Source organism: Arvicanthis niloticus, chromosome 8 (genome assembly GCF_011762505.2).
Source record: "Arvicanthis niloticus isolate mArvNil1 chromosome 8, mArvNil1.pat.X, whole genome shotgun sequence".
Classification (NCBI taxonomy): domain Eukaryota; kingdom Metazoa; phylum Chordata; class Mammalia; order Rodentia; family Muridae; genus Arvicanthis; species Arvicanthis niloticus.
In genome coordinates this window covers 55746563-55818651 of record NC_047665.1, presented here as the reverse complement: position 1 = coordinate 55818651, position 72089 = coordinate 55746563, and the positions used below count along the sequence as shown (strand labels likewise).

Below are 72089 nucleotides of genomic sequence, written 5' to 3'. Positions count from 1 at the left end.
CTGGGTGAGAGTGGGCATTTCATAACCACAGTAAACTGTAATGTCTTTATCAGCAAATGGAAATCGTGACAATGTGTCAGCTAGACATGGTTGCTGTGTGAAATCAGTAAGGTAACACATTCAAAATGCATGGCACAGAGCCTGTCACGCAATAACAGTTTATTTAATGCCAGTAGTTATTTCAGAACTGGAGATATGCCAAGGCAACAGCTCAGAGGAGAGAATACCTATAGATAATGGGATCTGATGATATATATATATATATATATATATATATATATATATATATTCTAGTATATGGATTGGCCCTTAAAGAGTGGTAGGGGAGTTGGTTCTCATACACATAAAGACCCAACAAAGAAAGATAATTACAAACCAACTTCTCCTCTGAACATAAATGCAAAAATTCTCAGTAAAATACTTGCAAAAGTTTTTTTTGACAAAATCCAACACTCCTTCATAATAAAAGTCCTGGAGAGATTGGGAATACAAGGGAAATATCTCAACATAATAAAGGCAGTTTACAGCAAGCCCATAGCCAATGTCAACTATAATGAAAAGGAAATCAAAGCAATTCCATTAAAATCAGAAACAAGGAAGGCAACGTTCACGCTCTCCATTCCTATTCACTATAATACTTTAAGTCTTATCTAGAGCAGCAAGACAACACAAGGAGATCAAGAGGATCCAAATTGGAAGGGAAGAAGTCAAGACATCTTTATCTGTAGATGGTGTGACTCAAAAAAAATTCACTGGGAACTTCTATAACTGATAAACACTTTCAGCAAAAAAAGCTAGATACAAAATCATCTCACAAAATCAGCAGCTCCGCTATATACAAATGACAAGTGGACTGAGAAATAAGTCAGGAAAATGGTACCTTTCACAACAGCTTCAAAATAATATAGACTATCTTAGGGGTGCCTCTAGCCAAATAAGTGAAAGACTTACTTGTTTCATAATAAAACCTTTAAGATACTGAAGAAATTGAAGATATCAGAATATGGAAGGATCTCTGAAGGTCAGACCAGTAGGAATAATATAGTAAAAATATCCATTCTACCAAAAGTAATCTACAGATTCAATGCAATTCCCATCAAAATTCCAACACAATTATTCACAGATCTTAAAATGACAGTTTTCAGCTTTGTATGGAAATATACATACACCAAAAATACAAGGAAAACAGAATAGCAAAAAACCATCCTGAATAATAAAAGTACTGAGGTGTCTGTACTCCTGCAGAGCTATAGTCATAAAACACAACATGGTATTGGAACAAAAACAGACACACTGATCGATAAAAATTGAAGATCTGGACATAAATCTACATACCTATAGGCACCTGATTTTGTGATTTAAAAAAAAAAAACAAGAAAAACACACTGGAACAAAAAGATTTTCTTTAACAAATGGTGCTGGTCAAATTGGATATCTGGATATAGAATAATCCATATAGACCCATAGTTTTCTTTCTGTTTAATAGTCAAGTCCAAATGGATCAAAGACATTAAAATAAAACCAGATATACTGAACCTGATAGAAAAGAAAGTGGGATGTAGCTTCGAATGAATTGACACAGGATAAGACATTCTGAAGAGAACAAAGAGAGCAGACGCACTAAGATCAGATTAAGAATGGAACAGAATATTTTCCTTATTGATTTTCTTAATCCAATACTCATGGCATTATCATTAAAAAAATAATTGAGTAGAAATGGGGAGGGAATATACGTCTATTATATTTTTAATTTCTATGCATCAACTTTAAAGATAAAATGATTTTTGTGATTGTTTTCTGATAACATTGAAGTTAACCAATTTAATCTCTATAACTTCTATTTTCTGGGTCTTTTATTATCATTCAGTTTTGTATTGTCGGATAACTTCCTGTACTGCCTCTCAGGTAACCACTTAATATATTTTCATGTGTATATTGTAACATATTGTTTTCTTTTAAAGTGAAAATTAAATTTTGGCTTACATAAAAAAAAAAAAAAAAAGAATGGAACCTTGTGAAGGTTTGTATATGCTTAGCCCAGGGAGAGGCACTATTTGGAGGTATGGCCTTGTTGAAGTAGGTGTGTCACTGTAGGCATGGGCTTTAATACCCTTGTCCTAGCTGCCTGGAAGCCAGTTTTCTTCTAGCTGCCTTCAGATGAAGATGTAGAACTCTCAACTCCTCCTGCACCATGCCTGCCTGGATGCTGCCATGAGCCTACTTTGATGATAATGGACTGAACCTTTGAACCTGTAAGCCAGCCCCAATTAAATGTTAAGAGTTGCCTTGGTCATGGTGTCTGTTCACAGCATTAAAACCCTAACTAAGACACTACCAAAAGGTAAATACCAACTCAGCCACAAACCCTTGGATAGACAGTGCTGTCCTGCTTGCAAGACATGCTAGTGCAGTGGTGTCACTAAAGCTTGTGGGAGTAACAAGCCAATGTCTGCTTTGTCTCAATGCCCACTCCATGAGATGGAACCCATGTACAACACTGCTTGGATGACTGAGAGTCTAAAATGAGACTGCCCATGGTAAAAGCAAATACTACTGTTCTAAAACAAGACAAAACAAAAGAACAACCAAAGCAATGTAGCGATGAAACAACTCCTAATGTCATTCCTGCTATTCCCATAGATCAGTACCGTGCTCAGCCATCATCAGAGAAGCTTCCTCCTGCATCAGATGGGAACAAATACAGAGACCCACAGACAGACATTATGCAAAGAATGAGAGACCTCAGATCCCTAGGTGTGATCTCTGGGTGGCCTTCCCTTCAGCCTCTGTTCTATTTTTTTTTTTTTTTTTGTCTCTGTTCATCCCATCTGAAGACACCAAACCCCCACACTATTGCTGATGCCAAGAAGTGCTTGCTGACAGGAGTCTAGTATGGCTGTTCCCTGAAAGGTTCTAACAGCACCCGACTAATACAAATGCAGATACTCACAGCCAACCATTGAACTGAGCCTGAGGACCCCAATGGAAGAGATAGAGAAAGAATTGAAGGAGCTGAAGGGGATTGCAACCTCATTGGAAGAACATCAGAACTAACTGGACCACCCAGAGCTCCCAGGGACTAAACTACCAACCAAAGAGTATATATGGAGGGAGCCGGGACTCGAGATATGTATGTAGCAGAGGATGGCCTTATCTGACATAATGGGAAGGGATGGAGGCTTGATGCTCCATTATAGGGGGATGCTAGAGGGGTGAGGTGGGAATAGGTGAGTGGGTGGAGGAGCACCCTCATAGAGGCAAAGGGGATGCAGGAGAAGGAGAATGGGATGGGAAGGTTGGTGGAGGGGTAACCAGGAAGGGTGATATATCATTTGAAATGTAAATGAATATACTGATTAATTTAAAAAGAAGAATGAGAGACCTTGGAACACTTAGCCCTAAATAGGATATTCTTCATCAAGTCCGTTCCCTTGGGGCCCAGAGAACCCAGTAAAAGAGGTAGAAAGAATGTAAGAGCCAGAGGGGATGGAGAACACCAAGAAAACAAGATTCTCTAAGTCAACATGATCAAAGCACATGTGAAGAGTGAGGCAGCATGCACCTGGCCTGCATGGGTCTGCACCAGGTCCTTCGCATGTATATTATGGCTTTCAGTTTAGTGTTTTTATAGGATTCTAGAATGTGTGAATGAAGTGGACTCTGATTCTTTTCCCTTCTCTTGGGCTCTTTTCCTTTCATTTGTTTTGTCCAAATCCAATGTGCTAGTTTATAGTATAGTATAGTATAGTATAGTATAGTATAGTATAGTATATCATCCTTCAGAAGCCTATTTGTTTTCTAATGAAAGACAGAAAAGGAGCGGATCTGGAAAGGAAGGGATGGGAAGGGGAACTGGGAGGAGCAGAGGGAGGGAAACCATAATCAGGATGATGGAAAAAAATCTATTTTCAATAAAAGGAAAAATTTAAAGAAAAATAATTAAGAAGTAAAATATGATCAAGTGTATTACATGAATGTCTGAAAATGTCATAATGAAATACAGTTCTTTGTATCATTACTATACACTTAAAAAAAAAAAAGACAGCTTGGGATTACCGACTCTTCAAAGACAACCAAAAAAAGGAGGAAAGCATTGGGGGGAATAGTGATTGAACAGGAAGTGTAGAGGAAAAAGTGGGGAAGCCATGTTGAAGAGGGAGGTCTGAGGCAGAATATGGAAACTTGTAAATATCAGGCCAAAGAAGCTGGGATTAATTTTTGTTAGGAGCCGCGGTGAGCGCTGATAGTATTCGCCATTACAAGATGGCATGGGCATCCGGTGCTCCCACAAGTAAACAACTAAACTGCGCAAGCAGGTGCAAGAGGCGAAAGTGCGCCAAGCCACTGCCCATCCTGGGGCGTAATATGGGGTGATGAGTGAACAGCCAATCAGAAGTGAACACGCCATTCTAGGGTGCATATAAGCAGTGCCTTTTCCAGGCTTGGTGTCTTCCGCTTCAGCTGATACAAGAATAAAGCCTCGCTGTAGTAACTACCCGAACACTGCCTCCCGTGTCTCTCTTGCGGGCAAGGGGACTCGGAAGGGGCGCGGAACAAATTTTAACGTGATCAACTTGGAAAAAGAGGGAGAAATGTGTTCTTCTGGAAGACTTGCCTGGAAGTAATGGATGAGACTGAAGGAGGTGTTGAGCTAGCTCAGTGGCTAGGCACTTGCTTAGCATGTGCCCGGCCCTGCTTTTGTTTACCAGCACTGGAAACAAACCATAGTGAGTCAATGATGTCAGTTGGAAAGCTATAGTTACATAGATGTCTAGACAAAAGGTAACACAGACATGACTTCACCTTCCTCTCAAAACCCACAGACCAGTGCTGCAGAACCTCACAATCTTTGCCTTCAGAAGTCCCTAGAGTTCATCAGTTCTGGCTTGAGAGATTGAGCTATACTGTTGTCTACCCTTGAGCTAGAACCAGGTCAGAGGAGGTCAGGGAGCCTTTCCTGATACCTATGTAACAAAGACTCAATAGAAGGTAGGGTCATGGATTGGGAGGCCCATCAGCCAATGAAGTACTTGCAGCAAAACCACAAAGACCTAGGTTTGATGCCCAGCCCCAATGTCAGTGGTACCCTATTATCTTACTGCTAAGAAGACACACAGGACTTGACAGCCGAGTAGTTGAGGAAAACTTGGTTAAGTCCCAGGCTCAGTAAGAGACCATGTCTCAAACTCTGATGAAGCATGATTGAAGAAGAGACTCCAACAGCAACTTCCTCTGGTCCACAGACACCTGCACTCATGTGTGTGTGCATGCACGTGCACATACACACATGTGCACACACACACGTGGGTACATGCACACACAAACACACAGGCACATGCACATGCACCTGAACACACACACATACACACGTAGCCACACATACACACAAGCAGACACACACAAAAAACAGTCACACACACACATACACACATGCACATACACACATGCACAGGCCCACTTGAACACACACATGCATGCACATATACACACATATACATACATACACACACATAAACACATACATATATACATACACACATACACATGCACACACAGTCACAAACACATATACACATACACATGCACACACACACACATGCACATGCACACACACATACATACATGCACATGCACATACACAGTCACACACATATACACAGATACGCACACAGTCACACACACATACATACATGCACATGCACATACACAGTCACACACATATACACAGACACGCACACAGTCACACACACATACATACACTTACACAGTCACAGACACATACACACTCACTCATATACATACAGTCACACACACATACACAATAGGAATCTGTCTGCTACTTAGCATAAGCTGCAAATGATAGCAAAGTTGATATTTGGTTTTCAGCGTGGGGTCTGAGTTTGTGAGTCTCACAAGCTATTGGTCTCCCAGTCCTTTATTAGTGGAGTAACTCACCAGTCAGATAGCTCCTTCTGGAGCTCAGCATTTGCAGAGGACAGTTCCTTTGTGCATAGTGGATTCTGGTTTTCCACAGGACCCTGTCTAGTTAAACCTAGTGGAAATTACAAGTTGAGAAATTCAGCTCTGTGCCACAATAACAGGATGCACCTGTAGATTTCACAGAATTAGCTACCGTCTTCTCTTAACGCCAATTTGAGAGAAAGAAGCTTGTTTGTCTGCTGCCATGTAGGGCAGAATCTGAAGTGTTCCCATATGTCTGCGAATGATGGAAGTTATCAACCACAGTGACGCTGTCTTTCTAGCGGTCACATGACAAGACTTGCTTGCCTCCCTTCTCCACTGTGCTCCCCTTGTTGGTTCCTTTGGGACTTACCCTTTAAGAATGTGTTACAGTTACTAGGGACTTGTCTGGTCCTCCCTGTCTTCATGGTGAGATTGCCCCCTCTTTAAGAGCAGAAATCCTTTTCAATTCATCTTTGATTACACATTCTGGTAGAGGATCCACTTTCTAGAACCTTAACTAGTATTTATGGAATTGAATTCTAGAAAAGCACATGAACTGGGTAAAGGTGACATTGTGGGCACTTAAATAGACATCAAACCCGTGTCCACATACTAAAGACTCAGTGCCTCATAGGCTGAAAACCAGCTCTCTAACTCACCCAGAAATGCAATAAATATATGAAGTATGGGTTCTCCAAGCTATTAACCATTCTCCAAAATAAATGAAGGGCCTTTCCTCCTCAGCTCTCTCCTTATTCGACTTTCCCTTCTCCTCAACTTCATTTTCTTCTCCTCTCTTTGTACCTACCCTTTTCAGTCCTCTCTCCTACCCCTCCTCTCTCTATTCTTCCTTCCTTTCTCCTCTCCTTTCTCTCTCCTCTTCTTTCTTCTCCCCTCCTCTCCCCTTACCTCCTTTCCACTCTTCTGCCCTCTCCTCTCTGGTTTTCATTGCCTCCTCTCTGGTTTTCCTCTCTCCTCCTCCACACCATCCCCATTTCCCTCCTGTCTCCTCTCCTCTTCTAATTCTGAGACCACAAATGAGCACAAGGCTCTTCAGAGAGGGGAGTGAAACAGTGGAGTGAGGGAGCTTTCGTGTGGTGTTGCTCAGGTAGAACAGGCAAGTTCGATAGTGCCAATCAGTGAGCAACTGCTTCCCCTTTCAAGGGCTAGTTTCTTTTTCTCCTTGGGTAGGTTATGGGCAGTGATGAGGCCTTAACTTCTTCACCTCAGAGCCCAGTGTAAGAGCTTGTTTAATTACAGGTGCTCAGTCAACATGAGCTCATGCCCTGGTTGACAGAAATGAAGCGCTTTGACCTGAGTTTCAGTTCTTCCTTTCTGTAGACTTCCTCTAAAGACATCAATAGACAATCGATCCATTACTGCCAAATAATTTTTAGGATTATTTATTTATTTATTTATTTAATTGAGTCAGGGTTTCTCTGTGTAGCCTTGGCTGCCCTGGAACTCATTCTCTAGACCAGGCTAGCCTTGAACTCAGAGATCCACCTGCCTCTGCCCCTGGGATTAAAGACATGTGTCACCACCAACTTGGTTTTTTTTTGTTTTGTTTTGGTTTGGTTTGGTTTGGTTTGGTTTTAGTTTTGGGTTTTGTTTGTTTGTTTGTTTGTTTGTTTTCTTAGGATTTCTTTTACTCTTCTTGAGTGTGCTCCAAAATTGCCCTAGTCTGTCGATTCCATCCAGATACTATCTATCTATCAATCACATTTCTTTTTTGTTTTCTCTTATTAACTCACTTTCTATGCATATTTATGTATAGTGCACACATGTGTGCATGGTCACATATGTATGGGTATCTGAGTTCCTCAGTGTGTACATCCACATGCATGTTTGACATTGGTGTCTTCTTTGGTCACTTTCTACTTCATTTTCTGAGGCAAGTCTCTTGCTGAACCCAGAGTTCCCCTGATTTAGAGTCCAGCTAGCTCATTCTGGGGATCCCTTTCCCATCTACCAATTGTTGGAGTTATAAGCAGCCACTGTGCTGCCTTTTCCCTTAGGTTTTGGAGGTTTGCACTCCAGTCTTCACACCTGTGTGGCCAGTGCTTTATCCGCTGAGCCACCTCCCAGCCCTTCAGCATCTTTTCTATAGCAGAGATAGTCTCACTCTTTGCATCTCTAATTGGCGAAGCCTTGCCTACCAGGTTAGACATGTCAGAGAGGCAAAGACACAAAGATATGCTTGGGATCAGACCCTCATACATGCTAACCACGTACGCTGTTCCTCATACATGCTAACCATGTCAGCTGTTCCTGAACTATGCCCCATCCTGAACCATGTCTTAACAACTGAAAGTAATGATAAAATAATCCAACTGATACCTGTTTTTAAAAATAATTATCTATTTTTACTTACTTATGTTTATTTTATGATCATTGGTGTTTTGCCTGTATGTACATCTGTGTGAGTGTGCCAGAACCCCTGGAACTAAAATTACAGATATTTGTAAGCTGCCATGTAGGTGCTGGGGATTGAACCTTGGTCATTTGGAAGAGCAGCCAGTGCTTTTAACCACTGAGCCATCTCTCCAGCCCAATTATCTTTATTTTGTATTATGTATGAGTCCTTTGATATATATATATATGTATGTAGTGTGTGTGTGTGTGTGTGTGTGTGTGTGTGTGTGTGTGTGTGTGTGTGTGCAGTATTCTTTGTGGTAAGAGGAGAGAGTCAGACGCCCTAGAACTAGAGTTATGGTTGTAAGCTGCTACGTGGGTAGCAGAAACCGAACATAAGTCCTCAAGAAGAGCCAGTAGTGCTCTTAGCTCCTGAGCCATCCCTCCAGCCCCTTAGGAGATGCCTTTGAACGGTAAATAATGGTTACCAAAACACAGTTAGAGGGAAGAAAGTAGTTCTACCGTTCTGTGGCATGGTAGGATAACTGTAGTCTACAACAGCTTATGAAAAAAAGTTCTGAATGTTCCCAATAAACAGGAATGAAAAATTCAAGAAGATGAAAATGCTACTACCAGACTACATCATGACACACTGCATGTATGTACTGAAGTGTAATACTGCACCTCATAAGTGAGTACAAACATTACCTTTCAATTTTTTTTAAAAGAATGCTTTGTGTCAGGAGGTGGGCGACTCAGTGACAGAGCATGTCCCTAACATTGATGGAACATGTACCACTACATGTGAGGCCCTGGGTTCCATCCCCAGCCACAAACCAAACAACAGCAAAAAGCCCAACATTTTGAGAATGTTAAAGAAAAACATTAGAATAGTTTTTGTTTTTTTTAAATGAGACATTAGGCTTTCCAGAACCAGATGACGTAAGAGGAAAGTTAACCTGCCGAACAGAAGGTAAAACCACAGTAATAGGATTTAAAAACAGAGAGCAAGGATGACTAGTTTTACAAAATACCTGTGTCAAAATAGTTTATATGAATATTTTAAACTGACCCAACAAAAAAATAATGGAAATGTAATCTGGGCATAGCAGCATATGCTTTTAGTCCCAGCACTTGAGAGGCAGAGGCAGTCGATCTGTGTGTGTTCAAGCCTGGTTGGGCTACATTAGAAGTTCCAGGACTAAAAAGGCTTCATAGAGAGACCCTGACTCAAAAAAATATTAATTGAAACATAAAAAAGGTTCAAATGTGAAGGAAAAAGGAGTTCAATAGAGTTCTCATCTTGGTAACATTTTGTGTGAAGGATGAAACCATCTGCAATAGAAAAGAATGAATAAAAGGGAGTTTGGGGCTGGAGAGATGGCTCAGGGGTTAACAGCACTGACTGCCCTTCCAGAGGTCCTGAGTTCAATTCCCAGCAACCATAGAGTGGCTTACAACCATCTATAATGGGATTTGATGTCTTCTCCTCGTATGTCTGAAGAGAGCTACAGTGTACTCATATAAATAAATAAATAAATCTTAAGAAAGGTGGGGTGGTTTCACCAGCAAGGAGAATCTGCCACCCTCTGTGCTCTGCTTCCTTAGCCCCTGCACGCCTTCAGGCTTCCTTTGATCCTTCATACACATTCTGTTTCTTCCTTTCCTGGGCTCCTTTATGATCTCTGAGGCTCAAGGTGTTTCTGAAGTTACCTTGACAAAGCAGGAGGGCCAGGAAAAGGAAGTGAAAGGAGATCTGACTTCTCTCCTCACCTTTCTCCCTCAGTTCATGTCTGTCTTCCTCTCCAGTCTTGACTCTGATCCACAAAACCCCTATGTTAAAAGTTAGTGATGTGGGGATGGAGGGACTAGGAATCAAATGTTCAAAGACCATCCCATACTTCGAGGATGAGAAGACTGCCGACAGAGACCATTAACTCCTTACTGTAAGTGGAGTTGATCTACCTCTCTACCGTTTACTCAATAACCGTGTGGTTAACTCAAGCTAATGGATTTGACCTCTGCTAATTACAAGCTCAGTTCTCTACTCCCATATTCATTTTTCCCAGTGAAAACACTCTGTCAGCAGGCCTCCATGTTATTTGCATTCATAATGAATATGTTTAGGTGTTTATTATTTCATGCCTTGAGAAATATTTTTGCATCTCTCAGCCTTCATTTCTCTTGAGATTTTACTCTTCCCAGTATACCGTACTAGTTTGGGGCATTCCTGGGTATCTTACTTAGGATTATTATTGCTGTGATGAAACACCATAACCCAAAGCAACTTGGCGAGGAAAAGATTTATTTCACTCACAGTTCCATATAACAATTCATTTTCAAATGCAATGACGGCAAGAACTCAATCAGGGCAGGAATTTGGAGGCAGGAGATGACGTAGAGGCCATGAAGAAGTGATTCCTGGCTTGCTAATTATGGCCACCTCAGTCTGCTTTTTTCTTTATAGCACCCAGGACCACTAGCCCAAGGATGGCAACACCCGTAATAGGCTAGGCCCTCCCCCATCAATCACAAATTTAAAAAATGCCCTACAGCCAGATCTTATGGAGGCATTTTCTCAGTTGATGTCCCCCCCTCTTTCAGATAACTCTAGCTTGTGTCAAACTGACATAAAACCAGCCAGCACATTGTTCCACCCTGTTTGGACATGTCCTGTGGCTCAGATTCTATCCTTCAAAGCCCTCCTCACCATCAATCCAACTGACATTTCTACCCTCACATTCTTTTAGCCTCCCGCTCAACTGTACTTCTGGTTAGCTGCTGAGTACAACTTATACCTGCAGAACCTAAAAAGGCTACATTCACCCTTCAAGGACAGCACTTATGTCTCCCCCCCCCCCAACATAGTCATCCATTACATTCCCCTTGCTAAGTGTCTCCCGCTCTTCTTCATCGGATCACTGGGCAACTACCACCTTCTACTGTTAGAAAGAGCAGAGGCTCACCTCTCTAACCTAGGAGGAGGCAATCTGGGTCAGATAGTTGATGCCTGATATGACGTGCAGTTTCTTCTGAGAAGTACCAAACATTTCTGATAAGAGAGTTGAGCAACTTCCTGATATACCGAGACTCAGTCTTTATACAGTTGACCAACCAACCGCCTGTCCTGAAGGAACATCAGTGGCCCTTAGACAAATGTTTCTTAAATTAATCTATTGGGGTCATCTAGACTACCTTTTTGTTCTTAAAAGTCTTTGCCAGGGAAGAAGTATTTGACATGGACTTAGCGGAAACTACCTATTTCCAGCAGGTTTGAAACAAAACTTGGACTTGTGCTCATAAGCATTTGTCTGAAATGGCTTGAAGTGTATGCTTGTTATATATTCATGTTCACGTGTCTTAATGCATCGTGGTTGAATCGTATGTGTTATGAAATCAGTGATGATTTCAAAAATATATTAGAAGTAGCCTGTCTCCAGAGGCTACAGTGTGGTACCTTTATCCTAAGATCCTCAGACTCTTAAGAGTTCAAAGTGCCTGTGACACTCCTGTCAATGGTATAGATTTACTGATTATATGCTGGCATGCATTTTTCCCTCAGGGGAGGAAATTAAGATCTCACCAGACCTTATTTGCGAAACAAGGTGATCAGCAACTAGGCTAGAGGTAAAAAGTCATATTGATAGAGAACGACAAGACAGCTCGGTGACATTACCAGAGATTATAAAGGGTTCTGAAAGGCCTCGTGGGAGAAGTTATACTCAAAATCTTCCATTGCAACTGCAAACACATCTGGGCAACAGTTCGTCTTCTGCATTTCTGGATCCCACACACGATGAACCGTGCATCAGAATTATTCAAATCCACCTCACGTGGACGGAACCAATGCAGATGTGTTTCCTTATCGTCTTCCTCTAAGCATACGGCACAGCCTTGAGCCCAGTTACACTTCTAAGAGGGCTCTAGGGTCAGGCCAATTTAGATGAAATGCCTGTCTTTGGCTAATGCTGCCCTTCCACCCCCTTGCATGACCTGGCTTCTCAGTCTTTGTTGAGTCTTCTGGGGAAGACTCCCCCTAGAGGACTCAGTTTACAAAACCCTAAGTGAGACCACTGCCAAGAAGTGCTTGCTCACCCCTCCTGCCACGGCAGGGAATCCCCCTTTCCTTGTACAGGCAAAGCACACACACAAAAAAAGACTCATAAGTGAAGCCCGATCCTTCTCACCAAACACTGACTGCCCACACCTCCCAGTAATTGAACTTAAAAAAAAACCTGGTTTGAAAAATTACCACAAACTATATTGTCATCAAAAAACACTTCCTATATGAGATCACAGAACAGAGGCACGACTTCCTGCTGAGCAGATCAGCCTAATGCTTAAATAGAACAACTCCTGGCTGTCATTGACATTGTATAAAAGCCAAGATGACAGCCTGAGAGGACAGAGCTCTTGTTCAGGCATTTTCCCAGAAAGATGCAGAAAAGGGGCTGACCCAACATACTGCAGAGAATTCCATCCAGTTCCTTCCTCCATCCTGATTCCACGTGCCTCAAAGATGGAACCACGCTTGCTGATGTTGGGGCTTCTCTCATTCACCATAGTTCCCAGCTGTCGGGCAGGTAAGAGGCCAGGGTCTGTCCTGAGAATCTTGGGAAGACTAATGGAATCTTGGTAAGCCTACATCTCCTCACCTACACAACCAGAGGGAGCAATTAGGTGGAAAATTCTGAAGAGGGGGAGTTCTACCTCTTGTCTGTGGTCCAGTAGGACCTCTCTTATTGTGCCTCAGTGGTTCCTAATCTATCAACGTTTCTTAAATAGCAGGAAGGAATTTCTTATTCATAGTCCTTTTTAAGTTTCATCCCCACAGATGGTTTGGTTTTGCTGTCTTGGGAAGTTTCTTGTAAATGCCATTTTATGGCAATTTCAGAAAACATGAATATACTCATTTTCAGAGCATGACTTTCCTCTGTTCCTCTGGGTGTAGCTTCTGTGTGTGTACATTGTAGACATGTATGCAAACTGTGAATTTCATTATCATGGATTTTGTCAGGTATTCTTTAAAGAAATAAAACCCACCACCAACTTAGACATCAAACAACTCTTCTTAATTGAGGGTGGATTTTCTAATACTGTTTTTTTTTTCTTGTTAATATAGAAAGAGAAGTAAGGTGTGTGGAAATATATATATTTCAGGTCCATTAGATAGATGATAGGTAGATATATAATAGGTATAGAGATAGATGATAGGTAGATAGATATAATAGGTATATTAGATAAATGATAGATTAGATAAATGATAGTTGATAGATAGATAGATAAGTATGTAGACAGACAGATAGACAAGACAGACAGAGATAGAGAGATGGGAGTGTCTCTTTATGTAGTCTTGGGTTGCCTGGAATCTGCCATGTAAACTAGTTTGGCCTCAAACTCATAAAGATCCACCTGCTTCCATGCATACCACCACACTAGGCTAAAATATATATATATATATATATATATATATATATATATATATATATATATATATATATATATATATATTTAAAGCCTACAATTTCATATTCTTAATTTCTAGGAATTTATTTTTAAATGACCCCAGAAAAGTGTATTAAGAAGAGTAAAATTATGACCTATCCACAAAGCTTGGTTGCTGACTTGAGGGCAAGCAATGTGTTGGGCCTCTTAGGAGCATCTTGGCTTTGGAGTTAAGATGTTTACGATTTTAGGAGGCTTTTAATGTGATTTCTCCCTCAACATCATCTTTCCCTCAATGGTGTCTTGCCATTAGTTAGTTAGTTAATGGTTAGTTCAAGTCAGAACAACCAAGTCTTTATATTACACATATTCTGTCTCTGAGAAAAGCCTTTGAAGCAAACTTACGTTATGAGCTGTGGATGATTTATACAGGGCTCATTTACTTGGTTTTGCAAAACATCTGTCCACTATTTCTTATGCATATATATATGGAGAAATGACAATGATACAGGTTGGAGTGTGCTTACAGCTACAGGGCTGTGGGGCTGTCAGAGAAGGTTTTATAAAGATAGTGTGTCTATGGAGCCTTGGAGACTGGTAAATTTTAGATGAGCAAGCACATGGCTCAAGACATAGAAATGCCCGAGGAGTCAGTAAGTGTATTCTCTGAGTATGGGGTTATTGGATAAAGAACAGAAAGACGGGAATGGGGCCAAAGGCATTAAAGCTCTGGACAGGAAGCACAATCTTTTTCTTTTCCTGTGTTATTGGGAATAAAAATCCAAGGCCTTGAGCACACTAAGCAAGCACTCCAACCCTGGGTTGCATTCCTAGCCCACAACTTCAAATGCTTTATTTGCATTTGGTTGGTAGGCGACAGAAAACTACTTGAAAATGTCAGGGGATGCCATTAATAGAGTATGCTTGATGAACCAGATGTATACATTTTATTACAACTTCTAACCACTTTACAGTGCTGGTGTCATGAATCAGTAGCAGTAACCCCCAAATCAGAATATCAGTGTTGCAAGGCCCACATCCTATTTGTCTTTTCTATTGGAAACAAGGGCAGAGGTAACTCTGGCTGAGAATAGAAAGAGATCAGGTGCAAGGAGGTGTGTCAAGAGGCAACTTGGTTCTCAGTGGGAAAGAGAAAGAAAGAAAGAAGGCCGGGCTTGTTGAAGTCAGCAAGTAACCCAGAAACTACCCCAGGGCAAGAGATAATCTCATTTCAGCTTTCTTTATCCTCCAGGAAGAATCCAGTTTAAGCAATTAATGGGGCTGGAGAGATGGCTCATTTTGGTTTAGAGCACTCATTACTCTTGCAAGGAGCTGAGACCCCAGGACCCAAGATGGTGGCTCAGAACCATGTGTAACTCTAGTTCCAGGGATTCTGACAACCTCCTCTGGTCTCCATAGGCACCACACACATGACAAATAGACATATATGTGGGCTAAAGACCTATACATATAAAAATAAATAAATATTAAAATTTTTAAAAAGTCTAAAAGAATAAACAAGTCTTTCTGTTCCTTGGGGGCAAGAGGTCTTTAATGAAATAAGACAGACTGTCAACAGATAGAATTTCTAGCTGATTCATAAGGCAGATTTTCATTCTGAAAACTTCCAAAGCCACTATTTAAAGTTGTGATGTGGTACAAGGGATGTATTAGTCAACCTGGGTGTTTTTACTCTCTATATCACTTGGCCTTGGGATGTGGTTAAAAGAGAATTCTCCCTGATGTTGCCAACACAGCAGCAGCTAACTGAAGCCACCTTTCTTAGAACCGTGGAAAATTTTGAGCTGCCTCTTGATCATTTTTCATTCTAGGAATTCTGTAACCAAATCCTTATCCCTCTAGAGTCGAAAGACAGAAGGTGTGGAAACATATTAAGGTGATACGCTTGTCTAATTATCTTTTCTGGTAAAGGCTACTGCCCACACTAGAATTTCCCGTCTTCAGCTCTGTTATTAAAATGCACGCTTCACAGTGCTCCTTCAGTTTCTCCACAGTGTTATAGCTACTGTTGCGTTGGTCATCATCCAAAATAGACCTTGGAGACATGGGGCTTTGCTAAGCACTGGGAATACTTAATAAAGCAGTCATGACATTTGTTTCTAAGGGTTCTTAAGAGACAGCTTGATAGGTAACCCATGTCTCTGCTCCACGTAGCTTTGAACATTGAAAAAGCAATAATTTATTTTATCCACCTATGTGTCAACTGGCCATGCTCTGACAGAAGTTTCTTATGCTCAACACCTCCATCACTCAATCCCTCCCAAAGGCAAGGATTTTTGTGTTCATGTGCATATGTGTGTAGATGAATGTGTGTATGGAGACCAAAGGTCAACTTAAGTATTAATCCCCAGGTGCCATTCATATGAGTTCATTTTCTTATTGTTTGGGGTTTTTTATTGTTGTTGTCTAGAGATGGAGTTTCTTGCTGGTCTGGGACTACATGGTTAGGCTCAACTGATTGGTCAGAGAGTTTCAAGAATCTGCCTATTTCTGCTTTCCTAGGGCTGATACTGTGTGTGTGTGTGTGTGTGTGTGTGTGTGTGTGTGTGCGTCTCAACTCCCATGTGGGTGGTGGGAAGCAAACCTGGGTTCTCTGCCACAGTAACAAGTGCTCTTCACCTCTGAGCTATCTTTCCAGCTGCATACTGATTTATGTGAGTGCTATGGATCCTAACTGAGGTCCTCATACTTATGCAACAAGCACTTTACCTAAGGAGCCATCTCTCCAGCTCTGGACACACACACACACACACACACACACACACACACACAAAACTTTGAGAATTCTAGATACTTTTGAGTAATTTCTTGTGGACGCCATACCGGTGGTAGCAATGAACACCATGAGAATAGGCCGCACCCCAACACAGTGGCTGTTCATGTTAACTCTGTTTTCCTTACTGTCCAATGGTGGCCATGCATTTTACAGATAGAGATTGAATTCCCTTAAGAAATAGAGCATGCCATCAGTGGTCAGTGAGGAATAGAGTTAGGAGGCAAATGAACTTTTAAAGACATATAGTATGGAGCAAGATACCTAATGATGTTAGAAAAAAACAAAGGCAAGACCTAGCAAGTCGCAGCTCTCAGCAAATTTCTGTCTGTAACAGGAGAAGGTTGTTGCAGAGATCTTGAAATTCCCAATTCCCTTCCAATTTCATCATTATACATCAAGAATTCTGGGGGGGGGGGAAGACACACACACACACACACACACACACATCCTTTTTATTCTGGGGTACTTTTGGAAACAAGAAAAGTTCCCAACCAAAGACATGCCCAGTACCATATGGATTGAAAGGTCACCCAGTATCAGCAGACCAAAAACCGATAGCTGGGATCTAGGTTATTTCCCACTCTCAGGAGTGCAATGCTCTGTACTGCAGTATGAGTAGTGATTCTATTCGGCTTGAGTTGTGGGTGTAGGGTAAAAACACCACTGTGTTTTGGTGAAGTCTTCTCTTGTTTGTTTGCTTGCTACGGGCATTTCTCTCTTCAAACTATGTCTATGTTTTACAAAGGGCGTGGGAATCTATCTCTTTCTTCTTTTTATCTTGAGCCATTCCCTCTGAGGAAAAAAAATGGAGCCTTTATTCAGTGCATTACTTCAAAAAGTTAAAAACTCCAGACCCGAGACACCTCTGTGGTTAGAGTGTATACTATTGTTGTGGAGTTTGGTTCCTAGTACCCATGTTGGGAGTCTTATAAGTGCCTATTTGGATCTGGTGACCTCTTCTGGCCTGCATGTACATATAGACACATACATAAATGAAGATAATTCTTTTTTAAAAATATTATAAGCCTTTTATCTCTAAATGGGTTTCAAATAAGTGCTGGACTTGAACTCAGGCATCTCTTTTGTTGTTGTTGCTGTTTTTCCTTGATGTTCTGGAACTTACTCTGTAGACCAGGCTGTCCACCACCTCAGACTCAGGCTGTCTCTGTCTCCTGAGTGCTGGGATGAAAGGCATGCACCACTTCTGGCCAGTAAACCCAGGCCTCTTGATGACTTGATTACAATATCTCTTGTATGCCTTTATCCTGATTCTCAGAAGTGATATCTCTTTATCTATGCAGCCATCCATTCATGCATTAAAATAATGCATTATAGGGATAGAAAAAGGTACAGCTCTTGTTCTCCAACATGAAGACTAAACATCTGCTGAGTGATTCTGATCAGGAAGACTGCCAAGGGAAAACCGACATCTGCCAATGAGTCAACATTCCATTCCCTTTCCAACTCTCTGCCACATTTTCAAGGAAATCACCCATTTGCAGGGAAAACAACCATTAAGTGATCTTAAAAGCATTGGGTGTTTTCTACTTCAATGTTGCTCATATCATTTTTTGGCTACTTGTTTTATGGTCATTCTGGGCTTTGCCTTTATCAACAAGAAAACACAGTTCTCACTGGGACTCTCTGTGGAACCATGTTTCTCAACGCCAGCTACAATTACAACGTGCATCTGGAATGCTTGTTAAAGTGATGGCTGGGACTTCTTCAGACCAGTGAAGTTAGACTCTCAGGGGAGAAGAACCAGACGTACCAATGACATTATTTTTATGTCCCTCCAAACAATGAAGATGCAGTGAGGAGTGAAATCCATCTAATACTGTAGAGAAGTAAAATAACAGAATAATTCTGCAGCCAGGCACATTGTATATGCATAGCTGTGGCACTTGCACTTGAAAGACTGGTGCAGAAAGGTTGTAAGTTTGAGATCAGCACAGAGCTCCACAGTGAGACTATTTTTTAAAAGAACAAACAAGAAGAGAAGGAAAAGGGGAAGAGAGAAGGAGGGGGAGGAGGAAGAGGAAGAGAAATGCAAATAGTTCCCATGTTGGTCTAAGTCTGATGCTTCATTTTTGTTCTTTGAGAATAGAGGAGCATGTCTCAAACTTTATGAGACCCCTGGGGATTTTGTTATAAAGCATTCTGTTTGGAGAGGGATTTGGTAGCTTGAAATTCTAGTTCAAACATGCTCTAACATGAGATGTATGTTGTCAGTGCGTGGGTCCAGTTCTGAGCAACAGGTTATCATGTAACCAAAACAAACAAACAAACAAACAAACAAACAAAATGCACACTACCTATCCACACAGAGCTTGAGACTAAAATGGGAAACAACTCCAGAAAAGATCAAATATTGATCAAAGGTTGCACAGTCTAGATAACACAGCCTATGAATATTACAAGTGGTTAGAATACAGAGAACAGCCTACCGCCTGGGTAACTAAAGAAGATGCTCTGAGAAGGGCTTTCAGAGAACCTAGCTCTGAAGGGTGCTTAAGAATAACAGAGAATCTTAAAAAGATAGTATTATGTGATGATTCTACTGAAGCTGTACACATGGACTGTCATCCATTTGCGGTCAACTGAAGACTGAGGAGCTGAACAGAACCAAGTCGTTGAGTTATATGTGTATGTGTATGTGTATATATGCATAGAGATCTGTGCCTGAACAAAATGAGTTTCAAGTACATAGTGTTTCTCTGATAAAAAATTAATACTTTCCCCACATAAAAAAGCTGAACATGTTGGCACATGTTTGTAATCCCATTGCTGAGAAAGCAGAGATGGGCAGATTGCTGGAGCTTACTGGTCTACCAACCAAATCAGTGAGCTCTAAGCTGATGGGAAACCATATCTCAAGAGGAAAGATGGGATGGCACACAGACACACACATACACACACACACACACACACAGATGTACCCACATGGACATGTGCAATAATAATGGTAATAATAATAACAATGACAATAATAATTTTGCTCAGACAAGAGACTTTAGATGTTCCTCATCCCACTTAAATCCTCCAGTGCCCACAGGCATTAGTTGTCTCTAGATTTCTTTGACATGATGGGTTACTGAGTAGCCTTGCCAGTACCACATGACACCCTGGATATAGTCAAAGAATTTTTGAGTTTTCTTCTACCCCTACATCAGTGTTTTTTAACTCTAATGAGGCCCTCTCAACCTCATACCACAAGGCCAGAATCCCATAGCTTCTAACATGACAGCCTACTTCTACCCTGCCAGATCACTAGGCTTTGACCAGTAACTCTCAAGGTAGCACCAGGCATCCCACATGCAGGAGGCTTAGGCTCACATGACTGGACTACCCACAGTAAATGGTTTCACCCAATAAAAGCACTGGTATTTATTTATTTATTTATTTATTTATTTATTTATTTATTTATGTGTTTGGCCTGCATGTGTGTATGTGTACTCTGGGCATGCTTGATGTCCAAAGAGGCCAGAATAAGGCATTGGATCCCTTGAAACTGGAATTATGGGAGGTTGTGAGGCACTATGTGGGTGCTGGGACTCAAACTAGGGTCCTCTGCAAGAGCAACAAGTGCTTTTAACTGCTGAAGCCTCCCTCCAGTTCCAGAAGAAGCATTTTAAACAGTGATAATAAGAAGAAGAGCGTATGCTCACTGTCTATGTGCCATCTCTTAGTACTATGTTAAATCAGTATCTCTTGGTTCAATTTTCAAAATAAGGTAGTTGTGTTGGTTTATGCCTTTATGTTTAACACTTGGGAAACCAAAGCAGCTGTGGAGAGCCAACAGAAGGCATCTATCATCCTTGCAGCCATCTTGAGCCATATACCCTGACAAGAGACTTGATTACAATAGCCTACAACAGCTGAGCACACTCTGATAACATCTTGTTTTAGATAGCCAGGATTTTCCTTTGGGTGTGTAAGACTTAAAGGTGTGTGACTTAAGGGCATGACTTAGAGATCAGATTTAGAGACAAGACCTAAGGGCATGACTTAAAGGCATGTCTTAAAGGTGTGGCTTAGAAGTGAGACATATAAAAGTCGAGAGGCAGACAGAAGAAATTATTATTAAGTAGTAGGCACTTGAGACTCAAGACAGGCAACTAGGAATTAAACACTTGAGATTAGACACTTGTACTTGGATGAGACTAGAACTTGGAACTGGAAACTTGGAACTTGGAGGCACTAGGGACTAGGAATGAGGGACTTGGAGAGAAGAAGAGAGACTGAAGAATAAGTGGGATTGGATCACACTCTGTCTGGTCTCCATTCTTCAAGTCTGTCCTCACTCTCTTTCTTACTGAACCCCGACCCGCAGACTGGAGCAGTTCGGGGCAGTGCAGGCTCTAACAATTTTTCCCCAAGGCTTTTGGCAGTGCGGGTTCCAGCACTGATAGAGTGGTCCCCGACATTTTGGCCCCCAAGCGTGGGGTAGTGCAGTTCTCAACATTTTTGGTGCCCAACATGGGGCAGCAAGAACAAGAGACCCAGTGAGGGACGTTACTGGAAGAAGGATATGCTGAAAATTCAGAAGTGAAACGAAGGTGATCACCATGGGAATCTGCCACCTCAAGAAAGGTAAGTCATGTTATTGAAAATGAGGCAAGAAATAAGTCAGCCTGAACTCAACTCTCTGTTTTTATTTTGTTGTTTGCTGCTCACATGTGTTAATTGTCTGCTTTTGTTTCATTGTTTGAATGCTGTCTTTCATGTTCAAAATAAAAAGAAACGTATTTATCCAAAATTAGAATCTAAAATACAACCAAAGGTTGATGATGATTTGTCAGAGCCAGACTGTGCTGACCTAGAGGAAAAGGAAGCCAAACATTATGACCCTGAATGGCCCTCTTCCTGAAGACCCCCTCCCTACGTGCTTCCGCCTCCAAGTGCTCCCGAAATGGAGATGGTGGTTATAGATCCCATAAGGGAGTTACAGGAAAAAAAAATCTCTGTTCTTAAACAACAAATAGAGTTAGAAAAAGAGTATCAGGACTTAATTAATCAGCTACAAAAATTAAAGACAGGGAAGATATCTCAAGAGGTAAACTGCGAAAATCCCCCCAGCTCCTTGTGCTCCTCTACTAGGAGTCCAAAGGGGCAGTCCCTGTCCCCTAACTTAAGATTAGCCACAGATCATCCAGAGAAGGGAGATGCTGAGGCTTTCCCTGTATCAGACACCAGAGACAATCAACGGGTTGCTTGGAAACATCACTCAGGGTTTGATTTTCAAATTATTAAGGAATTTAAAAATGCAGTATCACAATACAGTGCCACTGCTCCCTTTACTCTTGCAATTTTAGAGTCTGCTGCAGAGGAGTGGCTGACTCCTGGCAACTGGAATACTTTAGTGAGAGCAATTCTTAGCGGTGGTGACTATCTTATTTGGAAATCAGAGTATCATGAGAACTGTAAAGAAACAGCTAGGAGAAACATTCAGGCAGGCAATGGTTGGTCCTTTGATGCCTTAGTAGGAGAAGAGCAATTTGCTTCTAGTGATAACCAGATGCAATATGACCCAGGCTTATTCGCTCAAATTCAAAATGCAGCAATGAAGGCTTGGCGTAAACTCCCAGCAAAAGACCCTAGTGTGTCCTTAACAGCAGTCAGACAAGGACCTGATGAACGATTTTCTGATTTTGTTCATTGATTAATGACAACAGCAGGGAGGATTTTTGGTAATGCAGAGGCAGGAGTAGATTATGTGAAACAACTTGCATATGAAAATGCCAATCCTGCCTGCCAAGCGGCCATTAGACCCTACAGGAAAAAGACAGACCTTACAGGGTATATCATACTCTGTTCTAATATAGGTCCCTCCTACCAACAGGGCTTAGCTATGGCTGCTGCCATGCAAGGACAATCAGTAAGAGACTTTTTGGCAAGTAGAAACAAAAAGGCCTGTTTTAAATGTAGCAAGCCTAGACACTTTTCAAGAGATTGCAAGGCAGAAAATGAGTAAACCAGAAACAGCCCAGAAAACAGCCTGGGCTCTGCCCACTTTGCAAACGTGGAAGGCATTGGGCTAGTGAATGTAGGTCCAAAAGAGATGCTCAAGGAAACACTTTTTCCCATAATCTGGAAAAAAGGGAACAGGGGCCAGCTCAAGGCCCCGAACCAACACAAGCCAAAACAGGCTTATGGAGCAGTCAGTGTCCTACCAGCAAACACCAATCCCTTTCTAAACTCAGTCGAGCAACACCAGGAAGCGCAGGACTAGACCTCAGTTCTGCCACCCACACAGTATTAACCGCAGAAATGGGACCTCAGGCATTACCCACTGGAGTGTTTGGACCACTGTATCCAAATGTGTTTGGCCTGATAGTGGGAAGAAGCAGTACTACTATGCAGGGACTACAAATTTTTCCTGGAGTAATAAATAATGATTATCAAGGTGAGATTAAGGTAATGGCTCAGGCAATTCAGAATATAGTCACCATTCCTACAGGAAGGAGGATAGCTCAACTATTGTTACTTCCATTGTTTCCTACTGATCACAAATATAAGAATTCTAAAAGAGGGGATCAAGGCTTTGGTTCCTCTGATGCATACTGGGTACAGCCTATAGTTAAACAAAAACCTATGATGACACTATGGCTGGATGGAAAGGCATTCCAAGGCTTGGTTGACACAGGAGCTGATGTGACCATCCTAAAACAAAGCGATTGGCCTGCCACCTGGCCCCTGACCCCAACCTTAACCAATCTAAGGGGTATTGGCCAAAGTCAATTTCATATGCAAGTTGTTTCACATAATCTACTCCTTCCTCTGCATTACCAAAATTGGCCACTCTCGCCTCCTCTACACAAAGCAGTGTTCTCAGCCCTCCTAATGCTATGGCTCTCTAACACAGTTCCTCACACTGTGGTGACCCCCAAACATAAAATTATTTTCATTGCTACCTCATAATTGCAATTTAGTTACTCTTATGAATTGTAATGTAAATATCTGCATTTCCAGATAGTCTTATGTAACGCACAGGTTGAGAACCGCTGACACAGAGAGTTCTAAGTCAGTCAGGGCTACACAGTGAGTCCCGGAAATAAAACAAAGTAAAAAGCAGTTCTTGTTATCTTCACTTTATAGTTGACCAACAGAGTCTTTGGTCAGTTAAATCAGCAGCTGGTGTAACAGAACTAGGAAGTCTCTAGAATCTGAGCTTAGAGTATCTCTACCCAACATCCTGAGCCATGGCCATCTTACACAGACAGCAGCTCCAGTCTACCCAAATGGCCCACCTGTTGAATCTCTTGTCTTATTTGTGTGTGTGTGTGTGTGTGTGTGTGTGTGTGTGTGTGTACATGCATGCATATAAACATGTGTGTGGAGGTCAGAGGTTCACATTCCATTTTCTTTTGTCTCTTTACCTTATCTTTTTTGGGACAGAGTCTCTCACTAAACCTGGAGCTCACAGAGTCAGCTAGACTACCTGCTTAGAGAGCTGCAGGGTCCTTTTCTTCCCCAGCCCTGGCTGCTAGGGCTACAAGAATACAATCATCGTGCTGGGACTTTTACCTGGAGGGTAGGATCCAAACCTGCTCTCACTGGAAGTTACATCCCAGCATAGCCTCAGCCTCTTTTTATTTTCTTTCTGAAACACAATCTTATGTAGCCCAGATGGCTTAGAAATTCATGATGTGATTAAGGCCAGCCTCAAAGTCCAGATCCCTCCAGCCTTGCTGGAGTTCAAGTGCGTGTGTGTCTCTCTCTCAGTCTGGTAGGAGCTCCTCAGGACCCTGCTAGTCTTAGATCCTGTATTCTCTGAATCTTTCTGTTACCTGGGGTGTTTTCCTTGCATCTGATAGCGTTTCAAAGAAGGCAAGGCAGCCAGCAGGCAGGCAACTCTGCTGGCAGCCAGCAAAGCAAAGGAAATTCTGAGCACCTTTGGCCGTGAGTCACCATACCTTGTTCAGGAATTGCCATCTTCTGCCTACAGAGTCACCCACTGTTTTCTGTGTGGGACCAAAATAGATACCTCCTTCAGATTTTTTTTGTGTGTGTGTGCTCTCAGTAATAAAAAACAAAAGACAAAGATGGGTATATGCTTCCAAGGGCAGACTAAGAAGCTGCTTACAGGTAAATGTGACACATGGCAAGGAAAATCCTACACTTGTGACCAGACTTCTCATTATTCTATGTCTGTTGCTCTGTTCACTCCTCGTCTCATTAATTCTCTCACGATCTATTGAGCAACTTCTCACAAGGTTAGGGAGGTGGAGATGAACAAGACCCAACTCTTGGCCCCGTGAGCTTATCATCTATGAGGAAAGAAACACTGCCAGGACTCTTGCCACCCAAGCCAAGGGCTGAGATTCAAGTAAGAGTACAGAGCTAATGGCCACTACTCCTGCAAGACCGACACCGTAGGCTAGGAACCGCCTCCCAGTACGCATACACTTAGAAGAGAGAGAAGGGCTCAGAGCATTGTTTTGTCTGTGTGAATCCAACACTTCCCAGTTTGAAGTTATATTTATAGTTATATTTGCACAGAGGCTATGTGCTTTGCAGTACCTTGCAGGGACATTTCAGGTAGGAGACATTTGGAGTCCTTCAGTAACAGACTGTTTCCCGCAGCCTTGGGAGTCTTAGAGGCATGATCTATAGGCCAACTACCACATGTCTGAGTACACGTAAAGATTTCTCAGGTCCTCAACATCTATGACCTCTTCAAGGAAGAAAGAAAAAAGGGGAAGGAGGGAGGGCAGGAGGGAAGGAACCTCATTAATCCAATTCACACCATTAGTAGGTTTCCTTCTCTTCCCCTCCCTTCCCCTCCCCTCCCTTCCCCTTCCCTCCCTTTCCCTCCTCTACCCTGCCCTGTCCTCTCTTCCCCTCCTCTCCCCTCCCCTGCCCTGCCCTGTCCTCTCTTCCCCTCTTCTCCCCTCCCTTTGCCTCACCTTCCCCTCCCCTCCTCTCTCTTCTCCTCCCTTCTTCTGCTCTCCCCACCCTTTCCTTTCCTTGCTCTGCCCACTCTTTTCTTCCTCTCCCTTCCCCTCCCCTTCCTTCCTCTCTCACTGCCTGTCTTCCCCTCCACTTTCATCCCCTCCACTTCCCTCTCCTCCCCTTCCCTGCCCTCCCCTGTCCTCCTTTCCCCTCCTCTCTCCTCTCTTTCCCTCCCTGCCCTCCTGTTGCCTTATCTCTATCTCTATCTCTATCTCTATCTCTATCTCTACCTCTTTCTCTGCCTCTGTCTCTGTCTCTGTCTCTGTCTCTGTCTCTATCTCTACCTCTATCTCTATCTCCTGTGGTTCTAAGGATCTAACCCAGGATCTTACCATGCTAAACTAGGTAAGCATTCTACCACTGACTCTTGTTTTGTAAGACAAGGACTCTAACTCAGGCTGACCTTGAACTTCCCAGCAGTCCAGGATGGCCTTAAACTCATTGTCTTCCTTCCTCAGCATCCCCCAAGTGCTGGGATAGTATCTAGCAGATTATCACACTAGACTGGTTTTTCTTTTCTGTGATGCTGAGGATTGAGCCCAGGGTTCAATTCATACTAGACAAACACTTTACCTCTGAGCTGGGTTCCCAGTTCTTACTATACTGTATAAAGAAAAAAAAAAGCAGTGCTTTAAAGATGTATTAATAAACTATAAGAATAGTACATAATAAAGTGATATATTAAAAAACCACGATGTACAGATGTAAATGAAAGCAGCCCTAAAATCAAACAGGCCCATGTCCCCAGGCAAAAGGTCAGTTTATTGTGTTGCAGGTAATGGCAAAAGAAATGTTTCTAAAAGTTTCTTTTGAAGTCCCCGACATCTATGCTGACGTCAACCTCTTCCTGCCCAGCACCCTGAGAGTTTCCAGGGAGTTTTGGGGCCAGTGACTTGACACCGGGTTGTCTGTTGACACTTGCTGACTGTGGGCAGCTTGCGGTGGCTTTCCCTGCCAAGCCTGTCACTCAGCTGAGTATCAGCGTGGTATGTGCTTCCTGTCCTTGTGGTAGTGACACCTCTGCTCAGAGCTTGATTTAGAACAACAACAAAAAAAGAACCTTTGTAAAGAGAAAACTCCTTACTTAAAGGAAAGTAAACGGATCTTTTAAAGAGTCTTTTTAGAATAAAAGGCCACTGTGTCCTCAGATGTCCCGCTGGTACTCCCTAAGGGGAGGTGCGCCCTGAGGGCTCACTTCTAGGTTTCCCTGTCTGGTCCCAGGCATCACTTTCCCTTTCTCACCATCTCTTCAGAGGCTGCTTCTCTGAGGTAATTTTTAGCTGCTGGTGCTGAGGAAATGAGGAACTATTGGCCAGAGCATGCCATCCTGCTCTTTAGAGAATACAATTGCCACCATTGATAACCTTAGGCTGTCTAGACAGCGAGCTGGGGGTGGGGAGGGGCGCCTGTCTCTGCCTCCTGGATCCTCCCGTGTCCGGGTTTGAATGTGCAGAGCCATACAGAGTTTATTGAGTGCCAAGGAAATGAATGAACTCAGGTTTTCATGCTTGCGTGGCAAACTCAGGAAACCATCTCTCAGCCTTGGTTTCATATATTTCAGTACACATTCATATTATAATATACAGTATAAGTGCTTATACCAGGCAGTGCTCAGCCTAGTTGCTCCTAGGTGCCTCAGGTTTTCGTGACTATTTTTTGTTTTCTGTTTCTCTTCTAATCTTTTTTTTTTTTTTTTTTTTTGGTTATTTTATTTACATTTCAAATGTTATCCTCCTTTCTGGCTTCCCCTTTGCAATCCCCGATCCCATCCCACTCCCCCTGCTTCTATGAGGATGTTTATCCACCCACCCCAGCCTCACTGCCCTGGCATTCCCCTACACTGGGGCATCAAACCATCACATGACCAAGGGCCTCCCTTCCCATTGATGCCAGATAAGGCCATCCTCTGCTACATATGCAGATGGGGCCATGGGTCCCTCCATGTGTACTCTTTTGTTGGTGGTTTAGTCCCTGGGAGCTCTGGGGAGTCTGGTTGGTTGATATTGTTGTTCTTCCTATGGGGTTGCAAACCCCATCAGCTCCTTCAGTCCTTGCCCTAACTCCTCCGTCGGGGTCCCCGTGCTCAGTCCGATCGTTGGCTGCAACTTAAATGGCTGTCCCACATCGTGGTTACTTCTCCGATCTCTAATTGTGTTTTGTTTGTTTATTTTAACAATTTATTTATTTATGTAGTGTGTGTGTGTGTGTGTGTGTGTGTGTGCTCTATGTGTGGGTATGCATATATGAGAGAAGAGGGCATCAGACAACAGAGGGCATTGGATCCCATTACAGATGGTTGGGAGCCACCGTGTGGTTGCTGGGAATTGACCTCAGAGCCTCTCTGGAAGAGCAGCCAGGGCTCTTAACAGTTGGGCCTTCTCTCTAGCCGTATTTGTTTGTTTGTTTGTTTGCTTGCTTGTTTGCTTGCTTATTTATTTATTTATAGACAGGGTCCAGCTATGTATCCTGAACTGACTCACTATATATATAGATAGGCTGGCCTCGAATTCATGACAATCACACCCCTCAGCCTGCTGAGTTCTGGGACTACAAATGCAGGGGAAATCCCACAGATATCCATTTGAAACTAGCCCTCATGATTACAACTTACTTCTCGGAAGGCTCTGTCTGTTTTTCAGAAGATTGTGGGTGGAATTTACCAATTTAGCAGAGCGCCGCTAAAAATATGGCTCCTTCCCAAGAAATCAGTGTCTAAGATTTGAGGGGAAAACTGTCTTTAGTTTTCAGAGAAAGAACAGGAATATTTCTTCCCCCCCCCCCCCGTTTTTTTTTCCCCTCTCTCTCTCTCTCCCTTTCTTTTTTAATCTGATAACACTTTAATTTAAATCAAGTTGACATTCTGTGGTAAGTTTGTGGTTAACTCTTTCAAGTGCTGAAGCTTGTTTTCACTGAGGGACTGGAGAGCTAGAAAAAGACAGGCCCAACCACTACACAACTGATGTGACAATGTAGAGACAGCTCTGTGAGATAGAGGGCAGTTCTCAGCTCATTGTTTCTTGTTCTCTTTCTAAGAGCAAATTCCTAGTTCTTGTAGACCTACCGTTTGTTGTTTCTGTAATTACCACCACGAAGGCACAGGGTTTTCTCCAAAACGGTCTTACTGGTGAGTCACACACTCCTGCCTTATGGAAACTGACACTTTGATACAGCCTGAGAGAGCTGGGCCTCCAAAACAATGGGTCAAATAACATCAGGACTCACAACCACAGGCTAACCACCATTCTGCATATATGGTTATTTCAGTATTTTCCTTTTAATTTTAAGAAACTTTTCTTTAATAATGACCACCATGAAAGATTTTTTTAATACACACAGAGAGAGAGAGAGAGAGAGAGAGAGAGAGAGAGTTTTTGACAGGGTCTCACTGTATAGGCCTGGCAGTTCTGGAACGACTATCCTGGAACTCACTATGGAGATCAGGCTGATCTAGAAGTCAGAGACCCACCTGTCCTTTAAGGAATCTGCCACTGTGTCTGGCTTTAAAGCCTATTCTCTTACTCATCTTTGAATTTGCTTTCTGCTATTGGCATGACCATGTAATTTTCCACCTTTAAACAGAGTCATATCAAGAGATTCTTCACTAATGCACCATCCATCACTGCTGAGATAAACTCTACTTGACAAGAATATTAGTTTTTATCACACCTGCCTAAAACCGAGTACACATTGTGTAATCGATATTCTGCCATCTGTTTTTGTGAGCTAGTCCTATGACCATTTTCTCGGCAGTCCATTCCAAGTTTAATAGGAAGACTAAAATGACTCTGTAAAAGGACTGAGAAAGAACCCTTTAAGCTTCTGTGGTGGTTTGAATGAGAATAGCTCCTATAGGCTCATATATTTGAATACTTAGTTCCCAGGGGGGTGGAATTTCCAGTTTGGGAAGGATTAGGAGAGGTGATCTTTGAGGAGAGACTCATGTGATACCCCAGGGCTCTCTCTCTGCCTCATGGCTATGGACAAAGATCTGAGCTATCAGCTACTCCTTTACTCTGCCCTCATGGATTCAAACTCCCTGAAACCATAAGCCAAATTAAGTGTTTTCTTTGTAAGTCATGGTGTCCTAGCACAGCAATAGAAAAGTAACTAAGACACCCTCTGAAATAGTTTGCATTAAGCACCTGCTACCTAGTTCATATATTTGTTCACAAGTTGACTTTTTCAAATGATTGGTTTACTATATATAGTTCTATTCTTTCTTCAATTGCGTTCTCCCTTTCTAAGACAAGGCATCACCATGTACCTCAGGCTGGGCTTGAACTTGAAATCTCACTCATTTTTGAGTTTCTGGTAGATCAAATTTACATCTCTCTTTTCTTCATACTGTTGCTCTGTTCTTGCTTCTTTTAGTCCTGGCTATTTTCAGAATCTACTTAAATGAATAGCTTTTCATTTGACTGACATTCCCTGCTGGGTTTTTTTTTTTTTTTCCTTGATCAATTCTTCCTTTACAGTTTTTGAAAGAAACTTTTGAAATAGGCCCAAACTAATAAAAATAACAGGGCCCTGTGATTCCATTCCTTTTCCCTAACCTAAATAGTTAAAAGTGCCTGCCAGCAGGTTTGGACCCAGTTAATTAGATATAGAGGAGGTGGAGTTACAAGACAAAGGTCTGTTAAAACATCCTAGAAACTGACTGGCCAAAAGAAGAACTACACCCTGCTCCATAGACCAGTATAACCTGCTGAGGTTCAAAAAAGTAAAACAACTAATCGTGTGCACCCGTGCGAAAGTTCCCCCTTTTCCCCACCCGCCCATATATAAACCCTAGACCCCTGAGCCAAGGGGTCAGTCCCTCTATCCCCTATGTGAGATATGGAGATATGGACTGTCCCAGAGCTCTGATTAAACTGCCTCATGTACTTGCATCAAGTCGGTCTCTCGTGTGTTTTGGGTGCGTGCTATCCTGAGACTCGAGTGGGGTCCCCTTCTGGGGAGTCTTAGACCTTTCATTTTGATCTCTTTCCTTTAACATTATCCCACTGTTTTTAATTTCCTTCAGTAAATATTAACCAGGACAATGTCTTTCTTTATACATGTATTTTCCTTTGGGGCTGTAGACATCTCTGGAGATACTGTGTTGGCTCAGCACTGCAAGGGTTTGTGATTATCATCTTCATTGCCATTCAGTGTAGAGTATTTTACAGAATGAGTTCTCAGTTCCCCTTTGATCCACAGATTTGTTTGGAAGTTTGAGCTTTCTTTTTGAAAAAAACGATGTGTGAAATTTTATTGTTGTTTGTGGTTTTGCTTTCTGTTCTTAACTTCTAATTTCATTGCACAGTGGTTAGAAAATGAATCTGTGTAATGCTCACTCTTTGATACTCATAGAAACCACCTCTGGTGCCTAGTAGGAGTTCAGTTTTTGTAACAGTTCCATGTATGGTAAAGAGAATGTACATTTCCTATGTATTGAGCACACAGCAATGTAAATATGCATGAATCAAGCTGACAACTAACAGACCTTCTTATAGAATAACCTTTTCTTATTAGTGGTCCTTGGAACATCAGTTTGTTTTGTAGTGAGTGTTGGGCTTAATTCTAGTTGGGTTATTTCTTGTGGTTTCCCTTGGCTTCCTGGGCTGTATTTGGTAGCATCTGATTGGTTGGCCTGCTTTTACGCTAGAGTTCCCATGAGTGTGGTCTCTTTGATAGTTCAGGAGTTGTGTTATAGACGCTGCAGCATGTTAGCTGCATTATCTCTGGCTATTGATGTAGACTCAGAGTTATGTAACTTGGAAGAGTGTAGAGGTGATTTATAGCAGTGCCTCTCTTGTGTGGAGAGAGCCCAATGTGTTACTTCTCTTTGTTGTTACATCCAGTGTTGAGTCTTCAACCCTGATCCTAACCCCACTCCTCTGCATCTTGGGTCTTTTGTTGCCTTCATTATTGCTATTGAGATGTTGCCTAAGTTTAAGCAGGAATAAGTAATGAATGGAGTATGGTGTAAGTTCTCTCATCTGGGATGGAAGTATATCTCACCTCCTACCTTGTATGTTCACAGTGCTCCGCTTGATCTCCAGCACTAACAGCAACGTCAATGGCTCAGAAGCAAATACATTCTACAATGTTTATATATTTATACAATAAAATCCTATTGAGATAATGTCAACAACATCAATGATCATAAGAGCTGATATCAAATGCACAGAAAAGATATATAATAATGAAAGTAGAATTAATATAAGAATATATATACATATATATGGAATATATAATAAAGGTGAGAAATAGATGGGAAAGGTCTGAGTTAGATAATTAAAACATTCAACTAGATAAAGGAATGAGAAAAGACTAGTGAGGGCAAACAAGGCAAACCTAACAGGAAAATTAAGCAAGTTGAAGCTTCTCTCTTGCCTAGGTAATAGAAATGCTTCTTTTCCCAGCTTAAAGAATTCACTCTGTGTGTGTGTGTGTGTGTGTGTGTGTGTGTGTGTGTGTGTGTGTGTTGTGCATGTGGTGTATGTAGTATATTTGGTGTGTGTGTCTTTTGGGGGTGGATCTTGTCTTCTAGTCAAACAGGTCAAACCAGACAGGACAGCACAGATACTGAGTTCCAGCTGCCTTGACAATGACATTGCAAGACTATATTCACACCCCTGCACTACCTTAGCAAACCCCAGTACTCTGTGAGGTAGGATCCACGTGGATGCTATTCTTGGTATATTTTGCAGGAGGTATTTTAGCAGGTTCATGCTGAGACATCCACCAACCCCCCCCCCCCGCCCCAAGTTTACGACAGGTCTAGTATAAAATGAGGTTTATTTGGGATATGGGAAGGAGGTCTGGGGAAGGGAGTAGATGCAGAGGAAGAAAGGGGACCGGGCGGGGGGGGGGGGTGGACAGGAAAATCCAGAGAACAGGGAGACACAGGAGAAAGGGAGGGGGAGGGAGGAGGGAGAGGAAGGAGGAGGGGAAAAGAGAGGGAAAGGGAGAGAGAGGCCAAACAATGCTTTTATAGCAAGCCAGACTAGTACCTGGCTGTTGCTAGGTAACTGTTGGGCAGAGCCTAGAGGAAGGGCTAACAATTCTCACTGGCCAGTCTTGTCCTTGTGCCTGCAGGAGTGGAAAATGCCCAAGTTGTTGGCTAATCCTCTGTCTCAGAACCTCAGAGCAGGAGACCATGACCAAGCCAAAGCAATTTGTGCTGAAGTGAGGCACTGACTGACTCACTGCCTCCTCCAAATCCCCTCCCCTGCTTATTAACAAAGTGCCTTCAACTTTCCTTTGACTGTGATATGGACACACTTTACAGATGGGTGTCTGTACGGTAGAAAGCATAGTCCACATTGCAGCTTCCTAGGTCTACACTGAATCTTTGGGTGGCCACACACTGAGTCAACCAAGAGGGGAGATACTTGACACAGAGCCTGATGACCTGAGTTCAGTCTTGAAACCCACATAGGACAAAGAGAGAAATGATGCCTGAGTGTTTTTCTCTGACCTGCACACACAGACTGTGGCATATATGAGCATTTGTGTATAGACACACACACCATAAGTAAATAGGTAAACATACAAACAAATGTATCAACAATAAAAATAAAAACAAAACACATGGCCAGGCATAGTGGTACATGCCTTTAATCCCAGTACTTAGAAGACAGAGGGAGGTGACTTTCTGAGTTTGAGGCCAGTGAGAGTTCTAGGACAGTCAGGGATACATAGAGAGACCATTTCTCAACGCGCACGCGCACACACACACACACACACACACACACACACACGCACGCATACAAACAAACAAACCCAAACCACATACCAGACATGCAATGGACCATATTTTTAAAAAGAAAAACAAACATAGTGGCTTATGATCTCTCAGAAGGTAAGATCACATTACAACCAGTCAGAAAAGAGAACACTTGAATGTATGCGTGTTAGTGTTCAGCTTGCTCTCCCTGTTTTGTGCAGCCAAGGACCCCCTGGCCATGAAGCAATCAGCCCACAATTAAGATGAGTGTTCTGACATCAATAAAGCACTCACTGATGTTCTCACAGGCTACTGTCTTAGCTAGAGTTTCATTCCTGTGTAGAGACATCATCATGACCATGACAACTCTTGCATTTAATTAGGACTGGCTTACAATTTCAGAGGTTTAGTCCAATATCATCATGTTGGGAAACATGGCAGCATGTAGCTAGGCATGATACTGGAGAAGAAACTGAGAGTTTGACATCTTGATCTGCAGGCAGCAGAAAGGAATGTGTGTCACACCAGTCATAGCTTGGGCATATGTGACCTCAGAGCCCACCTCCACAGTGACACACTTCCTCCAGCAAGGCCACACCTCCTAATAGTGCCACTCTCTATGGGCTTTTGGGGGACAATTACATTCAAATTACCACAGTGTCTCACTCAGGGTTTGTATTCCTGCACAAAACATCATGACCAAGAAGCAAGTTGGGGAGGAAAAGGTTTATCCAACTTATACTTCCACATTGCTGTTCATCACCAAAGGAAGTCAGGACTGGAACTCACACAGGGCAGAAACTTAGAGGCAGGACCTGATGCAGAAGCCATGGACGGGTGGTGCTTACTGGCTTGCTTCCCCTGGCTTGCTCAACTTGCTTTCTTATAGAAGCCAGGACTACCACCCCCAGGAATAGTACCAGCCACAATGGGCTCTCCCCCCAACCGCCTTGATCACTAATTGAGAAAATTCCTTAGAGCTGGATTTCATGGAGGCATTTCCTCAAGGGAGGCTCCTTTCTCTGTGATAACTCCAGCTTGTGTCAAGTTGACACACAAAACCAGCTAGTACACACAGCTACCCTTAATATCCAGACAATTTCTCACTGGTGTGCCTCCTGTGTGACAATAAGAACCATCATGCTAACCTACTGGTTACTTCCCACCTCAATGGTTTTGTTCCCAAACAAAATACATACATACAGTCTTTATATTTTAATGTGCCTTTAACAGCACAATAACTGAGCCACTGCCAAACCTCCAAGTGGTTAATCCCAAGGTATTACTTACTAATTCTATGTTCTGTCTTGGCTGCTCTAGACCTAGTTGGGCAACATGCTAGCCCATACTCTCCCAGCTCCTTCACAGGGTGGCTATGCATCTCTGTCCTTCATTCTTCTCAGACATGGCATCTCTCCATTCCTTGACACTCTCCCTACATGGTAGATCTCCTCTTTCTCCCTCCTACTGGTCCCAAGGCCTGGAATCCCAAAATCCCACCTCTGTCTGTTTTTCCCAGCTATTGGCTGTTGGCATCTTTATTTACCAATCAGAACCAGGGACAGCGTCCCAGAAGCTAGTGCAGACCCTCTCAGTAAGCAGGGTTTGGGGGGAACATAATTAGCATTGGCCACTGAAGAAGCAGCTACTACAGGTGTTCAAGATACTGAAGTTGCCTGAAGGCCAGCATGGGCTTTGATATGTTGATAGGCACCACAGGTAGCCATGTGTCCCTTAGGTCAGAAGTCAAGGCTGTGAACTGGTTTCAGCAGTCCCTGAAGAATGCTGGCTTTTATCTAACTGCCATGGAGACGACCTACCTTCTCTCTGCTGATGGTGTTTGGAAGTAAGGCCTTTGGGAGGTGATAAGCATGTTGGAGGTCACCAGAGTAGGACCCTATTGGTGGCATTAGTGGCTTGCAAGAAGAGAAGACAGTCAAGCTCCATCTCCTCATGTAATACTCTCCGCCTTGTTATGACATAACAGTAACAAAAAATGTTCACCAGATGCCTAGCAGGTGCCCATGCTATCTCTTAGGATCTAAGACTTAGACTGTCCAGTCTCTAGGACTCTAGGCCAAATAAACTTTTGTTCTTCATAAATTTGCCCAGTCTGGGGTATTTTATTAAAGCAATTTAAAAAAAGGTTAACATAAACAGGTTCAAAACTATGATATCTTATTAATTAAAAAAAATAATCTCTGCAGATGCCATAATGTGACTAGCTGGTTCAAGCACCCAAATTATGGACTGTAACCAGGAATTTTGAACTAAAATAAACCCTTTCTCTTGTAGCCACCTTCAGCCACAGATAACTGGGCTTACCTGAAAGAGGGACTGGTAATGAAAGGGGGACGGAAGGCGAGAAGAGATGAAGCCAAGACAAAGTTCTCTGATCAAGGCTCAAAGCTTTAATGTTCAGCTCTCAATTTAAAGGGAAAGGCCCAACCCAAACCCTTTCTGATTTAAGCCAGAGATGGGTGGGATAATCCTATATGATAATCCGTTCTTGGTCACAGCTGGAGATATCTCAAGGCAAGTCCAGGGGCAGCTCTTCTTCTAAGTTTCATGCAGCCAAGGTGGGTAACTCTACCTGGATCCTATCACTTGGTCTGTAGTGGTAAACAAGGTCTCTCAGGCCTGCTCAAGGCTGGAGGAAGGGCACAATTCCCCACTTTTTTAGTTCATAAAGATGAACAGTGCCAGTAGCTGGATGGGGTACACAATTTCATCCCATCTGGGGTAGAGAGTGGCCGGTGACTGTGCTTGGCTTAGGTTGGCATCTATATTGTTCCTACATTGCCCATCCTCGAGGAAAACATACATAGCATATTGATGTATGCCTCTGCCTTAGGTCTATAGGAGCTCAAGAACACTCTTACCCATCTTTGACTAACTGGCCATCATTGGCACACTCTTTTTCAAATAGACCAAAGCCACATTCAGACCAAAGACCTGTGAGCATGTACTCGATGCAATTTTTTTATAGTGATGGATAACTGCCATGATGAATGGCTGGGCTTGCTGAGAGTGCTCCAGTGTGAAGGCAACCTATCTGTTTGAGACACAAGGTTCAAAGGTTAACAGCAACATGACTATCTAAGCAATGTAAAAAATAAGGTTAAAAGCGGAAATGTTCTGGTATCTAATCTAAATGTCCCATTAGTTTTATAAATTTTAAGTTTGAATTTTGTTTTGGATTAATTGAATAGCCAATTTTTTTTTAGCTGAGTGAGAGTATCAGATAAAGGCCAAGCTGAAGGCAATCTTGTCCTCTAATAATTGTTACATCAGTCTCAGTATCTATTAATTTTTCAAAACTTTTTCTTTTAATTATTAGCTTAAGATTAGGTCTTTTGTTAGTAATAGATTGAACCCAATACACATTAGAGGAACCAAAGCCATCTTGTCCTCTCTCATTTTTAACAAATTTACAAGAAAGCAGATGTAAAGGAACTAAAACAAGTTGAGCGATATTTTTGTCAGCAAAAAAATTTTTTGACAAAATTTTTTGTCAGCAGGTACAGTTATAATATCATGGAGGGAAACATCTATAATTTTAATTTCTCTAGCATAATCATTATCTATAACTTCAGGCCAATAAATTGTTTGTTGTGAATGTCTTTGGGTTTGAGATTGTCCCCCTCCCCCGCAAGGAACAAGCAAGGCAATAAACAAATTTTGGAAAACAGCTTTCTAGGAGCTAGTCATGAAGACCAAGACAAAAGGAATGTCTGTCACACAAGCTTCTGTCTGAGCCCAATGTGCATTGTCTTAATTCAAATGTAAATGTTTTAAATCTCCGCCTGTTTTCTGAGGCCTGGCCCAAAGATTCTTTTTTGTAGGCCTATACTGTGTCACAGTTGTTTTTAAAACTTTAATTTAACTCTACCTGTTGTATCTTTTTCTCTATAAACATGGGTGAGTCACAAAATCTCAAGCTCATGATTGAACTGCCAACTGTAGCCAATGAAAAAGTGGCAGTTTAACTATATTTTTAAGTTTCTTTTGCAACTTTAGAGTATAACCATAATTTTGAGAAACAAAACCAATTTTTAACAATGTAAACAATCTATTTTCTCTAAAATCAACACCAAGTAGATTACCTTTATGTTACAAAGTTTGCTGCCAGTTCTTATATATGAATGTACAATAGCACAACTTTTAATATCTCACTAAAGAGACATTGTTTTTACATCTTATCTTTATACATCTGGTTTCTGAATGACTCTAACCCTGAGTTACCAGTTTTAAACCAACTTTCTGTTACCAAGGTTGTAAATTTTTAATCATACCCAATAACTTATAGGCCAATAATCTATAACCAAGACATGTAGAACATATTTATACCTTTAAAACCAATTAGCAAAAAGAACCTTTATTCTTTGTGTAGCCTCATGTTTAAACAAAAATGAAGTGGCTATACGTCTTATATATTTAGACCAAACACATTTTTCTTGTTTTTTTTTTTTTTTTTTTTTTTTTTTAGTTGTAATTTCAAGAGAAAAACACCTTGTCACAGAGATTTTTCTGGGACAAACAACTCTCAGCTTTCTTATAGAATCTAAAAAGCTGTTGGTCCCTTTAAAAGCAGCTTATGTCGAAAATCAACTTCTAAAAAGGCTTTTCTAGCTCAGCTCAACTCTTTGCTACAGGTGCAGGATAACTTAGCAGCCTCTGCTATGCATATTAACACTGCCTTTAAAACAAAGTTAAACTAGATCAAGGGTTGGATCAAGCAGTTTTAACGATCTTTTCTTTTGAACATGAAACATAGAACACCAATCATTTAGACAACAAAAGTTAAACAGATAATTGACACACGTAGACATTGGCACGCCAAGGACAGACAATGAACAAGGAAAGGAGAACTAAGGATTTCTCCTGTGGAAGCCAGATAGAAACTCAGGACATTTCTTGAATTTTCTCCTGCTCCTAGGAAAGCTCTGCAATAGCCTTTTCATTCTTTTTTGTTGACACAGCCCAGAGAGAGGACAACGGCTTTTCTGAAATCTTTTCTCTCTCTCTCTCATATTCAAGATCTAACTCTTCAGCTCTTTCTTTAAGAGGTGTAGTGGTGGCTATTGATATTTACTCCTCAGTGCCCTGCTTTCTTAGTTTTCCAATTTCTTCTAACTCTGCTCCTCTCGACTGGGGCAGCTCTTGCAGGCTGTGGGAAAAATGCCTGTTTAGAATTCTCCTGACCCATAATTCACTGTCACCTCCTAGGTGAAATAGGTGTTGGGTCAACACCTATTCAACCTAGACTGTATCCCCTAAAACACACTTCCTGCAAACCCAGCCTCCAAAATAACTAGAGCTAGTATCAATGCTGTTTGCTGTTTACCAAGTGCATGGGATACTCTCCTTCTTGTTCCATTTTCCATGGAGCTCCACCTAAGACAGTATTCCTCAGCTGGTCCCCCAATTTCAGGTCCCTCATTAAGGATGCCAATCTGTAGCCACCTGTGGCCACAGATAACTGGGTTCACCTGAAAGGGGGGCTGGAAATGAAAGGGGGACAGAGGGCGAGAAGAGATGAAGCCAAGACAAAGTTCTCTGATCAAGGCTCAAAGCTTTAATATTCAGCTCTCAATTTAAAGGGAACCAACACAAACCTTTCTGGTTTAAGCCAGAGATGGGTGGGATAATCCGATATGATAATCCGTTCTTGGTCGTGGCCAGAGATATCTCAAGGCAAGCCCAGGGGCAGCTCTTCTTCTAAGTTTCATGCAGCCAAGGTGGGTAACTCCACCTAGATCCTATCACTTGGTCTGTGGTGGTAAACAAGGTCTCTTAGGCCTGCTCAAGGCTGGGGGAAGGGCACATTCTCCCATGAGATGTCTTTGTCAACGTCTTAGTTTTCTATAGCAGTGCTAAAGACTATGACCAAAAACAAGTTGGGGAGGAACAGGTTTATTTTGTCTTATTCTTCCAAGTCATCATTGAGAGAAGTTAAGGCAGGAACTCAAGAAAGAGACTTTTAGGTAAAATTAAGGCAGAAGCCATGGAAGACCAGTGCTTGCTCTATGAAGGACCAGTGATTCCTGGTTCATTCTCTGAGGCTTGCTCAGTTTGCTTTATTATATCCCCCAAGGTCACCTGCCCAGAGATGGCACCACTACAGTGGCCTGGGCCCTTCTCCATCAATCACAAAACTGCCTATAGATTATTCGGATGGAGATGTTTTCACAATTGAGGTTCTTCTCAAATAACTCTAGTTTCTGTCAAGTTGGTAAAAACAAAACAAATAAAAACAACACCCCCCCCCACACACACAAAAAAACCAAAACCAACCACCAAATGAACAAACAAAAACCCACAACCAGGACAGTTGGGACATTTCATCACAGCAACAGGAAACACAAATAAGAAATTTACCATGTTTTAAGAGATTCAAAAACTGTTATATACTTGGGTAAATGTACATTAAAGGGAGAAAACTAGTTCAGAGTTCTCTTATTGTTCTTTAAAAAATCAATTCAAAAGAAACCCTGTTTTCTGGTCCTGTAACTTTACATATCAGTAAACACAAAAACAAAGCAAAGCAAGATTGGGAAGTGATCTAAGCAGCCATTAAGACTTGTGGAGAATTTTGCAGATAATATAAAGCAATGAGAGATTATTTCAAGGGACACTCATCTTCCTGTCTTTCCCAGCAATGCATTTGTGATGATTAATCTCCTTTTCAACTTGAGGGGATTTAGAATCACCATGAAAGCAAATCTCAGGCACATCTGTGAGGTAGTTTCCAGATTAAGTTAATAAGTATGAAGGCCAACCCTGAAGTGTGCGGTGTCATTTCCAGTGGCTGTAGTCCTGGTCTGCTCTAAAAGGAGAAAGCTAGCTGATCACTAGCATCCATCATTCCCTGCTTCCTGATTATGGATACACCATGGTCAGTGCCTTCAACCTCCTGCTGTTGGGACTTCCCACCACGATAGGCTTGCACTTGAGCCAAGATATATCCCTCCTTTCTTCCATTGCTTTTGTTAGGTATTCTGTTACAGCAAAGAAGAAGATGGTACACTGTTTCACAATGCCTCTGCTAGGATGACTTGTTTTGTTTGATCTGAACTCCAGTCAAGGTTAACCTCAAACCTGGCTTTAAGGCAGGGCCAGGATTCTCCCCAATGGGCACCAATGTCCAAAGCCCAGAAGGACAAATCCTTGTGGCAAAAGACAATGTCTTAGGGTGTTTGAGATGCTGTTTTTGTCATATTGCTGATTGACAGTTCAAGGATGCTGCCACTTGCTGTTTGATTGGCACTTGGATGCTTAAAGTAAGGCAAGAATGAAGTTAACCTATTGTAGTAATTATTTACAATAGCTGCTGGTCAAGCCGACTATCTAAACTGCGGCAGCTTTGCCTAGCTCAGCAGAGGCCACGAGTGCGCCGCAGCTAGAAATGGCCAGCCAGAAACACCACCAGCCCTGCCACTCATGAGACGTCAGTGTGGGAGATGGCTCTGCTAATCTTCCACGCTGTCTCCGCAAGGCTGGGTATCGCCCAGACCATCCTGCCAACCACGTGAGCTCAGTACAAATGAGACTCTAATGCTTAGATTATCCAAAGGCTTTATATATTTGGTAATGATCAATAACAAGATGCCCATACAATCAGAGGTGTAATCCAATACCCAACCTGGATATACCAACTACCTTTGACTGCTAGAGACACTCGAACATCAGCCTCCATGTTCCATTCTCTCTCTCTCTCTCTCTCTCTCTCTCTCTCTCTCTCTCTCTCTCTCTTTCCCCCCTAACTCCTCTTCTTTCTTCTTTCTTCCTCTTCTTACTCCTCCTCTTCCTCTCCTTACTCCTCCCACCTTAGCCCCTCTTTCATCAACCTTCTTTGCCAAGAACTTAGAGGATGTTAGATAAAAAAGAGCAAAGAGAGGGGTCGTATCTGGCAGTAAATCACAACGCAGAAGGGCGTGTTGGGCTTCACTTCTGGTTAGTTCTTTGTTTCGATGATATTATGGGGGCAGTTGGAAGGGTAGAGAGAAGCGGCGCAGAAGTAAATGGTAGGGATACTGTTCCCCCAGAGGTGGGCAGTTGCTGGGTTGTATGGGAGTCTTGAAAATCAGTGGAAGGGGATATGAATGCCAGAGTGTTGTGGCTCTTGGGAGCTGAGTGGATGTGAAGATCAGGAACATGTGGAATTGGCTCAGATGGTAATAGTCACTCAGAGAAGGAGGTCAGAATGGGAACAGGGTGGTTTGTGTGTTTATTTCTAACTTTTTGTTTCAAGACCATTGGAGATTCAAACTCTGTCCTAACCCTCTTTGTTCTGTCTTAACACACATGAGTTTTCTATTTGAAACAATTTCATAAAGGTAGAAGGGAGATTTGGAGGTATTTTGAAGGATAAACATAAAGGCAGCCATTAGACTCCTGGCTTTCAGTTCCCACCACTATGAGAATGTGCTTTGGGTAGCCTGACCTCTTAGGATCTCAGTCTCCAGTTGTGTGAAGCTGGGTGAGAATATCCTCCTTTTGTGGCTGCACAGAACATTGGTGGTACTATACACAAAGCAGAGCTCAGAAATTAGATCTGTTATTACATAAAAAAAAAAAAAAGTAGAGGGGCCTGGGTGCTCTGACTTCATAGATAATGATCTGAACTGAACCACAACATCAATAAGCACCGTCTGGTAGCCAGAGACTTAGACAGATGAGACATCTCCCTGCAAGTGACAGCTGTCAGATGGGGAGGGGGGCATCCTGTCCCCTAGAGGTTACATCTCTCTGACATGGAAGGAAGGTCTCTAAAGTTGGAGAACTCAGATCTTCCCTCAGGGTTCCCACAACTCACAGAAAGGGCACAGAAAGGACAGTTTCTTCTTTATGAGTCTGCCACTCTCAGAACATTCGATCGTGTTAAATGATATTCATCGTGTTCTATTGAAATGTCTTACACACACACACACACACACACACACACACACACACACACACACACTTTCTGTAAGGCCCAACCATTGATTTGGGCTGGAGACAACCCTCACATTATCCTTGGCTTTCTTATCGGATCTGATGCAGAAGAGGATGACTTTCAGGCAAAAGCCAGACTATTCATCAGGTGACTCACACTCTCGATACACTCGTGAGTTTCTTATTAAAGCTCAGTCAATGCCCGTCCAGCAGATACCATGCTTGGTGAGTGATTTCTAACCTCTCTCCTCACTCCCCATAGATGGAAAAGAGAGAGGCACCAGGGAGAAGAGGCTTTTTCAGTGCTGGCTGCATTCCAGACAAAACAACATTTCTTTGAATCTCCCATGCAGCCACGACTCCCATCTCAAACTCCGTCCACTTTCTTTGGGAGCCCTTCCACTTTTCTGTACCTTTCACGTCACTTACCTAGGGCACAGGGGTCCGTTAAGTTCTTATCTTAAACATCATAGGTAAAACAAAGCTACTGTCTCCCAGCCCACAGAGATCCTAATTTGCCCACCTTTCTTTCCTCTGGCCACCAACTAGATCCCGAGTCAAAATACAAACCACTCTGAAGATTCCAAAGCACCAAGGCTCTGCTCAATGTGCACTGGAAGGCAAGAGTCGTCGGGCAGGGTGTACAGACAGAAAGTAGGATGCAGCAGCCAAAAGTTCTCCCTAAACCTTAGCTACCCGCTGTGTGGTTGTAGACAGAAAGCATCAGCACCGCTAGAGAGGGCTCCTTAGAAACAGCCCAGTCTGGTATCTTCAGGTAGTTTGCATGCTTGCCACTGTGAGCTCTCTTGTCCGCCAGTAGGGGCGCTGTCTTATTGATAAAAGGACCACTTGTCTCCTGAGTACGCTTCAACGGTCAATACTGCCATTAATTCAAGGGGCACAGAAGTATGTCAAGGTACAATTAATTCTAGTTTCGTTCTCTTTCTAAAAATAAAGCTGTTTAAAAAAAATAAAGGGGAAGCTGTTCTAGCTGAAGAGTAGAGGCGAAGCCATAAAACCACGTAAAGAGGATCGCAGTTAGAGTAAGATAGTACCGAGCCAAGTCTGTGCTCCTTGATCTCCTTACTATATGAAGAGGTCTCTTCCCGGGAGCAGAAGGGGTTGGTGAGAAAAACACAAATGACCTCATTTCACAGCAAGACTCTACCCTTACAGGTTCCGCAATCGTCCTAAACAGTGCCACCTGCTGGGGACCAACAGTGTTGAACCTAAGGGTTGACATCCACATTCAAACCACAAGCAGGGTTCTCTCTCCACCTGCCCTGTGCTGCTGCCCACAGGGAGGAGGCTTTGTGACTGCCACGAGTACTTTCCAGAATATTAGCTGAAGGAGTCAAAAGTTCCCAGAACGCCTTGTATTCCATTTGTCCAGGAAATTCCTAGAGACACTAGCTCTGCAGATAATCACTGCGTTATGGTCTTACTTCAGGGAGAGTGACTAGGGAGAGATTTGGCAACAATGGGACTACCCCTCACGGTGAATCTGACATAATATGGGCAACCTGCTCAACCCTGGAGTAATGTGGCGTAATTTTTACCAGTGTAGGTCTCTGATCCAAACCCTTGTAATGGGTTGATTAACAACTGCTGGTTACTTCTTTGGCTCTGTGCCAAGTGAAAGGCAAAATCATATTCATGTTCCTCAGAGTCTGAGATAGGAGTCTCCTGGGAGCCCCATATCCCAAGAATTGAAGTAGAAAAAGCCTGGGAGATGTATTTGGAAGAAGTAGTTTTGGGGTGTTCGGGAGGAAAAGTAGAGTGAAAACACGCGACACCTGATGTTATTTTAGATAAGTTAGGATTCCTTTTCTGAGTTGTATACATGGAATTCTCTTTCATGACCTCTGTGAGAACCTTCTAGACAAGTTATTTTTTTTATTCATTTTTGGCTGTTGTGTTGATGTTTCTTTTATGACACCAGAGCGAGAAGAGCTTAGAATGGCCTAGATTTACTCTTAGGGGATTGAAAAGAAAAAGTCTTTAGGACTGCCTTTCCTATGGGTTTTTCTGCCTCCGAGTCTTTGAATAATTTTTGGAACACATTTGGCAAGGCCTTTCAGGAGGAGAGAATTATAAGCAATTCCGAGAAAGGTTCTTTTAAAAATGGAAAATCTGTGAGAGTACAAAGTTCTACAACTGTCTCCATGACCCCACATGACCTCCTTGGACACTGGAACTAGTCCCTGATGATTGTGGAAATTTCCATGGCATAGCCTTGTCTAGAAAAACACCACTGTACTCTGAGGAATGCCTAGGGGTGCAAAGTTATCCCAAAGAAACTTTATCTGACCCTTTTCAAAGTTATGCATGTGAAAGGTTTCTTGACTTGTGGTTTGGTACCAGATTCCAAATATGATTAAGACAAATCCTTGACTATTTGCACTGATAAGTAGTTACTCAAGAACTGCTAAGTTAATTGATTTTTGTCGCAGTGAAATTAGTAATAGAGAAATTATTTTTAAAGGATTTTATTTACTATTTTAAATTAATTTAATGTGTATATCTGTGTCTGTGTGAGTGTATGCACACTTGTGTGTATAGGAGCATATGCCTGAGTGTTATTAAAGTCCATAAGATATTTAGGTGCTCCCCTTTGTCACTCTCTGCCTATTCCTTTGAGGCAGAGTCTCTCCTTGAACCTGAGACTCATACTTTCTCAGCTAGTCTGGAAGCTAGTATATCCAAGCCGTCCTCCTGTCTGTACTACCCCTCAGGGTTAGTGTTACAGGCATTTGCAGGATCGAATCCTTGCTGCATGGACACTGGGATCCAAAAATTGGTCCTCATGATTGTGGAGAACGATCAAGAGCAGCAGCTGATCCATCTCTCCAGACCCAAAATATGCAGGTTTTATTTTTACTAATTATTATTGTGGTAGTGGTGGTCGGTGGTGTGTGTGTGTGTGTGTGTGTGTGTGTGTGTGTGTGTGATATGTAAGAAAGACTGTTTATAGAGGATTTGTATGAATAGGCCTGAAGCAACTCAATGAGTCTGACAACTGTGCACATGCATTTAAACAACACTGAGCTCCTTTTGCTGTCTCCTTTGCGTTGACGCTGCCCACCACAAGAAACCACTGGCCTAGTTTCTCTATGTTAAAGCTCTCTCGTTCTCTTTCTCTTTGAATTTCATGTAAGTGGATCATACAGTATGACTAGCTTCTTTAGTTCTTTTTTTTTTTTTTTTTTTTTTTGAGATTTCTCTATGTTGTGTGTGCCAGGAATTAATTGATTCAAACACTTGCGTGTTTTTGAATTTAATACTCTATCCTCACAATGATAGGCACATACATTATTGGGTTGGTTTTGTTGTTTTAGAGATAAGGTCTGGAGTAGCCCAGGCTGGCATTGAACTCATAATTCTCCTGTGTTAGCTTCCCAAGATCTGGGATTACAAGTATTTCCCACCATGCCCCAACTTGGGTTGGTTATTAATTAGGCTGCTAGAAGTCTGTGTCAAATTCTCTCTGTGTGCACATTGTTTCACACTCTAAGACAAATACTCAGGGTGAAATCGCTATACACATAGGTGTATATTTAACAATATTTGAAATATATTCTTTAAATATTTTTAAATTTATATTTTGCTTATGAGTGTTTTGCCCACACGAATATATACACACCATACTCATGCTTGGTATTTAAAGAGGACAGAAGACAGCATCGGGTCCCCCTGGAAATGGGGTTACAGAGTTTCAAACCACAATGTGTGTTCTAGAAACCAAATCTTCATCCTCTGCAAGAATACCAGCTCTTAATTCCTGAGCCATCTCTCCAGCTCCCATTTTAATTACCTTAAACCAGTGGTTCTAAACCTTCCTAATGCTTCAACCCTTTAAAACAGTTCCTCACATTGTGGTGACACCCACCCATAAAATTTTTTCGTTGCTACTTCATAACTGTAATTTTGCTACTGTTATGAATTGTCATATACATATTTTTAGAGCTAGAGTTTTGCCAAGTGGATTACAACCCACAGGTTGAGAACAGCTTCCTTAAACAGTTTGCCCGTCATTTTATCTTGTGCTCTCAATACTATATAAGAGAATACCAACAACTCTGGTTCCCCTCACATGTAGTGGGGTTTTCTGTCTTTTTTTTCCCCATTTCACTCATTCTACTGGGAAAATTTATGGTGGTTTTCAATTTGTGTTTTATTTTTATCTTAAAAGAAGTTATTTATGATTTGTGTGAAGTGCATAAGCACACACGTGTGAGGGTCAGGGAACGACTTCAGGAGTGAGCTTTCTCCTTTCTCCATGGGTTCTGTTGTCAGGGAGTGGCTTCAGGAGTGGGCTTTCTCCTTTCTCCATGGATTCTGTTGTCAGGGAGTGGCTTCAGGAGTGGGCTTTCTCCTTTCTCCATGGGTTCTGTTGTCAGGGAGTGGCTTCAGGAGTGGGCTTTCTCCTCCATGGGTTCTGTTGTCAGGGAGTGGCTTCAGGAGTGGGCTTTCTCCTTTCTCCATGGTTCTGTTGTCAGGGAGTGGCTTCAGGAGTGGGCTTTCTCCTTTCTCCATGGGTTCTGTTGTCAGGGAGTGGCTTCAGGAGTGGGCTTTCTCCTTTCTCCATGGGTTCTGTTGTCAGGGAGTGGCTTCAGGAGTGGGCTTTCTCCTTTCTCCATGGGTTCTGTTGTCAGGGAGTGGCTTCAGGAGTGGGCTTTCTCCTTCCTCCATGGGTTCTGTTGTCAGGGAGTGGCTTCAGGAGTGGGCTTTCTCCTTCCTCCATGATCCTGTTGTCAGGGAGTGACTTCAGGAGTGGGCTTTCTCCTTCCTCCTTGGGTCCTGTTGGTTGAACTCAGACTGTTGGGGGTTGAGTACACTTAACCTGCTGAACTCTCTCTCCAGCCCCTGTATTTTCTTAGCAGCTTGGTGTGTGCTACTTCAGTTTGTGTGTCTTTGGTAATCACATAGTTTATTTAGAAAGGTGACTATTCAAGTGTTTGTTCACCTATCGAGTCATTTGCCCTTTAATGTTACTGTGTAGGTCTTTATGTATTCTGGGAAGAAATATTGTCATATATACATTATGTATGGTTTTCTTACAGTTTGCTGTATCTTCTCCATTTTCTCGTGGTCTTTAGATTAACCGATGCTTTTGTAATTTTTTTCCTTTATAAAAATTTCAATCTGGATGAGGGGGTAGAAGGGTGGACTCAGACCCTCAGAAGCTGGGGTTACAGGCACTTGTGATATGCTTGGTTCAAGGTGGCTGGGAACAGAACACAGGTCCTCTGCAAAAGCAGCAAGCATTCTCAGCCACTGAGTCAAATCTCCAGCCCTATTTTTCTTTTATATTCAGTGTATGTTGTGTCCTAAGAAATCTTCACCTATCCACAACTTCTAAAGCTGTTTACCTTTATTTCCTTTTAGAAGCTTTATAGTTTTAATCCTATGGTTGCATGCAATACACACACACACACACACACCACACATGTACATTCTTAATATGGAAGATAAATCCATTTTATTTACAAAAAAAAAAAAAAAAAAAAGCTCTTTTCCCTTTACACACTTATCCACATGACTCATGAGTATTTGTTGAGAATGTTTTCCTCTTTTCATGGAATTGCTTTGGCAAACGGTGGGGGCAGTAATTAAATGTCCATGTGTTTCTAGAGCTTATGTTCTGTGGCTGTACTTGTTCATATCCCAGTTGCTGGCTGTTTCAATGACTAGCCTTGGTAACAGACGTTATGAGTCTTGGTAACAGACATTGTGAGTCTCCAAGCAAACACTTTATTTTACAATTGTCTTAGACACTTCCAAGGAAGTTTAAAAACAACTTTCCAATTTTACTAAAATGTACATCGAATCAATGAATTGAAGGTAAGCTGACGTGTCTTTTTAAAAAAAAAATCAGTCCTCCAATGTCTAAACATTGTACGTTTCCTTGTTTACTTCCCTTAAAATGTTTTCTCAGCAGAAATTCTTTTGCCATTTTCAAGTCTTGTCTTCTTGTAGGTTTGGGTGAATTTATTATTGAGCATTTTATGGTTCTGTTATGTAAATGCAATTAACTTTAGGTCTTGTTTAATTAACTCAGTATAAACATATGGCCAGTGATTTGAGATGGCCACACCAACTTACGCTATTATTAGAATTCGCAGTACTTTCATGGAAAGAGGCATTTCAGCTATGTAAAATCCCTCTTTCCAGGAAACTACTTTCTGGTAGTCACATAGCCCATATCAGCTTTCCTATGCTTATCTCTGCATATCTTTTTCTGTTCTTTCACTCAATTTATTTTGGTTTTTATACTTTGTTAGACAGCATGCAGTTGAACTGTGCTTTTTTTTGTAGTCTGAAAGCTTCTATTTTAGAAAAAAATTGCTTGTTTATATTTAATGTAATCACTGGTAATGGTTTGACCCCGACATTCTTGCTCTTTCCTAGCTGCTCCATTTGTATTCTTATTTCTTTATGCTTCTTCATTTTGGCTAAACAGATATATATTTAATACATATCGGAATGTTCTATTTATTCTGTTACCTTTTTATGTGTGTTCCCAGTAGTATTTCATTACTGGATGCCTTCTCTGGAATATTTACTATGCAGTCTTAATTTTCTATGTTCTATTTAGTTAGCGTTGCACCATTTCAGACATGCTAGAAAAATTTAAAAAGCTAAAGGCCCATCGACTTCAACTTTCTTGCCAAAGTTGTCACATGTTTTATATTAACATAGGTGCTAACATCTATCCTGTAGGGACTAACAAGGTGGCTCAGTGGTGAAGAAGGCACACTGCTCTTCCAGAAGATCTGAGTTTAGTTCCAGGCACCCACATTGTGCAGCTCACAATCACCTCTGTCTCTGGAGATCTGGCCCCCTCTTCTGGTTTCTAGGAGAACTGCACCTATGGGCTCACCCCTCCCCCAACACATAAATTAAATTAAATGCCTTCCATACAGTGTTATTGTTTTATTTTAAACAATTCTTTCAAGAAAAAAATGGAACTTTCTCATGAATATATACTTGTTCATATCCTTTGTTGTCCCCAGTACATTTCTATTTCTGACTAATATAATTTCCCTGAGCCTTGACATTTTGTTCTTAGCTTTCTTCTCACTTTTAATATGCAATACAAGTGTGCTAGTGGAGTTTTGTAAACTGTCTTTTACTTGAAAATGTGCTAACCCCATCCTCATTTTTGAAGGGTGTCATGTCTAATCAGGACTGAGCTGAAAGCCTGTCTGTCTGTTTGGAGGCTGGCTTTGTTCCAGTGTTATTTTCTGGCTCCCTTTGTTCCTGTGGTGAAGTCAGTTGTCATCTGTCACTGTCCCCACTAATGTGTCTGACACTTCTCTCTGGCTGCTTTAAGACATTCTCTTTAGTGTTTTGGCAGCTTGGCAATGGATGCATGACAATTTGCTTTTAGAAATCTTTTCTGTCTGGTGTAGTGAACAACTTGGATATGTAAGTTAATGTCTGTCTTCAAACATCAGGAATTGGCTGGCAAGATGGGTAAGTGTGTAAAGGTGCTTTCTACCAGGTACCCCCCCCCCATGTTTCATTCTTCCCAAACAGTTCCACCAAGCAGGACCAAGCATTCGAATATATAAGTCTATGAGGGCCACTTTCATTCAAACTACTACACAGAGTGATAGGAGTGGGGGGAGGGAGAGGAAAGGGAGAGGGAGAGAGAGAGGGAGAGAAGGGGGACTGGATGTTGGGGTTGGGGTTATAGAACATACTTCTTTGCCTTCTACTTCATGTCCCACCTACATCCCCAGCTGACTGTTGAGTGCCTGCCCACACTGAGGGTGGGGTCTTTCTCCTATTATTTTGCTGACCCATAGTCAGTCTTCTCAGGCAGTGTGCTTACAGATACATCCAGAAGTATGTTTCCATTGGAGCCTTCAAATCAACACCTCACACCAACCATCATGATGAACAACAGTCTGGTGTTTAATCAGGTGCTGGTGTTGGCTTTGGCATGCTGTCCTGGATGGAGCAGGTGAACAGGATGACAGCTTGACGACCTTTAGACACACAGCCATCGAGCTGTGACTCAACTCCCCTGCATCCTCTCCCCCACACACCCACCCACCCCTGCTTTCCCGCCATTCCCACTCCTTGCTATCACTCCATCCCTTTGCTGGCTGTGGTATTTCCCCAGTTACCTGATGTCATCAAGCACAAGAACCTGTTGCAATGGAATGGTTTTCACTTGGATCAGGGTCACTTTTCCCCTCAAGAGTCAGGTGTTGAGCTAGCTGTGGTGGTGTGCACCTGTAATCCCAGCAATTGGGATTGGAAGCAGGATGGTAGGAGTTCAGGGTCATCCTTAGCTACATAACCAGCTTGAGTCCAGTTTGGGCTTCACGAGAAGACCACGTCTCAGAAAGACTATATGGGAAGCTCTATTTCTGGTGATCCTCCTAGGACACAAGCTCTGCTTGGAAACCTTGACCTACCTTGGCCCACCCACCCTCTTTCCTGGGTATGCTAGACATGAGGTACCTTCAGAGTAAAATTCTACTTATTTCTACTTATTCCTTCTATGGTTTGTATTTTATACTGTAGAGGAAAGCGGGTGAACACTGCTATAGCATCTCTGACACAACTATTTATCTTTGCAGCTTTATCAGCATATACAAATTATACAATGGGTTTCATTGTGACATTTCCATAGATGCATACAATGTATTTTGTTCATATCCACGTATACACCCATCATCCTCTGTGCTCTCATGCCCACTGATTCCCTGTTTCTTCCTAACTAGTTGTTCTTATGTGTTCATGTCTTTGTGGTGAATCAATGAGTTTGGTTAGAGCCATTTAGAGAAACATGGATGCTGGGTTATTTACAGGTATATAAGCAATGTATCGGAGGCTATATAGTCTGATTTTCCTGAGAAAAATGTCTCTCCCTCTCTCAGCAACCATCAGTTGCCTTTATGTTCAATGATGGGGCCTCATGATATCCTCCTGTCCAGCAGCGGTTAACTGTCTGTAAATCATCATCATCATGGTGGAACGCCATGAGCCCTTCCTCTCTGCATGATAAGATGTTGATAGGCACAATATTGTGCAGGTAATGACAGCTGCTAGGAGTTCATTGGTGAGACACCCAAGTCATTCTCAGAAAACAGAGTTCCATAGCAACTGCCCCCCAATCCCTTGTTTTGTTTCCTTCCCCTTTTCTGCAATGTTCCCAAGCCTTGGTGGGAGTGGTCTAGATATCACACTTAGGGGCTGAGCATTCAACAGTCTTCCCCTCTCTGCATGTAGGTCATTTATACATCTGTGCAGTTGCTAATGGAAGCATCTCTAATACAAAGATTTCTAAGGAACTGTCTTAGTTAGGGTCGCTATTGCTGTGATGAAATGCCATGACCAAAAGCAACTTGGAAAGGAGAGAGTTTATTTGGCTTACACCTCTATTCATCACTGAAAGAAATCAGGGCAGGAGCTCAAACAGGGCAGAATCCTGGAGGCAGAAGCTGATCCAGAGGCCATGGAGGAGTGCTACTTACTGGCTTGTTCCTCGTGGGTTTCTCAGCGTACCCAGGACCACCAGCCCACGGTGGCTCCACCAACCCAGGGCTGGATGCTCTCTCATCAATAACCAGTTAAGAAAACACACTACTGGCCTACGTCTTATGAAGGCATTTTCTCAAATGAGGTTCACTTGTCTCAAATGACTATCCTGTGTCCAGTTGACACTAAAGGCCAGCCAGGACAGAAACCACAGTGTGGGCCTCTGAGGATGTGGAATACGTACCAATCCTTTCAGTAGAGAGAAGAAATGTGTGAGCAAGCTATTGCACAGTCAAACTCATGTCTCACCAACACTCTTCTTGCCTTTGCAGAGATGTGTCTGGATGACCCACCAGAGATCCCTAATGCCACATTCAAAGCCCTCTCCTACAAGAATGGCACCATCCTAAACTGTGAATGCAAGAGGGGTTTCCGAAGACGAAATGAGCTGGTCTATATGGTTTGTTTAGGAAACTCCTGGAGCAACAACTGTCAGTGCATAAGCAACTGTAAGTGTCCCTTTTGCTACCTGGATGAGAAGGGAATTAGGGATAAAAGAAGAAAGACTCAAGCTCCCATTAACTTGGCCCAACAGATAAAAATGGTGGACGAGGGACTGGAGAGACAGCTCAGTGGTTAAGGGCATTGACTGCTCTTCCAGAGGTCCTAAGTTCAATTCCCAGCAATCACATGGCGGCTCACAACTATCTGTAATCGAATCTGATGCTCTCTTCTGGTGTGTCTGAAGAGAGCAAATGGTGTACTCACATACATAAATAAATAAGTCTTTAAAAAAATGGTGGACAAATCTATAAATAACAGATTTTAAAGGCTTCTGTAATATCCACTCATCTAACATTACTGATATCTACTTGGTCTTAGAACTAGGCTTGCTAAGTTCTTGACTAAGCCTGGGTCAATCTGATCGATACCAGGATTTTGCTGTTGTCTTCTTCTCTTCCTTGAGTTCAGAATGCTCCTTCACACAGCCTGTTTCTGAACCCAGTTTCTTCTCGATTCTGGAGTGTGCATATATTTTTTTTTCATTGCATATATCCATTATACATAGTACTGTGTTAAATAAGAATATTATCATGCAGGTATACACTGTAGAATGAGCATATTCTGCCCCTACCTAAAACCCCGACTCTTTCCTCTATTCTCCCTCCCCTCCATTATTAACTTTTAGTTTTTTTAGACAGTTTTTTTTTGTACTTTCAGGTCATATAGATATAGTTACATTTAGTTACCTATAGAAAGTCTAGGAACTACGAATGAAAGAAAACATATTTGTCTTTCTGGGGCTGGCTTAATTTGCTTAATATTGTTATCTCTCAGTGCACTCATTTTCTTCTTTATGGCTAAAAAAAATTCATCCTAGCTGAGCTGAGGGTAGTGGCACATGTCTTTAAACCCAGAACTCAGTAGCCAGAGGCAGGTGGATCTCTGTGAGTTTGAAGCCAGCCTGGTCTATAAAGTGAGCTCCAGGCCAATTAGGACAGATGTGTGTGTGTGTGTGTGTGTGTGTGTGTGTGTGTGTGTGTGTGTGCGCACACACACACATATATTAATAAAAATCCAGATATATATTCCACATTTGCTTTAGTCATTCCTCTGTTGTTAGACACCTAGGTGGGTCCCATAACTGATCTGTTGTTCCAATCAGCTTTATTTTTTTTAACTATGAGAATGGAGGGCGTCAGTGAGCCAAACCATGGGTGGAGGGCAGAGTTTAAAGATGACTGCTCTATTGAAGTGCCTGGCTTACTCATCCTTCAACCATCCCCCTTTATCCAAAGCTGGATTTCCATTGTCCCCTCACTGAGATGCTCGCCTGTAACTTCTCTGCCAGTTCTTCACAAGGGCAGATGTTTTCTGACCATTGCCTTAAGAGCACATTTCTCCAACTTGAACTGCTTTGAACCATTTGAGGGGATTGGAAGAGCTAAATAAATGTTGTGGAGTTAGATTACTCCTTCCTGCCATGTGCCACACTGGTGGCACTTGTGACAAGGAATGAAGCCACTGATCCACATGCACACAAGGATTTCCCAGGTTGGATCCAATGCCAATATGCATATAAATATGGATAGGCCAATGCTGGGCTAGGTGTGCTGGCCCCATCCAAGGTGCCCTACTGATCCCCGACTGGCTGGGGTGCTTGAGTACAGCTGATGTGCCTTCTTGCTCAGGGGAGGCAGAATGAAGTCCATAATGGTGGCACACTCCATGTTTTCCCAGAAGGGGAAACGGCAGAGTCTGGGTCGAATGGTAGGTTTCCCAGTCTCCTGTGTATACTTGGGCACCGCAGGGGAACCACTGAGTCAGGAAAGTGGGGGAGGGTGTCCCCCAGTCCACGGGGGTTCCCCCAGTCCACACTTCCCCTTAGGGTGCCCACACGCTGAGCAGGAAGGCAGAGCCCAAGACAGGCAGAACCCAGCTTGATTCAGAGTGCCAAAAGTATGGAGGGGCTGGAAGAAAGCAGGCCTTCTTCAGGAGATTTGGGCACTGCTCTTTAAGACCAGGGAGATGATTCTTGCTTGTTCATACTGGTTTATTTGATAATAGATGTGCCTATATACACTTTATTCATGGTGAGCCAGTGATTAAATACCTTTTGGGGGAAGGAATACCCAGGAAGAGAGGCTCATTAGTTGATGGCTCAGAAATACTTAGATACCTCATTAGCAAGGAGAAGAATTCCAGGTATTTATGCTATGTGGCCCAGTGCCCATGGTTCTCAGTGGAGTGTCATGGTTACATGTTCCAGAGCAGGTAGAGGCAGGTGGGGAATGGCTTCACTCCTGCCATTCTCAGTTCTGAGATTCCTGGGATCTGAGCTTATTCAAGCTTGCTATTCTCATGCCTGACTGGTAACAAGGTCCCCTATGCCCTACACAAGGAAGGCCTTGTTTGTTTATCTTTGCACACTCAGCACAGATACATCCCTGGCATCAGAGAGATGTCCCAGGGTGAATGACAGCACAGACGGCTCTTTTTATTCTGAGCATTTGGGAACTTATTTGTCCTGTTTCTCCCATATTCTCTAGCCCATGACAACTCAAGAAAGCAAGTTACACCTCAACCCAAAGACCAGAAAGAGCAACACACCACAGACATGCAGAGATCAGCACAGTCTGTGCACCCAGAGAACCTTACAGGTAAGACATGCGCCTCAACAACCATCCTCTAGCTGGCTCCTGGAAACTGGCCTCTGGTTACACGGAAAGGATGAACCAAAGGAGGGAGATTAGTCCTGTTCTCAATAGGCGGGTAGGATTCATTCTCCTCCTCTCAGAATTCCATGCAGATAACAGCATTGTCAGTTGTTGGCAGACTCACTGCTTAGCATTTCAAGCCACTCTTTCTGATTGTAACGTAGGATCCTACAGATTCAATTCAGTTCATAAGCACGTGTTGGCAATATCTCCAATCTAGGCACCACCCACCGAAGAAAGCAGTTGAATAAACAAGGGCCCCTGCCCTTACGAATCTTTCCTATTTTCTCTTAAGCACAAACCAATGAACTTGGAGCAAAACCATTGGTATCGATTTGCCTTTTACAGTACAGAGTTGTAAAATAATAGTCCCAGACACTTATTCACTACTCAGTGAAGTGTGGATGAGTGGACTCTGTATCTACCCACACTTTCCCAGTAATGATAATACTTAAATTAAGCCACGATGTCAAGAAGAGATTGCTAGTGTAAGACCTGAGATTTGTAGGGACCAGTGAGCTATAAGAAGACCCCATAATTTTATGATAAAGTTATGATAAAGTTAGCCTTACAAAGAACTTTATTATATGTTATATAATCCCATTTGAACCCAAAGCTGAGTGACTCAGAGAACAGGAAGAAATTCCTTGATTATCAAAGAAACTAAGACACAGAGCCTTGAAATGGTTTAGCTAAAGTCACATCACAGAGTGGAAGCAAGACCTCTAGTCCCTCTTTCTTTGGAGAGCTTATTTTTAGCTACTTAAAAATTAATCACAGCATCCAATGTGTGTGTTTGAGGGGAGTCCAATATAGAAGCATTATTGCAATGTGATGTTTTCAGTCCCTTTTCTCTCCCAGCTCCGTCCTGGAATAATGTTTTTCAAATAAATAGATTTAATGTTTTCTCTTCTCTCCTGGTAACTAGTGCCAACCTCTACAGATACAGAAAGGTCTCTGTTGGTGGGGTGTCAACATTTGTTCTTATTCAAGAGACCATCAGATGAACTGGGCATAGTTGTACATGTCTGTAATCCTAGCATTTGGGGAGCAGAAGCAGGAGGATGAGAAGTTCAAAGCCATCCTGAACTGTATGATACCCTCCTCACCCCCAAATAACGAGGGGGGAAGGGGGAGGGGGAGGGGGATGGAGATGGAGATGTGGATGGGGAGGAAAAGAAAGAGGAGGGAGGGGAAGGGGGAGGAAGAGGAAGGGGAAGAAGAACAGGGAGAGGGAGAGAGAGGGGACAAGTTGTTTCTAGCTGAGGGATGTTTTATAAATTGTCATAGTTTGGGGTTTAAAGAAAAAAAATCAAATTCAAACAGGTTTTGTCAACTATGATGTTTCTAGATCTTGAAATAATAATTTGTTATTATTATATATGAAAACAGCACTCAGCCCCCAATGCTGTTACGCAAAGTGCAATGTAACAGAAAATGGCTCAGGTCAGGGACATCGAGCTTCCTGTGGGGGCAGAGAGTTTGTATGTGGTTCTTTGGGGGGTTGTTTTGGGTACTTGAGTGTTTTGAAAATCTGGAAGATTCTAAAGCTATGAGAAATTTATGATCCAGAGTTTGACATCATGTATAGTTCGGTCTGATTAGATGGAGAGCCATTGGTAAGGAGTTACGAGATTAATTCAGAACAGGCCATGATCTCTGCAGCCAAAGTTCAGCCAACCCTGGATTCATTCCAGTGAGTGAGAAGTTGCTGGGAGTAGGGTCTTGACAGGGTCAATGTCGGTCATGCTTCAGCTGTGGTTTAATCAAAGATCATGATCCATTTCTCTGAGATTCTCTCAGTGTCTCCCTTCCTCCAGATGTTAACTTTGTCCTTGGTCAGCTCCTGCAAGTCCCAAGCTGACTACTAACTGCTATTCAGATTTGTTCCTCATAACATATCCAGCAGCCTCACAGAGAGTTTGGACCATCTGCTCCACCTGGCTGCTGTCTCTCAGCAGAGAGCCTTGGGGTCTTTGCAGCATGGGTCAAATGAAAAGCACATTCCCCCTGTGCTCTCGCAAGCATCCTCTCTTTACCTGCCGCCCCCACTCCCGGTCCACCTTCTTCTGTCCTTCTCACCTAATCAACTATCTGACCCTTGTAGGAATGACCACCATGTGACTTTTTCTGGGGAGACCTGAACAAACATCACTTGATAGAGCACTGCCCTCAAACTAAAGAAACGATTCCACCCAAGTATCATGTAGTGAGCCAATGAATTCATTGGGCTTACTCTTGGGAGCAAGGATAGCTCAAATTCAGCTGCATCATCAGAAACCCCACCCAAACATGGATGAAAACTCTTGAAAGCTGCATGTCTGGAGCTCCCTATAGGACTGGCAGAAGGCTCCAATAGTTTTGAGTCTTCTTTCCCTCAGTCGTTGTTTATGTAACAGTAAGGGAAGGGGGCAGTGAGTTGCAGGAGCATCCTGACATCTGTGGGGTTTGCTTTTTTTTTTTTTTTTTTTTTTTTTTTTTTTTTTTTTTTGAGACTTAAGGATCCCCCCTCCAAGAGGGAATATTCCAACTCAGAGGAAAAAGCTGCACAACTGTGGGTTCCATGCCTTCCTAATGCCTACATTGCTGACAGCTGGATTCTATCAACACTTGTAGGTTTGGTGAAAGAAAGACAAGTGAATAAGAACTGGGGTCCAGTTTTAGCCACCAGAGTTGCTCTGGGTGAAAGAAGTAACCTAGAGGCACTCACTGTGCCTTCCCAAACTTGCCTTCAGAATTCTTTTCCTCTTCCAGGTCACTGCAAGGAGCCCCCTCCATGGGAACATGAAGATACCAAGAGAATCTATCATTTCGTGGAAGGACAGAGAGTTCACTACAAGTGCATGCAAGGATACAAGGCTCTACAGAGAGGTCCTGCTACCAGCATCTGCAAGATGATGTGTGGGAAGACAGTATGGACTCAGCCCCAGCTCACATGTGTAGATGAAAGAGAACACCATGGATTTCTGGGTAGGTTGTTCCTTTCATATGTCCTTCCCATTCTTTCCTCATCTGGACCAAGGTAAGACTCCACACTGCCATGGGATCTTGGGAAAGCCACTTGACCTTCTAGGTCCCACCTTTTAAGACACATGACATGAGGTCCCCTTAACTCTACCTAGAGATGATTAAAGGCAGGGAAATGAGGATCTCACCAGTGCTCTGAACCATACAGGATGCTGTCTCTTGGATAAAATACTATCCTGTATCTATTTGAGCCTGAATTTCCATAACTTCTGACCAACACCAAAATATCCCATTGTTCACAAGGGAAAGTTCAGCATCATGCCCACATGTCTCTTCTTTGTACCTTGTATATGTCATTTGCACTGCATTCCATTGTCATTAAAGTCCCTTGTAAAGGTCCCCTCGATCTTCGATTAAAAAGTACAAGTATGTGGGAAGTGGTTTGCATCAGCATGTGTTTTCCCATGCCCAGTCCTGCTTACTTACCTGTCTGCGCTGAGGTCTTCAGCCATCTTTGTTTGAAATCTTACTACTTCCATAATGAAAAGCTACCCATATTCTCTCATGAGTTTTCCTGGTTTCTTTGCCTACTGTCATCTGTCACATTTCATGACTTCCTCCGTGGTTCTCTCGGGATGCTCTTTGCTTCTCATAACTTGCCTCCAGTGAGCCACCCCCATGGCCAGGGCATGTCAATAATCTTCCTTGAAAGAGGTGAAATGGCAAAGACCCTGGCTGTCTGAGTTAGAGTTAATATCGCTGTGATGAAACACTATAATCAAAAGCAACTTGGGGAGGAGAGGGTTTATTTGGCCTACATTTTCACACCATTATTTATGATGGAAGGAAGTCAGGAAACGGCATGAACCTGGAGGCAAGAATCGATACTGGGGCCATGGAGGAGTACTGCTTATTGGCTTGCCCCTCATGGTTTGCTCAGCCTGCTTTCTTATACAACCTAGGACCACCAGCCCAGAGGTGGCTCCACCAACAATGGGCTGAGTCTTCTCACATCAATCACTTACTAAGAAAATCCCCTACAGGCTTGCCTACAGCTCAATGTTATGGTAGTGTTTTCTCAGCTGAAGTTCCCTCTTCTTCAGTGACTCCAGCCTATGGCAGGTTGATGTAGAACTAGCTAGCACACTGGGTCACTGATCACAAAGGAACGGTCAAAGCTCCATTTGTCTCCATTTGGTGGTGGTGGTTGTGGGGTGTGTGTGTGTGTGTGTGTGTGTGTGTGTGTGTGTGTGTTGTTCTGACCCATTTCCAAGTCAAGGGTAGAATCCAGGGCTCAGTCCAAAGCCTGGAGAGAAAGATTCCATAGATAGCCACTGTCAGGGTAGAATTCCCCTTTACACGCTTTTCTATGGCACCTTAACTGCTTTTAGTGCCCCTGGTGTGGAACTGTGTCCCAGAGACATGCCCCAAAAAGGTGCCAATGCCTTAGCAGGTGTATCGGGGGCCAGGAACCCCAGATGGTGGGTGGAGAAAGGCATTAGATCCCATATCACCATCTTTTGCTCTAAATATAATGCTTTCTTTCTTCTGCAGCTAGTGATGAATCTCAAGGAAGCAGAAATTCTTTTCCTGAGACTGAGACTTCCTGTCCCATCAGCACCACAGGTATGGAGAGAACATCCACAAACAGACACTTGGCCACCAGGCAAGGGCAGACAGTGGCTATACAAGCATCTCAAGTGATGAATACAAAGAGGAGGGGAAGCCAGCCCTAGTTGCTTCCTTCTTCTTCAAAGCAAGGATATGGCCATAGCAACATAATCAATCCAAGGCAGTCTGGGAAGATGGTTCAGTTGCCATAGCAACAAAATCAACCCAAGGCAGTCTGGGAAGATGGTTCAGTTGCCATAGCAACAAAATCAACCCAAGGCAGTCTCGGAAGATGGCTCAGTTGCTAAGGTGCTTGTCATGCAAAGCACGAGGACCTGAGTTTGATTCCTCAGAAACCACACTCAATTTTTTAAAATAGCTATGTTAAGGCAGTGATTACCTATAATCCTAGCACCGAAGAGGCAGAGACAGCTTGCTGGCCATCAGCTAGTGTAGCTGAACCAATGAACTTCAGGTCCTGTAAGAGATCTCATAAAACAAGGTAATCAATTAAGAAAGATATCCGATGTTGACCTCTGGCCTCCATAGGCTCATGTGCATGGGTACGTGCACACGCACACACACACACACACACACACACACGAATATGTACACCCTCTCCACACACACAAACAATCTAAGGAAGGAGAAACCACAGGACAGAGGTTTAGGTCTCCAGACAGATTCTGCTCACCTGGTCCCTCACATCCCTTCCCCCAAGGCTAACCTACTTGGGGAAGTCCCTCCTCTCCCAGCCTCATGCAGTCCTATGCTGGCCATAAAATAAGTATCCACTCATCTCTCTTTTCCACAGACTTCCCACAACTCACAGAAGCAACTACAACTACAACTATGGAGACCTTCGTGCTCACAATGGAGTATCAGGTAGCAGGTGGGCCAGCTCATTTTGTTTACAGACAAATGGTGCAGCCAAGACCTGGGTAGTTTGTCTGGTTGACATGACCCCTTCTTTCACTAATGTGTCTAAGGGTAGACCATGACTTTAATTGCTATCGTTGCTCAAAATCCCATGGATAAGATGTTGGGAGTTGTATCACCTACCTTTTGCGTTGCTGTGACCAAAAGCCTGACAAAACCTACTGAAGGAAAGAAAGGTTTGTTCTGACTCCCAGGTCCGGGATCCAGTCCATCACTATGGGGGACCCACAGCAGTGGGAGACTGAGCAGCTGGTCACAGTGCATCTGTGGTTAAGAAACAGAGAAAAGCTAGCCATGGTGGTGTATGCCTTTAATCCCAGTACTTGGAAGGCAGAGGCCAGCTTGGTCTGAACAGTGAATTCCAGGAGACCCAGAATGACAGTGAGAACCTGTTCCAAGAAAGAAAAACAGAAAGAAAGAAAGAAAGAAAGAAAGAAAGAAAGAAAGAAAGAAAGAAAGAAAGAATTTTTTTTAAAGAGAAAGATAAAAGCTTGTACTCAGCTCACTCTCCTTTTTGGAGCCCATGGAATGGGGCCCCACTTTTAGAGCAGGTCTCCCTATCAGCATTTAACATAATTTGGATAACCTCTCATAAACATGCCCAGAGATTTATCTCTAATGTGACTCTAGAACCTGTCAATCAACATACACCAAGAGTATCATCAGAGTTAAACCTTAAACAGCCCCAATCCAGTTTCTCCCATATACATCTGCAAGAACAATGTCCCCCGAACTTTAGTGAGGGACAAAGCAAAGACCCAGGGAGAGAAAAAAATAATGTCCATAAGCACCTCAGTTACCCTGGTAGGAGGCAAAAACAGGCCCCAGAGCTACACCTTCCTGGACCACTGAATAATAGCGGGTTCTGGGAGCTTCCCGAGTCAGCATTTGGGAAGTGTGAGCAATTCTAGGAGATAGCAGTGTGTTCAGGATTTCTTATCTTCTTTCAACATTTCCTTCATGAAAGACGCTGCTAGTGAGGACTGTCCTCTGGGCCCTCCTCAAGTTGAGCTGTACTGTCCGGAGAAGTACCAGCCTCTTTCTACGGCTGTTCCTTCCATGCCCCCTCTGCTCTTTGAAGGCTCCCTGAACCTTCTAAGAAATCCCCAGGGAGAGGAGGGAATAAAGGAGAACCTGTAGGCTCCAGCTGTTCAGGATGTCCTTGCTCACCTAGGGAATTTTCTTACCTCATCTATGGATCCAGCCTTTCACCCAGGGCCTCCCCAAAGCATGGCCCCAACCTGAACTCCCTCTCTGTCTCTTGACAGTGGCCAGCTGCATCTTTCTGCTCATCAGCATCCTCCTCCTGAGCGGGCTCACCTGGCAACATAGATGGTAAGTCCAACACTGGAAGGACTTAGCACTCCAATGTCTGGTCCCTGGCCTGAATATTGCCCAGAACTTGACCTCAGCCGACAGGCTGGGAAAATAGCTTCCATGCAAGCACAAGACTTATGTTCAATCCCTAGAAGCTTTGTTAAAAAAAAATTGAATGTGGTGGCATTTATCTATAATTGAATAATTCCAGAGCTGAGGGGGCAGGCAGAGATGGATCCCTCATACTCTCTGGCCAGCCAGCCTAGTGAAACTGGTGAACTCCACGTTCATCAGGACTGTTTCAAGAGTAATGTGAATAGTAAGTATCTTAAGGAACAATACTCTAGATTTGACTGTAGTTTCCACATGTATTTGTTCCCTGACACAGGTACTCTTACTGAATGTGTATGCCCGGTACTGAGTGGGTCACATTAGCAAACATCAACCCTGTTCTCAGAGATCTGTGCTGTTTAGAGATCAGGAAAAGCCAGACTACCCAAATGTGCAGAGAGCAAGAGTTTTAATCCTATTTAGATATCTTCAACCTTGCTATCCATCCACCAGGGCTTTACCAAGATTGCTGGAACAGACCATGCCACCCCTCCCTTCCCAACTCTACCAATCCTCTGCTAAAACCCAGCATGGGTAGCGAGGGATGGAGAGAGGAGCCGGGGACCGTGGCTAGACCAGGCTTGATGATGTGGATGAAGGTTGCTGGGTATTCACAAGGCTTACAAACAGTTCTCAGCATTTAGTGTTAATGCAGTGAAAAGCTCCTGGGTAGCAGGAGCAGGGGAGGCTCTGTATTCTGGCTGTGTCTGTGTGTCTAGCTGACTTGGGGTTCCCTCGGGTTTTAGGCCCTAAGTATCTTGGTCAGTGATATCTATCCATGGCTCATATAATATCTTCTTAAGGATAAACAATTTTTCAAGCCATGATTAAGTAAAGAGTTTTGTGTGATACAGAAACCAGAAATCAGAAATCTAGGTAAACACACATACTTGTGTGCAAACACACACACACACACACACACACACGCATGCACACACGCATGCACGCATGTGCACACACACATTGGGGGTTGGGGGAGGACTATATATGGTGGTACATTCCATTGGTTTCAGCACTCAAGAGCTGGAGGCAGGAAGAGCATGAGTTTGAGTTTGAGAACAGCTGTGTTGCATAGAAAATCCCATGTCAGACTTAGCTACATAGTGAGACCTGTCTCTAAATGAATGAATCAGTAACATGTGGAGGGATGTAGTTCAGCTGGCAGAGTGAGTGCTGAGCATGCTCACCAAGCCCGAGTTTGATCACAGCACCATAACAGGTACAGCGGCATATACCCCTAACCCCAGAACTCAGGAGCAAGAAGCAGGAGATCATCCTGGGCTGTACGAGATCTTATATCAAAAAACTAAACACCTTGTTTAAAGAAAAAAAAGAACTTAAGAATGTAAAACCATCTTGAGAAAAGCCAAATCCACCCTCATCAGAGTCAACTGTGACAGATATTCTTTGTTTCATTTCCTGCCGTTATGACAAAACACCCCAACAGAAGCAACCTAAAAGAGACGGAGCTTATCTGACTTACAGGTCCAGGATGGATGCAGTCCATCCTTGTGTGGCAGCTAAGGTGGCCAGAACCTGAAGCAGTTACTCTTACACACCCTCCATCACAAGCAGGGAGCAATGGATTAGTATGCACACTCATACCCAGTTCACTTCCTCTTTTTATACAGTCTAGAACCCAAACCCATTTAAGCTGGGTCTTCCCCCAACCGATTGTAGTAATGAAGACAATCCCCTGCAGCCATGCTCACAGACAAACTAATCTAGGTAAACCCCCACTGAGATTCCCTTTTGGGAACTTTAGGTTGTGTTAAATTGGCAATTAAAACTAAACCATCACAGTGACAGATGTCAAGGGTATGCCCCTCCTACCGGAGCAGGTTCTGGCCAGCCCTGATACTCTTAAATCTTTAATAACATAGCCATAGGGTAGGTGGGTGGCAATCTTATGTTGCTCATCTGGTCTACTCCTCATTTTTCTCAGGTGGAGCAAGAAGCAGAAGTCATTGAGGTTCAAATGAGAATACCCTGATAGTCATTGTGCTAGAAAGTACTCATAGCCCTGACAGTCTTCCAGATTCCTTAAGGTGTTCTTTTAGAGTTGTGGGAGGTGAAACATGATGTAATGCGCCTGACAGTCTAGGCCCTCAGCACTTGTGAGACCTTCTTCCTGCTCAGAATGAGCATCTACCTGGCATGGACCTTTTCGTCTGGTATCTTGAAGACGCAAACACTCGGAACCAGAGGACAGGGCTCTTCATGAGCAATGAGAGCTTGAGTTTACAGTGTGAAGTAAGAAACTAAGACTGTGTGAGTTCCCCCTAGACTTCCCAGTACCAGGGCCATTACTGAAATATAATCTCAATATAACCCCTTTGGTCAAAGAACTTGTCCAAGAAAACCAAAACAAAACACTTCTGAAATCCCAGCCTGAAGGAGTCTAGCATAACAAGACCCTGTTACAGATGCATAGGTGCCTGTGCTCAAGTTTACACACACTCCCCTATGGACACATAGTTAAAAGTGAGATAGATAGATAGATAGATAGATAGATAGATAGATAGATAGATAGATAGATAGATAGATAGATAGACGGATAGATAGATAGATAGATAGATAGATAGATAGATAGATAGATAGATAGACGGATAGATGGATAGACGGATAGACAGATAGATATGAAAACAAAGTCTACTTTCAAGAAGCTAATTTCATCTAATGCTGCCCTCTTGTGGCCAGTTGGAATTCCTACCTTTGAACTCTGAAAATTTTGGTCTTTGCCAGAGTGCTTTGGTTGTTTTGGGACACTCACTAGGAGCTAGGAGTGTGCACTGGCTGGCTCACATTGGCTATGTTTTCAGAAATTACATGTTTTGTTTTAAATCTTCATCCTGGGAATTGACTCCAAGGCCTTGAAACATGCTAGATAAGTGTTCTATTCAGCTACACTTTGAACTGTTTTGTGAATACTTTTCTCTTTTTCTGCATCTTTTTTAAAAAAGATTTATTTGCTTATTTATTATATATACAGTGTTCTGCCTGCACTTATGCCTGCAAACCAGACGAGGGCATCAGATCCCATTACAGATGGTTGTGAGCCACCATGTGGTTGCTGGGAAGTGAACTCTGGAAGAGCAGACAGTGCTCTTAACCTCTGAGCCACTCCCCCCAGCCCTCTTTCTCTGCTTCTTAATGTTGATTTTTGGGTGGGATTAGAGCATTTGCATGCATCTGGAAGTCAGGAGATAACTTCTGAAGATTGGTTCTCTTCTTCAGTAACCAGGCTTGGTACCAAACTCCTTTGCCCCCCTGAGACATCTTTCTCTCCCTGTTGGATTGTTGGGTTTTGTGTATTTGATTTGGTTTAGAGCAGTGGTTCTCAACCTTCCTAATGCTATGACCTTTTAATGCAGTTCCTTATGTTGTGGTCACACCCAATGATAAAATTATTTTTGTTGCTACTTCATAACTGTAATTTTGCTGCTGTTATGAATTGTAAGGTAAACAGCTATGTTTTCCAATGGTGTTAGGCGACCTCTGTTTAGGTGTTTTTAGACAGAATTTTACTTTGTAGCCCAGGATGCACTTGTTTTCACTGTGTAGCCCAGGATGCCCTTTTTTTTCACTGTGTAGCCCAGGCATCTTTGAACCGACCTATCACACAATTTTGTAAGTGTTGGGACTAGTGATATACCTGAACACTAGGTGTGGTGTGTGTTTATGCAATGGAACTACTCAGCCATCTTCCTGGATCTGGTTGTTAGACATCCCCAGCACACACCTGCTTGGAGCTCTGGCCTGTGACGTTCCAAGTGAACTAGGTTACTGTAGTTCTGTAAGTTTAATATACCATTAGAAAAATCTGTTTCTGATGCTGAAAAAAATAGACCAGTAAAGTACTTTTCTTATGAGCATAAAGCCTGACTCAAGCCCAGAACCCACATAAAAAACAAAAAAACATAAAAACAAAACAAGCAAACAACAACAGCAGCAACAACAACAACAACCACTGAGCACAGTGGGCACTTATGATCACAGGGCTGGAGAGGCAGAGACAAGGAGATCCCTTGCTCACGGGGGACAACCAGCCTAGCCTTCTTGAAAAGTTCCAAGCCAGTAAGAGACTCTGTCTCAAAAATATCCGTACAGCTGGCTCCTGAACAATGACAGCCAAAGTTGTTCTCTGGTTTCCACATGTAACACATACACACACACACACACACACACACACACACACCTTAGTTGTATCAACCATACAAGTTTTTTGCTACAAACATACATTCACTGAATACCAACGACTCCCATCATTGCCAAACATCCACAGGCCAGCTCTAGGTAGCAGCAAGGAGTTTCCACTTACACCAATCACTCAGTATGTTTAATGTGACTCTTATCCCAACTCAGCAGTTACTATTCCACACAACTGAATGAGGAAAAGCCCACAACTGCCAAGTGTTGGATGTTATACCATGGGCCACAGACATGCACAATTCAGCCCTGCTTCTGGGAACTAGTAGACTGGAAGAGGGAAAAAGCCCTTGAAGTTTTTTTGTGGTGCTGGGGATATAGGTCAGTAGTAGAATGTTTTCTTGGCCCTGGGTTCAATCCTTAGTATAGGAGGAAAAGAGAAATGGAAGATATGGAGGGAAGGAGGAAGGGAGAAACAGAGGGAGACTTGTTAAAAGTCTAATATAGAAATATGTAAACAAGAACATTTAATCTACATGGGATCCAAAGACAGCTTACTGAGCTGATGGCCTCTGAAGTGTCAGATAAAACAAGGCAAGAAATAGCTGGGGTGCCTATGGGATTGTGAGATCATGTGGTGATGTCTGGGAGAAGGTTGGGTTACAGGATGTAAAATGAATGGGGACCATGGCCACAATGATACCACACTGCTCAGATGGAAAGAAATACTGTCGTGGAAGATGAGGCTACATTGAGGAGCTGTGACAAGATGCTGATGTGACAGTATCTCAGGTCACCTCACCTAGGGGAGAAACAGTAACCCTAGGTGATCTGTATGCCATGTAGAGGCCAGGTTTACCATGGGCAATGTGCCAGCAATTTGATTGCATTGCGATGAAATAAATGTGAATAGAAGTCGATGGTTGTGACATTGTGGGTCTGTGGATGGATCTGACTGAATGGAGAAAACGAACCAAGAGGTCCAGAAAAGAACTGAGCAAATTAGTATGATTGGTAAGCTAAATAAAATTAGGGATGAAGTGTTCCGAGCCCCTCCGTGTCCCCTTCGCCCCCGAAAGAGACATGAGAGGCAGTGTTCGGGTGGTTACCACAGCGAGGCTTTATTCTTGTATAAGCAGAATCGGAAAGACGGAAAGCCCGGAAAAGGCACTGCTTATATACACCCTAGAGTGGCGTGTTCACTTCTGATTGGCTGTTCACTCATTACCCATAATACGCCCTGGGATGGGCAGTGACTTTGGTGCGCTTTTTGCCTTTTGCACCTGCACAGTCAGTTGTTTACTAGTGGGAGGACAGGATGCCCACGCCATCTTGTAATGGCGAATGTTGTTATGCTCCCAACAATGAAGGATGAGTCAGAGAGGGGCCCTGGGTTTCTGAGATAGGGAGCCTCTGTAATCACTAGATCCTACCATGAAATGTAAAGTGGGAGTCTCAAGCAATATGCCCCTAAGAGGTTAGCCACAAAGCACAGCCCAGTAGGACATCTACTTGCTCAGACCCACTCAGCTCTATATCTCTACCAGCTGGAGTTAGCTTCAGTGTGAGATGACTTTTTTGTCTTGTTTTGTTTTTTCTCAGAACACTGGGCTGAATTACCAATGCACAGAGCAGAAACTGGGTGGACAGCCCCTGGAGAAGCCTTGAGGCTGGTTTTTGTCAGGTGGGAAGATAATAAGATCTGAGGTAGAATTCAAAGTTAGAATCTCAGCTAGGGGTCAAGGGGACTGTTCAGTTCACATGGGCTTGGGTGTTGACCGTGCTATTCTTAGTATACCATGGCACACATGGCTGTGACAGGGTTAATCTTCTTCCAGGAGGAAGAGTAGAAGAACCATCTAGCAAGCCAGAAAAGTCAGAGCCCAAAAGAAGCTGATAGGAAGTCATGAAGCTCAAGCAAAATCTGAGAAGACAAACATTCACTCAACAGGTGTTTCCTTTTGATCCCTCGGTTCTAGAAAGTTCTGAAGTCACAGGACATAACAGCACATCAGGAAACACCAACTCCATCATTAAACTGGACTTTGCCATTGAGAAATAGGATCTAACCATTTCAATACAGCAGTTCTAAAGCTTTAATGGGAGAGCGAGAGCGGGCTCAACAGTGCTCTGTGTGTTTTGTTTTCATGTATATATGTTGATGAGAGCTGAGGTGGTATGGGCACTTTTCATGCAATATATATTATAGAGAAAGTAGCTTTAGGTTGACTTCACTGTTAAGACCCAATTTGGAAAGCCCAAGTAAAGCCCAGCACTAATATAAATAATCCCTCCCCCTGCTCCTCCTCCCTCTTCTTCCTCCTCTTTCTTTTCTTCCTCCTCTTCTTTCTCCTTCTCTTCCTCCTCTTCCTCGTCTTCTCCTCATCCTCCTCCTCCTCTCCTCCTTCTCCTTCCTCTTCCCCTCTCCCTACCCACCCCCACCCATCCACTTTCCTTCTTCCTTTCTGGTCTTACAAGCTCATCCTAGCTATGTGCGTGGCTGGCTCCTTTCTCAACCTCTGTTTGCCTAACTGGTTCTTCTGATTTCATCACTTACTGATCAGCCTTTAAAACTCTGGGCTGGCAAAAATGACTCAATGTTTTTAGCTCAATCCCAGCAGGAAACCCCCCTTTCATTGAAGCTTCAGTTTTGACATCCTGAAGAACAGAAACCGTGGTCGAACAATTTTCAGATAACATCAAAACAAAGTGGAGAAGCTGTGGGAGCTATGGAGCTTCAATATTCAGAAGCCTGTTTCTAGGGTTAGTGCCAGGAGCAGAAGCTAAGGGAAGTCCCAGGACATGATCTCTACACATCAGATGCTCTACTAGCAGGCCACAATAAGATCTGGTTTCTTGGGGACTGCTGTCAACTGTATTCTTAATTTAGCCTGCACTAATCTGATGCTTACAGGAGAACACACAAGGTGCAGGTATGTACTTTGTACCTATCATGAAAACACTGGAAAGAAACAAATACTTTTAAGTTTACAGAAGGGAGGAAGGAAGAAGGAAGCAGAGATGGTAATTATACAAAAGATTACTATAGACTGGATATCTTGGGCATCCTCACACACACACCCCAACATCCCCTCCAGATCACCAGGAAGCCTTGTGAAAACAGACTGCAGAGCCAGCCTGTCTCTGAGTCAGTCAATGTAGAATTTGGATTTCTCACAAGTTCCTGGGTGGTGTCTTTATGCTGATCTCTAGACCACACTTTATGAGGCACTGGGCTATCCCTGTCTTCTTGCCTCTTCCATTGCTACCAGAAGCAACTGATTTTGATACCTAGGTTCCTGAGAGTGTTCTTATTCACTCTCTTGCATAAAATTTCCTCTCTGATGAGTTGAGTCAGATGTTCATGTTTAACAGTGTTTTAGGGGATTCACAAGAAGCCAAAACTCTCAGTTTTTGTTTCTAAAAAGGCTGGAAAGTATTATGAAAAAATTTCAAAGGTCAAACAGAGCCATTTTGAGTCTTTTATGTGACTAAGTATAAACCAGATTTCTCCTATCTATGGTCTCCCCTTTCCAAAATATATCTTTTGTGGGGGTGTGATAGGAAGGAAAGTTAAATAGAATCTCAAACTACTAATTTTAGAAAAAAAAAAGTTAAAATCTTACTAAAGAGCTGTGGGTAGTGGTACACACCTGTAAGTCCAACAGCACTCAGGAGACTGAGGCAGGAGGAGCACAATGAGTCTGAGGTCAGCTTCACCTACATAGCAAAACCCTGCCATACCCTTCACCCTTTCCATGAAAACAGTCTTACTTGCATAAAATTAACTTTTAATGTATATCTGTGGACTGTGTATGTGCCTGGTGCCCAGGGATGCCAGAAGAATACGTTGGATTTTCCTGGAACAGGTGGTTATGAGCTGCCATGTAGGTGCTGGGACTTAAACCCCTGTCCTCCGAAAAAGCAGCTAGTTAGTGCTCTTAACCACTGAGCCATCTCTATAGTCCCATTAAATTGAATTTAATTATTACTCATTATGGGAGATGGGATTATAATAACAATTTTTTTATAATACTAAGATGTTTAACTATTTTACTCTCCTTCACAAGTGTAGAGTGGAATTTTCTAGAAGGTACATGTATGACATCATCACTCTGGTGTTAATATATAATGGATTTATCTTGTTTATAAAAAATTAATAAATAATATTTTAAACTTTTCTTGGTTTTAGTTTTTAAGATGATTAATATCTATAGATAGTAGTTTACATTAAGAAAGCCTTTGGGGAGCCTCAATAGTTTGGAATGGTTTTAATAAATTTTTAATAGTATAAAGAAGTTCTGGCAAATTATGCTGAAAAGCTGTTGTGGTTTGGATTGGAAAAGCTCCCCACAGACTCCTGCATTCAAACACCAGGTAGTAGTGCTGTTTTGGCTTTTGGAACCTTTAAGAGGTGGGACCTTGCTTATGGAGACAGGTCACTGGCCGTAAACCTTTGAGAGTGACAGCCCAGCCTTACTTTCAGTTTCCCTCCCTGCTGTCCCAGGAAGCCAACATGTAAGGAGTTCCACAACATTGTTCTGCAGCCACAAGTCCCTGCTCCATGTCTTACCCTCTAAAACTGTGAGCTAGAGCTCACCTTTCCTCTCTACGTTGTCTCTACTGATGTTTTGTCACAGTGATGAAAAACGTAACTAAGGTGAAAACAAGATTTGGTTTGGAGATTCATGTGAGCATCCCAGTCAGACTCAGGTACAACTACGATGTCAGAATTATCAAGCTTGAGATGTAAAGCAATGGAAAATGAATCCTTATGACAGAAACTTCAATGGCACCCAGCATCTATTCTTCCCTTCTTTTCATTGGTAATAAAAGCTCCGTGTTTCAGAAGAAAACATCTTGTTGGTGTTCTAGGTAGCCTATATTGCCAATGTGACACAACCTAGAAACATCTGGGATGAGGGAAGCTCAGTTGAAGACTCCCCTTGATCAAATTGTCCTCACTGATGATTGACATGGGAAGGCCCAGCCCACTGTGAACGGCACCACCCATTGGCAGGAGGACTTGGGCTATATAAGCAAACACGATGAGCATGAGCCAGTGAGTAAGCCAATAAACAGTGTTCTTCCATGGCTTCTTCTTTGCTTTCTGCTTGATTTCCCTCAAGGATAGACTGTGACCCAGAAGTATAAGCTAAAATAAACCATTTCTTACTCATAAGTTGTGTTGGTCATGGTGTTTATCTCACAGCAGCAGGAAAGTAAAACAGAACATTTTTCTCCCAAGGCTCATGACATTTGCCAGCCTCCTTTGCAGCTACACACGGCCGTGTAATTAAGCTTTAAACACAGAGACGGGAGCCGAAGCAGTGTGTGCGCTGCCTGAGCTGTGCCTTGAAGAGAATGTAAGTAGCATTTCCTCTCTTAGCTCTTCTTACCAGCAGGCACGTGGCCTCGTGGTGGGAGCTAGAACTCCCAATGGCAAGAAGTCCATTTTAAGTTTGACAAAGGGACAAAGTTGAAGAAGTCTAGGCATTTGTCTGATGCCAGGGAGGTGTTGCAACATGGCTGATTGCATTGGACTGTACTTTGGTCAGAAAAACACTTCAGTTGAGGCCACTATGACTGTTACTTTGTTAGGACAAAATTAATGATCAGTAACACCTGTACTGTTATCAGCTATATACATACCCTGTTCCATACCAAAATTTTTCTTATGGTAATGTTAGCATCAAAATATCTTATGAGTGAAAGAAGAGAGAGAATATCAACATTTGACGTGGAGCAGCAGACTAAAGTAAGTACTTGTGTTGTGTTGAGTGACTCTCTGCCTGAGAGTTCCTCCCCCCACCCCCAAGCAGATAAGTTCACTTGATGAAACTCAGGAGTTCATATGGAGACATTCCCACCACATGGGGTTTCTGGGTAAGTCATGAATGGGAAAGAGAAAGCTTCTTAGCTTCTGGGATTTTTAAAGCCCTTCCTCTTAGTTCCATTCCACTCTTCAAGGGTGAAGGATAGAATACATTTCTTCTTCTGTAATATTACAGATTTGGATTTTTTTTTAGTCTGGTCCCTTGGCCATATATCAAAGCATAATAGTAAGGGGCCAGTGAGATGGATCAGTGGACAAAGGTACTTGCTGCCAAGC

General features: G+C 42.7%; 1 protein-coding gene across 1 annotated transcript; it reads left to right on the top strand.

Annotated features, from left to right (window-relative positions):
• Positions 1 to 12654: 12654 nt before the first annotated feature.
• Positions 12655 to 71402, top strand: Il2ra (interleukin 2 receptor subunit alpha). Its single transcript, XM_034510817.2, has 8 exons — positions 12655 to 12902; positions 51998 to 52174; positions 54716 to 54826; positions 57638 to 57853; positions 59405 to 59476; positions 60276 to 60353; positions 61669 to 61735; positions 67816 to 71402. Exons 1-8 carry the CDS (start codon positions 12839 to 12841, stop codon positions 67838 to 67840), a joined length of 810 nt encoding a protein of 269 aa, XP_034366708.1. The 5' UTR covers positions 12655 to 12838; the 3' UTR covers positions 67841 to 71402.
• Positions 71403 to 72089: the final 687 nt, after the last annotated feature.

What these genes read in the sequence shown, in the direction of transcription:
- Il2ra (XM_034510817.2), top strand. Translation starts at nt 12,839, where the DNA reads ATGGAACCACGCTTGCTGATGTTGGGGCTTCTCTCATTCACCATAGTT. An exon ending in GCACCCAGAGAACCTTACAG is followed by an intron (nt 54,827 to 57,637) that starts GTAAGACATGCG and finishes TTCCTCTTCCAG; the next exon opens with GTCACTGCAAGGAGCCCCCT. An exon ending in CTCACCTGGCAACATAGATG is followed by an intron (nt 61,736 to 67,815) that starts GTAAGTCCAACA and finishes ATCTTCTTCCAG; the next exon opens with GAGGAAGAGTAGAAGAACCA.